The sequence below is a fragment of the Barbus barbus genome (genome assembly GCF_936440315.1).
Source record: "Barbus barbus genome assembly, chromosome: 34".
NCBI lineage: Eukaryota > Metazoa > Chordata > Actinopteri > Cypriniformes > Cyprinidae > Barbus > Barbus barbus.
The window spans coordinates 25,937,334-26,005,172 of NC_136762.1; the positions used below are offsets into that span (position 1 = coordinate 25,937,334).

A 67,839-nucleotide genomic window follows, 5' to 3' on the forward strand; every position below is an offset into this window, starting at 1 on the left:
CTGTGCTGACCAGCTGGCCCCCATCTTCATACAGATCTTCAACAGATCCCTGGAGCTGTGTGAAGTCCCCTCATGCTTCAAACGCTCCACCATCATCCCTGTCCCAAAGAAACCCAAGATTACAGGACTTAACGACTACAGACCTGTGGCTCTAACATCTGTGGTCATGAAGTCATTTGAAAAACTGGTTTTGGCTTATCTGAAGGACATCACTGGACCCTTACTGGACCCCCTGCAGTTTGCCTAAAGAGCAAACAGGTCTGTTGTGATGCAGTCAACATGGGACTGCACTACATCCTGCAACACCTGGACAGATCAGGGACTTATGTGAGGATCATGTTTGTGGACTTCAGCTTGGCCTTTAACACTATCATTCCAGACCTCCTCCTGCCCAAACTAACTCAGCTCTCCGTCCCCACCTCTGTCTGTCAGTGGATCAACAGCTTCCTGACAGACAGGCAGCAGCTAGTGAGACTGGGAAAATACACATCCAGCAGCACTGTGACTGCAGTGGAGTCATTCAGGTTCCTGCGCACCACAATTTCTCAAGACCTGAAGTGGGACATTCACATTGACTCTATTGTCAAAAAGCCCTAGCAGAGGTTGTACTTCCTTCGCCAGCTGAGGAAGTTCAACCTGCCACAGGAGCTGCTGAAACAGTTCTACTCTGTCATCATTGAATCCATCCTCTGCACTTCAATAACTGTCTGGTTCAGCTCAGCTACCAAATCTGACCTCAGAAGACTACGGAGAATAGTCCGGACTGCTGAGCGAATCATTGGTACAACCCTCCCAACTCTCCAAGAACTGTACTCATCCTGAGTGAGCAAAAGGGCTGGTAAAATCACTCTGGACCCCTCACACCCAGCACACTCCCTCTTTGAACTGTTACCGTCTGGTCGACGCTACAACAGCCAGACACAGGAACAGTTTCTTCCCTCAGGCAATCCATCTCATGAACACTTGAACTCTTAACAATAAACATGAAACACACAACAATATCATACTTTTTATTTTTTATTGAACACACATACTTATTACATTTCAAATTTGCACCTAACATACCTGTACATACTGAATTGTCTATTTTCTATTTTGTATATTGTGTTTGTGCTATTTTGCATATTGTCCATTTTGTATATTTGTACATATTTTTTTTTATTATCTGTGTCCTGTCCTGTCGCTGTCATTCTGTCGCACTGTGGAGCTACACTAATTTCTAGTGATTATCGTCAATTTGATTTAGCAGATACTATTTAAACTAAACTGAGCTAGACAATGACATCTCTGAACTTAATAATGAAATGCCTTAACTGAAAATTGAGAGTTTAATCTTATTTCTATACATTACTGACACTCTATCCTCCAATTTGATACTATATAAAGCCCTATATAAATAAAGGTGACTTGACTCGAGTGTTGAGGCTGCCGCCGAATCGGACCCAGAGTTGACGGCCGTGCTTTCCCAGGCCGCTGCGTGCATCGGGCTGGAGGCTTTCTTCCCGGAAGTGCATGAGGAGCTGATGAAGTCGTGGACGGCCCCTTTTTACGTGGCTCTCGCAGCCAAAGCTTACAGTGCTGCAGGCCAAGCATGCCATGGCTATCCTGCGAGTACACCAAGCCAAGGCATTAAAATGCACGAGGGTATACCAACCTGAGGTTGAAGCAGGAACTGCGCTCGGCGACTGACCTTGCCCTATGGGCGATGGAAGTCACAGCGCAGTACCTTGGGTAGGCGATGTCTGCACTTGTGGTCCAAGAGCGCCATCTATGACACTGTCGAGGACTGTGCCCAGCAGTTCTCGGCAGTACAGAAGCAGATCGAGGCCATCTAGCACATCTTGTGCCGGCGTGATGCACCATCTGCCACCGTAGATTGCTGTCCTCCTGGCAAAGGATGCAATCGAGCCGGTTCCTCCAGCCGAGATGTGGCAGGGGTTTTACAGCCCTTACTTCATCGTACCTAACAAAGACGGTGGCCTTCGGCCAATCCTGGATCAAAAATTATGCTGTTCCACAGAAGGCTTTCTGCACAATCCGATATAGAGCAAAACATGGACAAGTAGAGGCTACTTCGTTGCTCAGTATCAATGTACAGGTCCTTTTCAAAAAATTAGCATATTGTGATAAAGTTAATTATTTTCTGTAATGTACTGATAAACATTAGACTTTCATATATTTTAGATTCATTACAACACAACTGAAGTAGTTCAAGCCTTTTATTGTTTTAATATTGATGATTTTGGCATACAGCTCATGAAAACCCAAAATTCTGATCTCAAAAAATTAGCATATCATGAAAAGGTTCTCTAAACGAGCTATTAACCTAATCATCTGAATCAACTAATTAACTCTAAACACCTGCAAAAGATTCCTGAGGCTTTTAAAAACTCCCAGCCTGGTTCATTACTCAAAACCGCAATCATGGGTAAGACTGCCGACCTGACTGCTGTCCAGAAGGCCATCATTGACACCCTCAAGCAAGAGGGTAAGACACAGAAAGAAATTTCTGAACGAATAGGCTGTTCCCAGAGTGCTGTATCAAGGCACCTCAGTGGGAAGTCTGTGGGAAGGAAAAAGTGTGGCAGAAAACGCAGCACAACGAGAAGAGGTGACCGGACCCTGAGGAAGATTGTGGAGAAGGACCGATTCCAGACCTTGGGGGACCTGCGGAAGCAGTGGACTGAGTCTGGAGTAGAAACATCCAGAGCCACCGTGTACAGGCGTGTGCAGGAAATGGGCTACAGGTGCCGCATTCCCCAGGTCAAGCCACTTTTGAACCAGAAACAGCGGCAGAAGCGCCTGACCTGGGCTACAGAGAAGCAGCACTGGACTGTTGCTCAGTGGTCCAAAGTACTTTTTTCGGATGAAAGCAAATTTTGCATGTCATTCGGAAATCAAGGTGCCAGAGTCTGGAGGAAGACTGGGGAGAGGGAAATGCCAAAATGCCTGAAGTCCAGTGTCAAGTACCCACAGTCAGTGATGCTGGTGTTGGTCCACTGTGTTTTATCAAGGGCAGGGTCAATGCAGCTAGCTATCAGGAGATTTTGCACTTCATGCTTCCATCTGCTGAAAAGCTTTATGGAGATGATTTCATTTTTCAGCACGACCTGGCACCGGCTCACAGTGCCAAAACCACTGGTAAATGGTTTACTGACCATGGTATTACTGTGCTCAATTGGCCTGCCAGCTCTCCTGACCTGAACCCCATAGAGAATCTGTGGGATATTGTGAAGAGAAAGTTGAGAGACGCAAGACCCAACACTCTGGATGAGCTTAAGGCCGCTATCGAAGCATCCTGGGCCTCCATAACACCTCAGCAGTGCCACAGGCTGATTGCCTCCATGCCACGCCGCATTGAAGCAGTCATTTCTGCAAAAGGATTCCCGGCCAAGTATTGAGTGCATAACTGAACATAATTATTTGAAGGTTGACTTTTTTTGTATTAAAAACACTTTTCTTTTATTGGTCGGATGAAATATGCTAATTTTTTGAGATAGGAATTTTGGGTTTTCATGAGCTGTATGCCAAAATCATCAATATTAAAACAATAAAAGGCTTGAACTACTTCAGTTGTGTTGTAATGAATCTAAAATATATGAAAGTCTAATGTTTATCAGTATATTACAGAAAATAATGAACTTTATCACAATATGCTAATTTTTTTAAAAGGACCTGTATATTCAGTTCATACGGTAAAGACTATACAGTGTCTTATTTTTACATTTGATCAATTTCAACTCAAAGTTTGTTGACAGTGAAGCTGCTCTGAAGGAACACAGTAAGGGCTCACGGGTCATTTAGGGTTTTTTTAGGCCCCGTCCACAAGGAGATGCATTTAGCTGTAGGCCTATATGCAAAACTTTTGCATATATTGGTGTTTTGTTCAGACGTGGATAAATCTGAAAACGACACCGTTGCGTTTTTGTGTGTACAGCCAATCCGTATATTTTATGCCCCTAATCAGGTACCGCTACGTCACGTAACAGCAACAACAACATGAACAAACACTGAACGATTGTCTTTTTATTAACTAACATTAAAACAGATTAATAAATGTATTGTTCCATGTTCATTGTTATACCGTGTACAAGGTTTACGCGCATAGTCCAAGTCCTCTTCTCCGTTTTTAGTGTATCTCTGTGGCAGAATTACAGCGCCACATACTGGTCTGGCATGTATGCTACATCGTTTTGTGTGGGTTTCATGGTTTCGTGTGTACGCAGATATTTCTTGAGGCGAGGGGAAAAAACAGATCGTATAGGGAAAGCTCTGGCTTCGTGTGGATGTAGCCTAAAATATGCAAGGAGTAATGAAAGGAACAGAGGACAAGTGTGAACTATTCAGGAGCTGTGGAAACAAACTAGTGGCAGGAAAATATTTATTTATTGTATATTGTTTAGTTAGTGAAAATGACAGATGAAGTTTCTGTTTAATTGCAACTTTAACTACTTTGAATGCTGAGACAAGTTGGCACTGTTATATCTGCTACTCAGAATAAATACAAAATAGCTATACTGTAAAACTCAAAAATTTGCTGAAGCTGGTTGCATTTAAGCTTTCTCAACTTTTTTTTTTTTCATTATTATTTTTTTTTACAGTGTATTCAGAGTTTCTGAACCTACTGGAACCAAAGTCCCACCAAGTCTTTTGGACATGATGGACAGCAGAAATCTGCAATCTGGTGTCGCTCTTTGATTTGACAAACTGGCCCTCCATATTGATTTATAGCTTTTTTGCTGGGGAACTGAAGGGGCAAATCCAAGCAAATGAACTAATCTTTAGTAAAATAACAGCCGGATTCATGGTAAAGAACTGTGTTAATCAAAGGAGATATTTATCCCCGACTCCCTGCAAGTACTGTTCCCTCTTAATGTGAATTCTGTTGGTGCATTTAATTTCCTATCATCCTAACCACTAGTGCATGTGAGGGAAGACGGTACATTGTCTTTAACCTGTTAGTTAGGTAGGGAAGCATGTGTAATTCCTTCATTGTTCAAGGTCCAGGTCATCCTGTAATTTCAGTTAGAATTGTTTTGTTATTTATTTTGGCCTTGTTCCCTCCCAAAGTCTGCGATGTTGCTCCCTTTTAAGAGTGATTAGTTTGTTTTGTTGATAAATGAATCCCTTATGTTATAAAAGAGGTTGTGTTCTGAAATTCTGGGAAGTGAGAGTGGCTTGTTTTTATCCTAGATGCAAGGTCAAAATGTTAAAAATGAAAGAAAAAAACTGTAAAAGGGATGCAAAATCGGTTTAAATCACTGGACTGGCTTGTCATTCATTTGAATGGATCATATAATACCGTGCAAAACATCCCAAAATAAAACTTTTTAATAAACGTTTTTTAAAAATTATATAAATACTTAATAAAATGTCATGAAACAATTAAAAACAACAAGTACCAAACAATATAGAGATGCACCATAAAAACTGATGTGACTCTAAAAGATACAAAACTATGTATTTATTTATTTTATCAAACACTGGCAACCTAAGGGTAACAACTCATCTCTATAATGTAGCCTATGTATGTTATCTGTTCAAAGAAGATAACAATCCAATATTTAAACGTTTTTATTATGAAAACTATATATTTTACAAGCTAGGCTACTCAGTATTTAAGATGAATTAATGCAACATCTAATCATCTAAACTACTGCCAACATAATTTATAAACATTTTGTGTTTAATGTAACAAAAGTTAAAAAAGAAAATAATAGAAATCATTAGTTATGACCCACTCAAGCCTGTAAAATAGCGCCCCCTACAGGCTGAAGCCAGACATTACACCGACCAGCTGCACATGCACAGCTAACTAAACTCACCTACTGATGATTCGCTCAGATCAGGCGACATGGTGTAATTTCTGTGTCCGATACTTCTACTTCACTCATTTAACCTCGTTTTTTTATTTATAATTAATTGTTTTGAAATAATAATAATAATCAATTAATATTGACAGTGGAAATTAAGCAATTCACAACATTTTGCAATAACTTGCACACGTTGATATTCTATGCAGATATGTATAACGTATGTAATAATTATAATGAGAATAGCTGTTGTGATGCTCTGGACTGTTCTAGAGGCTCGGCGAACAGCGCTTGACGACACTCATGCAGGCGTTGCGACAGCCATCCGCTTACACGCGGCAGCATGACGGAATACGGCAGTGAGAAGATGGCGGAAGAAGAGCGGAGTGCCAGTGCAGAGAAACTGAAGGAGAAGGCGAATAACTACTTTAAAGGTAAAAGCTTGTCAGATATCTAGTGTAGATAAGAGACTGTGTCGATGTCGCGCGGGGTGAGTGTGTGGCTGGTGAGCGCTATAAGAGGGACACGTGTGTGAGAGGAGCATCACTCATCAGGCTTTGATCCGTTTACTCGACATGTGTTATTATTATATTATTATTATTATTATTAGTCAGATTTGAAGTCTGCTGTGGTTTAGTCTGGAAAGGCATGTTCAGCTTCTGCAGATTTCCGAAGAACATTGTTTCTAGCATCTCAAATTAATGTTTATAGCACTCTTTAAATGTAAAGTTCATTCATAAAAATATGGGTCAAAGGCGATAAGATGTCGTCATCAATATATATTTACAAAAGTGATGGTATGTCCATGGAAAACACAGTAAGTGTCTACTTCTTAGCTTTCAAAGAAGTTTTTGGAGAATAAAATAATGAATAATGATGCATTGTCATTAAGTGTAATACTATTTATGTTAAAATATATAAAAGAATAAGGGAGCATATTCAGTTTTATTGTTTTAAACGAGTAAAAAAATATCGTACTGACAAATGGACCAAACCTAGGACAGTGGCACATTTTGAACATATAAAAGTACAGCTAATTAGTGTTAGAGGTGAAAGTAATTAGTCTTGTAACGTGTGTCCCTGCAGCACAAAACAGTCATGAGTAGCACAGGAACTTCATACATCAATGGAAAGATTATTTATTCAGGTTCAGATGATGCATACATCCCAGTTTCGATAAATGGACCCTTATGACTGGTTTTGTTGTCCAGGGTCACATGTGTCATAAATTGATTTTTGTTGTAAATATGCCTGACAAGATTGTTACACTGAATGATATTTTAGTGGCTGTCTTCTGTAAATCAGAGAAACATGTGTGATATTTATTGTCTTCTTAGAAAATTGCAATGAACAGAAAACAACAACAGTTTAAAGAAGTATTACACTTATTGTTTTTATGCTTGAAACCTTTTCGTATTTTACCTTTATATATAATTTTCTCATTTATTTAATTCTTTGTTTTGATATTTCAGCTTCTGTTTCCTCAGCTGTGGAAAGATAAAGTCTGTTAATACTAATTTCATTTGAATGGTAACTACAGTTTCTTATTATGCTAACTGAATTAATTGAAACAAAGTAAGAATTTGACGTGAAAGATGGCACATTTAATAAGGTTAGGGGGGGAAATGAGCATTTATAAACATAGTGGGAAATGACATCTGTTTTGTTACATTCAGCAACTCATTTTAAGTTATTTCTTCCTCTTTCCAGTCACAGAGCTCTTTATTTTGAGAGTTGTTTAAGTGAGAGGAAATCTGTGATTTAGTTCAGATTTGGGGAATTGTAATGTTGAATAATTCATTTTATTATGTAAATTGAAATTTGCATAGATTTTTGTTTGTATATGCTGTCAATTATAGTTCTTAGAAAGAAAATCGGTATCGGGAAAAATCGGTATCGGTCGGTCACACGTATGCAAAAAAAAAAAAAACGGAAATCGTAATCGGCCAAGAAAATTGCAATCGGTGCATCTCTAAATGATACTAAAATAACAATGTGGTAATGTATGCAAAAATGTAGTCAACTTATTAATAACTTTTGGGATTTCAAGTAATTTCTCATTATTTAAATAACTATCTAAAAACACTCTTAAAACTTCTTGGGTTTGTCAATTTGGTAAGTCTCTAACGGGAGTCAAATGTGACCGGAACGATGTAGTTCAATATTATATATCATTTCTAGGCACTTATTTGGCAGTGTTGACTCTCTCTTCAAAAGAGGCATAGACACAATGCTTTGTGATGTATTATGATTCATCTCCATTAATAGTCTCCTGCTGTTATTTCAGATAAAGACTATGAGAACGCCATCAAGTATTATACGGAAGCAGCGGAGCTGAACCCGAGCAATGCCATCTACTACAGTAACAGGAGCCTGGCGTACCTGCGCACCGAGTGCTATGGCTATGCGCTGGCGGACGCCACACAAGCCCTGGAGCTGGACAAGAACTACATCAAGGGCTACTATCGGCGAGCCACCTCCAACATGGCCCTGGGCAAGTTTAAAGCAGCGCTTAAAGATTACGAGACGGTGAGACTCGTTATATTATCAGAACTTTAATAGAGTGTTTTTAGATGCATATTGATGCACTGAAGTTTCTGCATCTAAACACATTCGGCTGAAACGGCATGGTTTTCTGTTGATCAGTCAACTTGACTAAGGCAATGTGCTTTCTTTTAATATGAAACAAAAAAGTCTCAGCTTTTCAAATTTCAATTTCATCACAAAATACGAACAGTACATTTAGTTTTGATGCTTTTTATTGTGGCGTGGCTTTAGCAGACTCAGTTCATGCAGCACATAAACAGATCATCTCGTCCTCTTCTAGTTACAGCATGAAATAAACATGAATAAAGTTATGTTGAAAGAAACAGTACAACTTGCATCATGCAATCACTTAATCAGTATTTCATCCTCAGAAAGGCATCAATGAAACTACCTGTTAGCAGTGTCACATAACGTCACATTTACCTCAGGAAAGACATTCAATATCCAAAAACACTGTAGCCAGCTGGAAAAATAACTAGAGAGAAGCGTATTGCTAAATATTTATATGCACTATATTACTTATTTATTAGATTTCTGCTTAATCTGTTGTCTTCATTATTTAATGCATTTTTGATTAAATCTGTCATGGCCAGTTTTTACTGTCACTGTTTAAATGTGTATTATTATTTTATTAATATTTCAACAACAAATTACAATTATCTTCTTAAATAATGCCTGTTAGGACACAAGCAATTTATGTCCTACAACATCCATAATTTTCAGTTTCTGCCCAGAATTTTCATATTATACATACATATACATACATGTGCTAGGTCAGTGTTAGGAAAGAAAACATCTCTTTTCTAAATCAGTGCTGACTTGTCATTTCAAATATGAAAATAATCAAAGTATATAGGGTTGTGTGAGAATATGATATATATAGATGAATATAAATATATAAATGTATATACATGAAAAGATTTTCAAAGTATATACTGTATCTGTGTGTATTTATATATACATAATATATATACACAGAACACACACATGTATTATGCAAACAAAAACATTTATTTTGGATGTGATTAATCGCTTGACAGCACTAGTGAGAATACATCCACAGTTCTGTCATGAAACTCTAGATGGCACAGTCCAAAAGGTCTAACTCAATCTGACATAATGACATCACATGGTGCAGCCGATTGGTTATTTTTGCAGAAGTTGCAGCGCATTTCAAAACCCTTCCCCAGCTCCACCTGTATAGATCTGCTACAGGGTTATCATGCATGCTATGGGGGTTATTCATGTTATTTGTGCAGCAGCAGTATTTCTAACATGCTCACAGCAGAATGTTGTGAATGTATTGCAGCAGTAAGTCTCGGTACTTGCTCTGCCGCAACAACATTCAGCTCAGCACACAAACTTGACTTCATCTTTTTAATTAATAATTTTTTTGTGCTGTTGTCTTTTCATTGCTAACAGGTAGTAAGAGTTCGTCCCAATGACAAAGATGCCAAGATGAAGTACCAGGAGTGCAATAAGATTGTCAAACAGAAGGCCTTTGAGCGGGCCATCGCCGGCGACGAGCTCAAGCGATCAGTCGTAGACTCCTTAGACATCGAGAACATGAGTAAGTGCTTTGAGGAAGTTGTAATTATTACAAGCAAATTATGCTTAATTACAAGCAATCGACACTAAACATAACCCTACATGTTATTAAGCAATCATCTCAATACTGATTTGTAATTACATTGTAACAAAGACACCTTAACATTATTTTTTTTTTGTTCTTGTCTTATTTCCCAATATGCTCCGAGCATTTGCGAAAAAAAATGATGTTATTTTCATGGAAAAATGATTTTATTGTAGCAATTCTGTGATAATAGGGTCAGCTATTATGAATCTTTGTGTACAAGAAAACAAATCTTTGCGGTTGAAAAAGATTTCAGAATATAAATCATTGATGATTTTTTATTATTATTCTCTTCCACCAGCAATCGAGGATGACTATGCTGGACCTAAACTTGAAGATGGGAAGGTTACACTGAATTTCATGAAAGACTTGATGGACTGGTTCAAAGACCAGAAGAAACTGCATAGAAAGTGTGCTTACCAGGTGAATGCTCTTCAAATACATGCACACAGATCTTGAAACATAACTGTGTTCATCTATTATTTATTTACTTTAGGCAGAGCAATATATCGGTCATATTGAATAAACCTGTAGAAATATATTGCGATTATGCTCACGTGATATCGTAGTGCTGCACTTTTAAGCCTTGTGATTTAAAATCAAGCGCTAAAAGGTTTGAGAGAAATCGGTTTGATACTTTGTAAGACACACTTTAAAGTGCCCACACATAAAGTCACACAGTGTTTGAGTACTGAATTGATTTCCTCTTTGTGGTGTATTGTGTTTAAACAGTCAAATGCTCACAAAAAATAGCCTGTCTGGGTGAGTATACTCACAAACACAGTCAGCTTAGTCTTAAATGAGTCCTAAATATATTAGATCCGTGCAATAGCTCTTAAAGTGACAGCAGCCCAATATACCATCTTCCATCTCTGACCTTAATGTTCAACAGACAACAAAAGACAAAAAGAATGTCACTCACCGCTTTTGACTGAGGGCTCATCCACACGAAGCCAGAGCTTTCCCTATCTGATCTTTTTTTCCTCGTTCTTCCTTTACGGCGTTGTCTCAAGATATATCTGCGTACACATGAAACCGACTCAAAACGATGTAGTATAATTGCCATACCGGGATGTGGCGCTGTAATTCTGCCACAGAGATGCACTAAAAACAGAAGACCACTTGAAGTACTCGAATAAACCTTGCACGCTGTATTGAAACCCAACACAACAACAAGAAAAGCTAGTAAAGTTAGTAAAGCTAATAGGCTCAGTAGCATGTAGTCCGTCGTTGCTGTTGCGTGACGGAACATTCACATCATCGTTTCACAGAATATACGGATTGGCTCTACACACAAAAATGCAAAGGTGTTTTCAGATTTATCCACTTAGGATGCGCATCTCTGTGTGAACGGGGCCTGAGTAAATTTTGTGGCTGTAATAAAAATCAATGTAGATTTAAATCATACAGTGAAGGTGTTTTTTTGTTTTGTTAAATTTTTTTTTTTTTTTTTTTTTTTTTTTTTATTATTCGGTTCCTAAGCGCTGTTTTATTGAAAATAATAAAGTTTGAAGTCACCGTTATGGAGGGAAGCACTTGCTTTAGTTGGGCTCTTGACCCTTGACTTCTTAACTTTAATGTTTCTCTGGCTGCTGTAACTGTGTTTCTGAAGCACATTTGTTATAGCAACAGTTAAGAGAAGACAAACTGACCAGATGGTGATGGTTATTTATTGATGATTCAGTCATCATGTAGTGTCCTGATTCACTGATCTCATCCAGAGTCTCTGAGAACATTATTTAGATTTTAATAATTTCATTTTATAGTAGCCCTAGAATACCACTGCATACAATTGTGTCCTGCTTTAATATTATGATTGTTTTTAAGTCCTTATGCAGAAATGATTTGGACGGGGTCATGTAGACTCACACAGATATCAAGATTCAGCGTATGAACCTCAGCAATGATCACAATCAAAGAAAAGCTTGTTTTGTGATGTTCAGAGTTGATCTGAATATTTTGTTGACTGTCACCATTGTTGAGGTTCATACACTGAATCTTGATATCTGTGTGAGTCTACATGATCCCATGCAAATAACTTCTGCATAATGACTTAATGTTCAAAATATTAAAACAGAACAAAATTGCGTGCAGTTGTATTCTAGGGCTACTATAGTGTGAAATAATAAAATCTAAATAATGTCCTCAGAGATCAAACTCTGGGTGAGATCAGAGAATTAGGCCACCACACGATGACTGAATCATCAAATCAGTTTTTCATCTTGCAGCTTTTGCTATAACAAATGTGCTTCAGAAACAGTTACAGCAGCCAGAGAGAAGCTTAAGTTAAAACGTCAAGGGTCAGGAACCCAACTAAAGCAAGTGAAACAGCGCTTAGGCTTCCTGGAGGCTAAGTGAGGGCTGCCCGTGCAGGGCCAGTGCTAAGGGCCCAACATTTTGCCAGTGAGCAAATTCTCAGGGGCCCTGCGCTGGGCCCCCATTTGATTGTAGAGCGCTTTGGGTGTTCAACCATACACAATGAAAGTGCTATATAAAAGCCTCATTCACTCACTCATTCAATTAGCTGCCAAGACAGATAAACCCAATACAGTCAAGATGATCCTTGACTGTATTGTTTATGATTGTGGTTATTACTTCTTCTGTTTCCTAATACAGAGTCTTTGATGTTTTAATAGAAAAATTTCACAGTTTCTGCTTTTGAGAGAATTTCTTGTTTTACCGTTTTCATAATGCAATGTAAATAGAAATTTCTCAGATGACAACAATTCTTGATAAAAAGAAATTAAGTAATTTTTATCATAGAAGATGTGTGTTCAAGTTATTGTCTTTGCATTTTTTTATTTATTTGACTATTGACTTGTGATCTTAATCAATATTTCTGTCTTTCAGATGCTGGTTCAAGTTAAAGAAGTCTTTTCCAAACTTCCAAGTCTCGTTGAAATTACATTAAAAGAGGTAAGAGAATAGAACGAGTGTTCCGTTTCCAGAGACTTCCGTCACTAAAAAAGCTGGAATTCTATTTTTGCCTTTTCTTTTGTTGTTTTTGTCCTCATAGTAATTTCCTGTGATGATAAATTGATATTCCTGTTCTCACTGTTGATTTCTCTTGTTGGTTAGACGGAGAAAATAACTATTTGTGGAGACACACATGGCCAGTACTATGATCTTCTAAATATCTTTGAGTTGAACGGTTTACCATCTATAACTAATCCTTATGTATCCTTTTCCTTTCGAGTCCGTGATATTGTCACACCTGCTTTCTTGAGTATGTAATTAAATATAAATTGTTTAATTGAATAGTATTATATTAAATATAGCATTACTTTAGTCTAACTGTTTGCAGTATTTTTAATACAGTATACACATTTCCCCACTGAGATCCAGTGAATTAGTCTTGACTTCAGGCTCTCAGCTGTTCAATGGTGACTTTGTGGACCGCGGCTCTTTCTCTTTAGAAGTCATTCTCACACTGTTTGGCTTCAAGCTGCTGTATCCTGAACACTTCCACCTGCTTAGAGGTGAGGACACACCAACGTTTCCTTGTACAAATTCCCAAACTTGTTTGTGTGTGATGGATGCATGTTATGATCCGAAATGTCTTTTTTGTGAAGGTAACCACGAGACGGATAACATGAATCAGATGTACGGGTTCGAGGGTGAGGTGAAAGCGAAGTACACTGCCCAGATGTTCCAGCTCTTCAGTGAAGTCTTCCAGTGGCTTCCTCTCACCCAGTGCATCAATAACAAAGTGCTGGTATGACACGAGGCCGGCCATCAGAATCAGCATTTATACCACTTTGTATTTTTGTCTTTGGATTTGAGTGTAAGCTGAATTGTGTTTCAGGTGATGCATGGAGGACTGTTTAGTGAGGATGGTGTGACTTTAGATGACATTAGAAAGATAGACAGGAACAGACAGCCTCCAGACTCTGGTAAGACATGTCTGATATCGCAAGAAAATGTTGTTCATGTCTGAGCTTATGTGGTCCTGCATAGGGCTGTGTGATATGGCAAAACAATCTTTTCCCCAGAACGTTTGACTGGTTCAAGATTACAATTTGGATTAGTTTTTTTATACATTTAACTAGTCAACTTAAAAATATAACTACAACATATTCAACCAACATCTGTCAGTACAAAGCCATCTGGTTAAAGACGGTTTTCTTCCAATTAGGGATGTGCAACAGCGATCGAGTACTCGGCCGTGACAGCGATGATCGATCATGAAAACGATGATCGTGGGGAAAAAAATAAAAATCTGATTGGTTATAGCAGCACTTTGGGCAGCACCCTGCACGAGCTCTGGTTGTTTAGCTTGCGAGAGCATCCGGTTCAAGAGAAGAGAGAGAAGCTTGGCTTTGAAGTCAAGTAGTGATGTATGTGTTGGCTACATACAAATCTGATTAATCTAATATAGGGTGACCAGACGTCCCGAAAAATTCGGGACCGTCCCGAAATCTAAGCTGCTGTCCCGAATCCCGAATCCCACTCTAATTGTCCCGAAAATTATACTGAAGCAAAATCTTAAATAGTTATTGTCTGATAAAACATAAAAAACTGTCCGTGGAGCGAGGTCGAGTCATCCTGCAGCCTGGCAACCAGCCCCCGCCGGCTGCTCATTGGCTGCAGCATCTTGTTTTTTTTTTTTTTGGTTCATTAACTATGAAGTATAAAAATAGCCTAACGTTACTTCTATATTATATAAAATTATATGTATATGTAGGCTACTTATATTAATAAAAACATGATTGGTTCAGTCACTTTCGTTTGAAATTCATTATCTTTATTATTCATTATTCATTACCCATTATTCATTATTCATTACCCCCCCCCCCCCCCCGTCCCCCCGTCCCCCCGTCCCCGTCCCGTCCCGAATTTCAACCAATCTCATCTGGTCACCCTAATCTAATAGGATGTGTTGGGATATTAACATTTATTTACATGCAGCTGAATGCTCTGCATATTACCAGTGTTTAGTTTCATGCTCAAAATGCAATGCTGATATTGACTGAGTTATTTGAGACGGTCATATTGCTTTTAGATGTTTCTTTTTCAAAAATACTGATCCTTTAATAATGCAGCAGTGATTTTTTTCGTCAATTCACTTCAATTAAAATTGTTTTCGTACTTCATATGGCTTCGAAAACAAGCAGGCAATTTTAGGAATCACTTGACAATGTAGATGAAAATATAGCACAAATCTGCTATAAACATTAATGACATAAGCATTATAATGAGAACTTTATAGATTTGAAATCTATAGTGAATTCTGTCCTTACCCGTGTTTCAGTGCGTTGTTGAAAGCGTTCTCTCTCTCTCTCTCTCTCTCTCTCTCTCTCTCTCTCTCTCTCTCTCTCTCTCTCTCTCTCTCTCTCTCTCTCTCTCTCGCTATAGCACGTAACTTAAAGTTCACTGGCATACGCATCCTTTTGTGCTGATACAAGATGTAATGTTACGTTTATGTTATGTATCTAACTTATCTGATTAATATCGTAGGAAGTGTCTTAGAACGGGTTTCAGTTTATTTGCATAAAGTCAGCTTCACCTCAGGCAGCTATACTTTTTTTAGATGCTTTTTTTAATAATAGTGCTGCATCATAATCCTAATCTAACATCTAATCGTGTTCATGTTTTTATAGACATGTTTTCATGTTTTATTTTTATTTTTAACATTCATTTTAATAACAGTCTTGAGATATTTTCATTATCTCCATTACGGCCATGCCCCGCCCCCCGTACACGCCCCGCCCCCGATTACTCGATTAATCATTTTTGAAACCTATCGATGATCGAAATAAGAAACTGCCAAAAATGCCCATCCCTACTTCCAAGTATAGGACATATGAAGTGATCAACATGATGTAAATTCAAGACGTAGTCGTCATCGTATCTGCGAGTCATCTGTGTCACGTCACCTGTAGCGTTTTTTCCGCTGTTGGCAATGGAATGGACCCGCCCTACTCTGCCTCTGATTGGCTTACCGTAATGTTCTTTCCCTCATCCAACCAATCAACTCCTGAAGCCTAACTTTGAGACGCTGCAGGCAACTGTCCATATTTCAGACTTAATGCTTTTGTATCTGCTGTAAATTATGGTGTTTCAGTTTAAACGGTGATTACTGCATGAGGCTGCTGTATTTGTTTTGTTTTGCGTGAGCCCATCAGCTACTTCAAAAGTTTTGAATTTGCTGAAAGGAAGATTTACAGTGGTTCATATAAAGGTGTTTATCCTTGAATGGTGCACTGCAAAAAATGCTTTCCTACTTCGAGTTTTTGTCTTGTTTCTAGTCCAAATAGATCTAAAAATTCTTAAATCAAGAAGCATGTTCTAGACGAGGAAAAATTGTCTTGTTTTCAGAAAAATTTAGTTTTTCCTTAAAACAAGCTAAATAATCTGCAAATGGGGTAAGCAAAATAATCTTATTTTTGCTTTGGAGTTTAGTTTGTCACCGTTTTCTCAGCTGACAAGTTTGCACCCCTGTAACTGTTACCATTGGTGCATTTTCATTGTCTAATTGTAACGTTTTCTAATGTTTTTATTCAAAACCCTGATTCCTTGATTTCCTCAATACATTAAATTGTGGCCAACCATTACATTCAAAGTAATCGATAAAATCTGAAAACATTTCCAACACTAATGTATACAATGAAGGAACACTGGCAATATTTAGTAATACAATCCTAATTAAGAAGACCCTGCCAACCACACACCACACTCTAGCATTGTGTTATGAAGTGTTGCACCACTTACATTTTCATTGGACAATGTAAAACTCGAGTTGTAATTTGTATCTGTTGCGCAGGTCCGATGTGCGATCTCCTGTGGTCAGATCCTCAGCCGCAGGTCAGTTCTGTTCTCCTCCTTCAGCTAAGCGAAGGTTTTGGTCTCAGCTGTGTTTTGACCGATGTGTGTTCTCCTCCAGAGTGGACGGTCCATCAGCAAGCGGGGTGTGAGCTGTCAGTTTGGGCCTGATGTTACGGAGCGCTTCCTGGAGCAGAACAAGCTGCAGTACATAGTGCGCAGTCATGAGGTGAAAGCCGAGGGTTACGAGGTCACTCACTCAGGGAAGTGCATCACCGTGTTCTCAGCGCCAAACTACTGGTACGGAAAACACTCGCTGTCCTTATGAGCTTCCAATTAACCAAGAGCTATAAAAGCATCTGGATGAATGTTATGTCAAGAGCGTGTCCTAGTCATATTGCACCCCCAAATAAGAAAATGATATTCTGCATTAAGGAAATGAAGCCTGATTAACACTGCATTAAGCCTAAGCCTGATTACTGATTCAGCGTACCATTATGAAATTGATTTAATTATAATGGCAATCAGCGTAATTTTGCTCCACATTGTGTGCCTCACTAAAAACAAAAATGTGGCTAAAGTTGCAAATTCAAAGAATATGGTACAAAAAGCAACTGATGTAATGTGCCACATTTAGTCAGTATTACAATTTAAAACCAAAGACATGTTGAATTATTAGTTCTAAATGATAGGAAATGTATAATTTAATGCAGCTTTATTGAAAATAAACTATGTGTAGAACATGTTGTGGTCAAGTCAGAATTAAATGTCTGAATATATGTGCATATTCACGACTCTTTCTTTTCTGTGTGCTCCTGTTCTGTTTTTAGTGACCAGATGGGAAATAAAGGAGCTTACATTCATCTCAGCGGATCAGACCTCAAGCCAGAGTTTCACCAGTTTACTGCTGTGGTCAGTGGAGTTTCATTCTTTTGCATTTTATTATAATTTTAGGGACAATGCACATCAATAATGCATAAATGTACAATGTGCCAGAATTAGCCAGAAGGCTACTTTGCATCTGCAGTTCCTGGACTGATGGTAAAATTGTCACCCTAAAAAATATAAAACAATTAAACAAAACAGTACATACTTCAAAATACATATAAAAATGACACAAATCCCAAAAAATGTACGTCCGTTTAAAAATTATACTAGTACCAACAGATCAATACCAGCTCACTCAGACACATACATAATCCAGTAGTCAAACAAAATAACCACTAGTCCATTTACATTACATTCACTCGTTGTTAGGGGTGAACTAGTGTTGCCAAACGGTGTATGTATTTAATTTGAAAGGGTTTTTAAAACCTGCTAGTTATCCAGCCAAGAATAGCAACTAACGCAGACATGAGACTTTGTTGTTTTTGTGAAAAAGAGTAGAATAGGATTACAGAATCAAGAAGCTGATTCTAAATAAATTTAGAATCTAAATAAATCTATTTTGCAAGTTCTATTTTTGTCAACAAAATATTTTCATATTTATTCATTTTTAAAATTATTTTAAACTACGTCTAACTTAGTTATTATTATTATTATTAAAACATAAATATAATTTCAACGATTGTTATACATGTTTTTACTTTTTTTTTTTTTCATAAATTATTGCACTGTTTTAAATTAAATAGTGTGATGTTGCATTTATCTGCTTCATATCAACCTCCTTTGAGATATCGACATCAGACATAAAACAATATCTGTTCATTTTCATCACATAGTTTTTGGTAGAAATGCAACAACATTTGTTGTAGAAAAATTGTTTGTCTGAAAATGTCATGTATGTGACCCTGGAGCACAAAAGCAGTCTTAAGTCGCTGGGGTATATTTGTAGCAATAGCCAAAAATACATTGTATGGGTCAAAATTATTGATTTTTCTTTTATGCCAAACATCATTAGGATATTAAGATCATGTTCCATGAAGATATTTTGTAAATTTCCTACCGTAAATATATTAAAACTTCATTTTTGATTAGTAATATGCATTAAGAACTTCATTTGGACAACTTTAAAGGAGATTTTCTCAATATTTAGAAATATTATTTTTTATTAATAATTAATAATTTTTGCACCCTCAGATTTTCATATAGTTGTATCTCAGACAAATATTGTTCTATTATCCTAACAAACCATACATCAATGGAAAGCCTATTTATTCAGCTTTCAGATGATATATAAATCTCAATTTTGAAAAATTGACCCTTTTGACTGGTTTTGTGCTCCTTGGTCACATATAGCATTTATTGCAATCACTGTACAATTATTTAAATATTATTTATAGTTTCTGAAGGTCTTACAAAGGTCTTTAAAAGTCGTAAATTTTAATTATATCAGTATACAGTGACTTGAGATGCAAAATGATGTTTTCTGAAAAAAATAACGAAATGCCTGTAAACGGGGTATGCAAAGTCCATTGGTGGATGTTTGCTCTCTTTATTCATAAACTCACTTCATTTTGATTAATTTCACAGAAAACAAGACATGCCATCACTTTTTTGCAGTCTGATAACAAGACATGTCTTTAATTGGTCTTATAAAGGTCTTTAAAAAGTATTTTTAATTTAAATGTACCCTCATAAAACCTGCAAAAAAAACTTTTAATATCATTTATGTAATAATTCCCCTCACAAAGTCACTGATTAGGCATGTATTCCTGTGACAAATGCAGTCTTTTTCTCCTCCCTCTCCTCAGCCTCATCCAAATGTCAAGCCGATGGCATACGCTAACTCTCTGATGCAGATGGGTATGATGTAGAGGTGACGCTGCTGTGGTCTGAACTCTGAAGTCCACACGGATCCCTCCAAATCCACTCTCACATTCTGCTCCTCTCTGTTTCCCACACACTTTCTTCCTCGTGTACACGCGCACACTTTACAGTACTCTAACCTGTTGATACATGGGGAAGAATCACATTGGCGATGCCTTGACTTAAAAAAAGGAACTAGGAATGTTATTTTTAAATTCATGGATGTCGTTCTTGGATTGACCCTCCCCACGCTCTTGTCATTAATGTATCCATTCATGTAGAGCTGCATAGTTTGAATTGGATGTTTAGCTCTGGGATAAATGAGCTGAATTATACCAAAGAATGGGCAAGTGTATATGACGCATCCCAAAGTGAGAGTGTTGATGTAGAATTCGAGCCTTGTGAGGACCGGAGACTAAAAACCTGATCAGTACTTTCACCCAACGGTGTGTTTCTACATAGGGCCTTTATTTTTAAATTTTACCCCTTCGCAATCCCCCATCCTGTTTCATCTGAAGTACTGTTGGGAGGGAGAACAGTGTGTCATTTCAATACTGTAGCAGTGTGCACCTATCAAAAAACATAATAAAAGTCAACTTTCATAACAGGAAAGTCTGTCATGAGGTCAGAGTTTCTGTGATTAAACGTCACAAACAAATTTAGGTACTGTGTTAGCTCCAGTAGTTTTCTTAACACTTTTTGGCTCTCTTTCCCGTCTTTCAGAATAGGGAAAACTGCAGTATTGTGAAGCTCAAGAAGTGTTTGGTGTTCTCCACTCTGTAGGCAGCTCCCACACGTTCTCTCTCCCAACATGCTGGACTGAAATGCACTGGAGATGCCCTGTAACCCTCGTATAACCTTCCACCGTCTGTCTAGCAGATCCCGAACCCTTCGTGTGGACTCCAAGTAATACAGCAGAAACCTACCTTCCTCTCTTTAAGCGCACAGCAGCCATGTCCCATGCCCTTGACTTTTTAGAGAATATCATATACACCAACATATGCGTGTGTGTGTGTATATGTATATATATCTATGCATGCATGCACATATGTATGCATATGCATAGATAGATAGATAGATAGATAGATAGATGATATATATATGCATATACACACACACACACACTGTATATTGAAATTTCTGTGTACAAGTTTGGAAAAAAGGAAGTTATTGAATAAAAAACGCCAGTCCAGTAATGTAGAGTGTGTTCATACCTCGTTGTGTTCTGTTAGTTGACGTGAGTGGCACGGGTCTCATTGTCAGCACTGGCTGCAGCTGATATGAAAGAATGGTTCATTCCATCGTCGAGGACCGAATGGGAAAGTGTCACTTTTTTTTTTTTATGGTCTCAATACTGCACAATAGGCATCGTGTCTGGCGAAATATGTTTTAAATAAAAATCTAAAACTAGTTTTGTGACTTTTTTTGACTCGGGAGGGGTTTAGCTGGTCCGTGTCGACCCAGAGAGCTTAAATCTTGCAATCAAGTGTTATTTGAAGTGTTTTAGTGAGTTTGATGCTGTTATGTTTGACATTTAAAAGAGTTTCTGTTACGTTGAGTGTTTTGTGGGTAGCATTGGGCTAAAGAGTATTGCTGTGGTTAGATTGTGGGAGGCTGCATGAACACATGGTTGTATGGGAAAACATTGTGCTGCTGCCAGTAATAAATACAATTACATGCTAGATCATTTACTTTTGGCATGTGCTATGTTAGCTATTTAACTTAAATAACAAAAAAAAAAAAATTCAGAGCCACAACACAAATGTATTTATTTTTTTTAGTAATAAACTTAATTTGTATTTCAGATACAAATGGGTTCTCTAACTCAGTGTAGTTTGTTGGTTGAACAGTTTCATTAGGACCTCTTTCAATACTTTAATGTAGTATTCACGAGTTTACAAATACATTAAATTAGTTCAGATGATCAAGGGCCTACTGGAGCATTGTAACTAACAATCTTATCTTATATGGACATGTACTGTTTTCATTTATAAAAAAAAAAAAAAAACTAGTTTTGTATTTTATGAAGGCATAAAATAATGTTCGAATGCTAGAAATAAAAAGCCACATGAGATTACACCTACTGTAGACTGTTATATTACTCATGCATTTATTATTTTATCTCTAGGTAGCCCACAGATGTGATCCATAGACTAATGATAAATCTAACAGATACCATTACATAATCATTCACAGTTTCACTAAATATGTAATGCATATCTAACAGTGTTCACTGAATTGTGTAGATACAATTTTCATTCAGAATTTTTTTTTAACAGTGTAGAGGTAAAATATATAAAGAAATAATCTTTCATGTCTTAAACACACTATGAAAGTGCAGGGGGAAAAAAGAGATTTCACTTTGATATTAAGTTCCTACATAGTCTGCTGCTGCACTGATAAACAATCTGATAAACAATTTCATTGACTAGAATGGAGGACGGAGTCCAGCTGTTTGTGAATTTGAACACTTCTAGGAAGGATATACAGTATCCTGCAGGCATCAGTCCAAAATGGGCGGAGACTGAAAAAGTGAGCTGTAACATTGAGTGGAAGCCCCGCCCCCTTTTGGAGTCCCCCCCCCCCCCCCCACACCTCTGTTTCAAGAGTGGACAACCTTTTTTTTGCCAATTAATGCTGCCAATTTTAAGCTCACTGTGTTTATTTATTTGTGAAACCGTTTCACTTTTGTGAAATTTATTACATTTATTTGCGGATCTTATTTTTTAGCTGCTTGTGAAACTTTCTGTTTTGCAACAATAATAACTCCAAACCCTCAGCCTCGTTTTTTAGAAAAAAAAAAAAGGAAAATATGAAATACGCCATCAAAACTATCTTATTATTTTATCGTAAAAATAATTTAAAGAGAACTTCAAAAGTTGTTGCTCGGTTTAAAGAGACGAGTCACCTGAAACTTCACAAGCCCCTCCCACACGAGTTCCTTTCCATCATCCGTCTGCAAACAAACCCATGAGAGGCTTCTCACCCACTCTCGGTCTCTCTCACCGCGGAGAGAGCTGCGTTTTCATGAGGTGCTCATTATTTCCACGCATAACACGGGCGCTATGAGTCTGGGAGAAGAGCTGTGTTATAAAGCACATCAGATGGAAGTGGAGGAAGACTGTTACTCGTATGAGTTCAGTACTGATGGAGACCTGCCGGGGTATAAGGCCAGCGAGGAGCTGTTGGCAGAGCTTCGGCTGAAGGAGGATGGGGTTCTTCTGGCTGCTCAGGTGCTCCTGGAGAACAGACAGCTGAAGGAGGAGAGGGACGTGTTTCACCACAGATACACGCAGCAGCTGGAGGTCAGTTTCTCTGCTGCTTCAGAAACACAGCCTGTATTGATAGAGAGTAGCCAGAAGTTGGGTTCTTGTCAAGCTTCTTGTTTTACATAAACCCATGTCTCTATGTATATGTTATTACATGTCTAATACTTTATGTAACGTGGTCCTAAAATGTTTTTGGAAAAGCATTTAAGTGTAAATCGTATTAAAGTGAAATATGATAGAATTTGCCTCACAACTAATTTTACTTTTATGCAACAGGTGTCTTGATATTTTTTAATGGCTCTATATCTGTTGGTTTATAGGCTTACTATAAAAAGTCCTTTTTTTTTCTTTGAACAGTGCACTTGGCTCTTGCTGTGATTCTTTTTCTAATGTAGGCTAATCAGACATTTGTACTGTTCAAATTCTTTTGATTCCACTGTTTAAATATTTGATGTCATATTTTAGGCAGGTATTCAAAATGTAATGCAACAGTAAATTTAATGTCTCTTTTAAAGAGGAAAAAACTGTTTTAGCATTTTCAAATAAGATCTGAAATGAGAACAGGGCCAGATCAGATTTCATGTTGGTGTTTTCTCATTTAATGATTGCAAATCCCATTCAGTTTTAAAAAGTTGTATGACTTTGAATATCAAATATGTTACCATAAAGGAATAGGTCTTCCAGAAATTAAAATTATGTTATTATTTATTCACCCTCATGTTGTTTCATCCACTATGGCTTTTCTGATATCTGTGGAAATCAGGGGTCAGTTGCATAAACACAGCCTAGTTATGTCTTAAGTAACTAGTTTGACTTACTAGCAGTTAACAAAGTTGTAATCAGGCATATTTTCCAACTTCAAATTAGACTAATCTACCTTTTAATGTAATTTATTTAAAAAGTGATGACCACTTTTGAAAAAAAAATGTGGTAACACTTTATTTTAGGGTCTCTTAGTTGCTTATTAGCATGCATATAAATAGAATATTAGCCATTTATTAATAGTAATTAAGCACATATTAATGCCTTATTCTACATCCCTAATCCTATACCTAAACTTAACTACCTTACTATTAATAAGCAGCTAATTAGGAATTTATTGAGGGAAAAATCATTGTTAATAGTGAATAAATGTTCCCTTTTCTAAAGTGTTACCAAAAATGTTCACTTACATTATTTGGACATGAGGGTGTGTAAATGATGACAGATTTATTATTATTATTATTATTTATTTTTTTTTGTCATTGGAAGTTCCCTAAATGTCTAAAAAAAACAAAAAATAATATATTCTACTAATAAGTAACTTTGCAACTACATGTTAACTTACTAACCCTAAACTAACAGTCTACTAATACTCTGATGACTGCTGGTTGACTTGTAGTTGCAAAGTTACTTATAGTTGGTTTGTGTGAGGATCTGATGGGTGTGTGTCCTCAGGAGCTGGAGCAGGGCAGGTATGAGCTGCGGGTCAAACTGGAGGACTGCCAGGCGCAGTGGGAGAGTCAGGTGTCCGAGCTGGAGCGAGACGTGCACGAGCTGCAGGCGCAGGTCCAGAGGCTGAGCCAGAGTCTGAGCGAGGCCGAGAGAGAGAAGAGCAGACTGAAGCATGAGCACAGCGAACAGAGCCACCGACTCAGAGAACAGCTGCAGAGGGTCAGTGACACTTATACTGTACATCACATCAACCACTCTCTTGTCAATCATCGCTTTTATCATGGCTGCTGATCTGAACCATAAGTATTAATCCCTTGTGCATAACTCATCCTGTAACACTGGAACTGCAGGCATAACATGACAGCTCAAATGCAGCATGTGGAGCCAGAAACCTCCACACTCACTCACATTTGATTAATGCAATCCAAAAAAAATAAGTGAATACATTTTTACATGATATCATGATGAATTGTATTTAATCACAATTTCTGTTTCTCACAATTTATACATGTACTCGTCTGCAATATTTGCATTGTAACAAGCCTCCAAGCTTTCGGTTGCCAGATTTCAAGAGTTTAAATTCCCCATTCAGAGCTTTTTTCATAAATCTGTAGTATTATTTTATTTTATTTCCCAGTGGTTTATTTAATCTTCCCAACCTGCCAACTATGCGCATGCGTGCGTTCTCTCTACTTTACAGAAAAACATTGCTGAGCTGAAAACAGTTGGAGTTTAGTGATCTATATTCTGCTTAAATGAAAGTTTTCTACAGCCAGTCTGTTTTTTTTCATGCAGTCCTTTACATTGTTTGCTGTGACTAAATCTGCAAAATGTAAATTAAATATTAAAATTAAATGTAAAAAAAAGCCAATAATCGTGATTATATTTTTGAGCAAAATAATCATGATAAATCGCGCCGCCCTATCATATGAAAATCATTGTAACCTTTTTCCACACTCATATACGCAGTGATCAAAGTGACAAGCCAGTTTTGATGATGCGATCATTAAGGGCAGGTCTCTTTACGCATTTGTTGCTTTGACTGTGTAATGAATGCGTCCTTTATTAGCCAGACAGAACACACTTTACTGGAGCACATATGCGTACATAAGGCTCATAAAAGACTTTAACGATTATAAAGGCCAATAATGCAACTGATACTGACTCTCGCTCAGATAAAGATGAAGTCACACTGTTCCTGAGCTCAGTGTAGCAGATACGATACGGAAAAATGAGCTGACACCCAAATATTGTGAATGCAGTGTGAGGAAGAAAGTCCATACAGTACATGCTTTTAGTAAATCTATGGGTTACACTTTACAATATCAGTAAAAATGAATGATACATAATATTTCTATAGCATTTGTTAATCTTAGTTATTAATATTTACTGTATTAATGCATTTATAAAATAAAAAGTTATGTTAAAATGAGTTAACATGCACAAACAATGAAGAACCGTGTTTTTATTTACTAACATTAACAAAGATGAATAAATGCTGGAAAAACTATGTAGCTCATTGTTGGTTAATGTTCGCTAATGCATTAAGTAATGTTAACGAATAGTAACATTTGTAAAGTTTTACCGATCTATGAAATGACATGGTGGTCACATGTTGATTTTAGCTTTGTAAAGAGTGCATGATCACAGTTTTTGGCTCAGGGTTTATGGCAGTGCTGTTTTGTGACATTCCTGTTTACTTTCCTCATCCTTTCCGGTTAAGGCCGTGTGAGCGAAACCACAGCAACATCTGACTCGGATTCCAGAGATAACAGTATTTAATTCATAAAACGTGTTACATTTCAGCCCGAAATCAAAAGAGAAAAACAGGAAATTATATTTTGCATAAAGAAAATGAAATATATATATATACACTTTTTTTGGGATCACTAAACTCCTAATTTGCTGATTATTGATAGCAAGGTAGTTGTTGTAGTAGTTATGTTTAGGTATTGGGTCGGGTTAAGGCATCTAGAATATGGTCATGCATTATTATAAGTACTAATAAACAGCCAATATGCTAGTAGCATGCTAATAAGAAAATAATTATAGTGAATAGTGTTCCCAAACTGATTTTTTTCTTCCACATAGTTATTTTTATAATAATTGAAGTTTAAATGTTTGTTAAATAATTCAGAATATTTATTCTAATTCCATTCTTATTTCCATAATACAGTAATGTTTTACACTATTACAGTAAAAATACAAAAAAACAAATACTGCGATACATTTACTTTTTTAATCAGGATAAAGTAAAGGCGGTGCAACAGATAACACCATGATGTATAAATACTAAACAAATAAATAAAATTGGGTCACTTTATTTTAAGGTCCAACTCGCTATTAACAAACCATTAACTATGACTCTTGCCTCAATAAACTCCTAATTTGCTGCTTATTAATAGTTAGTGCGGTAGTTTGTAAGGATGTAGAATATGGTCGTGCAGAACATGTGCTTTATACGCACTAATAAACAGCTAATATGTTAATAATAATGAGCAAATACAAAAAATCTAAACAAGGAAGAACTTGTCATTAAAAGAAAAAATATTATTATTATAGTTTTAATTTTTAGGCTAAACATAAACCAACTCACCGCATTAATATAACATTGGATTATAATAGAATTATTTATTATTTGATTTAAATTGATTGGAAATGTATTATAAATTCAAATGATTTTGTAATTAATTCCTTCTGTTTTGGAGTCCTTAAAAGCTTGTTTCTGCCATGGGATAGAAAAAGTAAGTATATAAATATACATTTACAATTGAGAAGAAAAAGTCAGAATTGGGAGATAAAAAGCCACAATTAGCCTACCGTTTTATATTTTATTTTATTTTATTTGGCATAACAGAATTGTTAAATGTAAACTCTCTTTTGTGAAAGAAAGTCAGAATTCAGAGTTTATACCTTGTTTATATTTCCATGGTGGAAACGAGCTTCCATAAGTCATCTATTATGAGACGAGAATCCTAAATTTAGACTCACCTGCTCCTGTCGACTCATTCTGTGTGGAAACCACTTTCACACACCTTCCTCTCAGACTCGACTCATGTCTAATCTCGTAGATTTGTTATGCTCAAGGTCAAGGTTTGCAGATTTCTTTCTGTTTGCACACTTGCCAGGACTCCCAGTTCAAACTCATGAGGTAATTTAAAAAGCTGTTAATAACATTTAATCACAGTTTGGTATGACAGACAGGCTGTAGTCATGTGTTGTTGTGAGTTTAGAGTAATGGCTAACTCTGTGAGCTTCTTTTTCCAAGAAATCAAAGATCAGGAAACACTGATGTTTATGAATCCCATCCTGCTCCGAAGGAAGAGGAAGTATGTCTTACTCATTACACCACGGCTTCCACCGTGTTTATGTTTTTATCATAACTGCTCTCAAACGGGGTCTAGAGTGGAGTTACAGAAAAGCGCCTTTTATGCTTCGGTTTCAGATTGTTATGGTAAACAGCTCTTTTTGGGGTGTATGAAGCCTTGAATGGTGAGTATTTGTGTGTGAGCTTTGTTATACTTTTGGGGACAAACGTAAACGTGTGTATATGTGTGTGGACCAGTGTTCCCACAAAGACAGCACAACCTGAAGCCATCTGAATGAACTTACAAAATACTGAATGTTTTCATAAAAATGCAGAAGGCTTTGTGTGAGGTTTAGGTTATATATGTGTATTTGTGAGTATTTCTTTCAGCCTGGTGTTACTGTTTGTGACGTACTCTTAGTACCTAACAGTCTGTACAGAACATAGAGAGTCTGTCAGGAGAATTCAGGGTAATTTAGAGGAGATCAGCCTGCCATGTTGTTTACAGAGAAGCCTTAAAACAAGCATTTGATATTGCAGGAAAGCTGCCTTCCTGTTCCAGGGTGTAAACCCCTCGGGATGCCACAAACACACTGTACAGGCTTGCTTTTGTGATCAGGTCTGAACTTATTGTAGGATTTGACAAAAACATGAGAAACAAGGGCCTGCATGATTTCATTTCTTTATTTCACTGAGCACAGATGTTAATTCTTGTCCATGCATCAAAAGGAAATGAATAGTGGGGATGTCACAGTTTTACTAACAAACATTCAGGAGTATCTCTTTGAATTGCTTACTTTAAAAAGTATCCTGGAAGTGTCGAGCTGTTGAGGTCATGCGACTCTGATTCAGCGAATTAGTCACAGTTTAATCGCATGGCTTCGTAAATCATTCACACTTGTGCTGTTCTCCAGTCACCTGCTGTGAGGTGGACCAGTCTTACGTAATGCCACACCTGTCCTCAACAAACTGCACGATCTGAGGTATCATTCAAGCCATTTTCCAAAGTTTAATAGCTGTATGAGCAACAGCAATAGTGATGCTTCATAGCATGCAAACAAATTCCACAAATGGATTTACACTAGTTGAATAGCTTTTATTTCTTTACATTGTCTATATTCTCTAGGTTGTATATCAGTGTGGTATAACTATTTTTTAGCAGTGTGTAGCACAAGCACTCGGTGAAATGTGTGATTGTCAGATGTCCAAAAAGGACAAATGGGAGCCTGTTTAGCAGAGCGTCTGTAACCTTCACGGCCCTGTTGTTTGGTGTTTAGGAGCAACATTTTTTACTATTATGACAGCATGCACAAAGCATGACAAGACTTCTTCAGGAGAAACAGTTGGCAAAATCCGAAAGTGAATGATAGGGACCATCGAAGACTGAGATCCAAACAACACAGAACTACTGCAGAAACATGACACCAAAGCTCAATATTCACACTGAAGATCCTTTATACACAAAACTGAACACAAAGCATACATCCACAAATAAACTTTCAATTACGGACACCAGTGCTAAAATGCATAAAATATGGTGTCATGATCATAAAACCTGACCAAACAAATCACCTGACTTCAGTATTATCAAACCATTGTGGGAAGTTTCGGAGAGAAGAGTAGAAGCGATTCCCTCCTTCAGCATCTCTAAAGCAACTAGCAGATGCTCTGATGACGATTCAGACAAGTTGTATGAATCTGTTCTAAGACGGTTGACAGCTGAAATAAAGGTAAATGGTGGTAAAACACCTTAATAAAAATATTGCCTATATTTCCCAGGTATTTTGTTCAAACCCTGTAAGTCTAATGCAGGGAATCTCCAAATGATGTAAAAAAGTTTAACAATGCATGTATTGTTTCCATGGTATTGTGTGCAACAATTATTTGTTCATTGCATATTTTCTTACTAATTTTCTTCCTTGAGCAAATTCGCTATTTTGAAAGCTTTTGTGTCTTCTAAAAATATATTATTTTAGCTAATGCTGCTAACATTGCAGTCCCTTCAGTGATACAATCTGATTCTTTAATAAATTGAGATTTATTAGTTTGGAGATACCAGGTTAATATGCTTCCTCAAGAATGATGGGCATCAGCTTTTTCAGTTTTATTAGATGTTTTTGGAGTCAATTCGTCCTGTCCTGTCTTCTTTTATGATCTAAACCTAAATTTAGATGCACATTTGTGTGTAAAACACTTTCTCACACGTTTCTCTCACATTGGACTGGTATGTAATCTAATATCTCATCAGATTTGTTATGCCGAGGCCAATGTTTACAAAAAAACATTCTCTGTGTTTGCACACTTGCAAAAACTCCCAGTTCTAACTCATGAGCTCAGTCATATTTTCTTGTTGGTTTTTCTTCAGAATTTTGAGTAAATTTACTATTTTGACAGCTGTGTGTCATGCAAAAAAACAACAACGTTATTGTAGCTAGTACTGCTATTAATTTAGCAAAACTTGTGATACAAACTGACAAGAGTTGATAAGAAATAAGATCCTCAGAAATAAATTGAGATTTATTAGCTTGGAGACGCTATCTGGCTTGGGGCATCAGCTGGCAGGAGCGTTACTGAACAATGCACTGGTTAACGTAGGCTGAATAGCCCTTCCCTCATGAGACCACTAACCTTGTGGTGGTTGGTAGTTGAATCTAATTGAACCAGGACCTCTAGCCACCCCTCCATATGCTGTTGAGCGTGGGGTCATTTCCGCCCCTGTCCCATAAACGCTCACATCTGGCATGATGATGCCTCTGCTAAGACCAAGATGCCAATCTGCATCTGTCACGCGGCTCTTTGATCAGGTTCTGAACGCGTGTGATGCACGCTGACGTCTGTCCAGTTATCTGCTGATTCAGGTTCATCACCAGAGGCCCTCGATCGGCCAATGTGTGCTTTTGTGCCGCTCTTATCAAGCGAACTTAACTCCTTTTCATTGTGAAAATGGGACGCATTCCTTAGTGGAAAAACACATCTTTGTTGTTGTTACTTTTTTTGTCTCGATGTTGCTGCGTCCGGATATCACCCGTTTGATTTCTGAACATATTTGAAAGCTGAAAAAGCATTCGGACATACAGTGGTTTGATTAGTGAGCTGTGTTGTGTATGTTTAGGGAATGGAAGTGGAGCGAGCCATGACCAGCGAGCTTCAAAGACTGAAACAGGAAATGAGAGAAAGAGGGCAAGCCAGACCCCAGGACGAAGAAATCATCAACGCTCTTAGAGAACAGGTGAGAAACTGTTCACACTTGCACACTGCATAGTATTTTATGCTACTAAATGGTATATACAGTAATTACAGTGAAAATATGCTAAAAAATAGTCCTATACTGAATCTGCAGCTGTCCACGCATGCTTGTTTATTAAATGTTATGCAACAGTAAGTTCCAGATCACACATTTGATTGGCTGAGCAACTTTCAAAAGTGCTTTCACTGTTGTATGTTTGGCTTTGTTTGTGCCATTCTAGACTAGACAATAGCTGTTTCCCAAATCAGAGGCTGCATCCTTGGAAGGACGCAGACTTCAAAGGCCACACCTTCACCTTAAAGGTCGATCTGAGCAAAAGCAAAACAGGGCTCACAACCTGCCTAATATGTTCACCTTGGTCCATTTATGTACATAAAAGCATATATCTATAAAATAGCATCTTATTAAGACATATGCCATATGAAATTGTTGTTATGTAATGTTTCATTTAGGTTTAAATCCAACACTTAAAGGGATAGTGCACCCCCCCCCCCCCCCCCCCCCAAAAAAAAAAAGTAAACTTCTGTTATCATTTACTCACCCTCAAGTTGTTCTAAATCTGGATGAGTTTCTTTCTTCTGCTTAACACAAAATAAGATATTTTGAAGAAGCAAATAGTTTCTGGTCCCTACTGACTTCCATAGTATTTTTTTTCCTACTATGGAAGTCTATGGGGACCAGCAACAGTTTGGTTTCCAACATTCTTCTAAATTCATTTCATAGAACAAACAGAATAAAGAAGATCATAGAGGTTTGGAACGATATGGTGAATAAATAATTTTACTTTATAGGTGAACTATCCCTTTAGATTTAAAATCGTAATCCAGGATTTTTTCCTCAATAAATATCCTGTCGTCACTGGTGTGCAATGAATCTTGGGCCGGGATACGAAGGATCCATCTGTAGTAGCCTTCATGGCCTGGGGAATGATGCTTCATTTAAAGGACTCTTTGAATTGGGACAGCCTTCATTGGTCTTCAAATGCAGCCTTCTAAGGATGCAGCCTCTGAATTGGGACGCAGCTACAGAATGCAGTTCTTTGAAGAAGTTCACCACGCTTGAGCCCTTTATCGTGGACAGCAAGCAAAATCTGTTCACCTTCTCTTCCATTCAAGGATTATAATAGCATGCAAACATAACTATTTCACCGTAACTAGAACCACATGATAAAGTGAACGTGAATGATTGTAGAATTTGCTGACTTACAGAACAGTGTAGGGTAAAAGCTATAATAATGTGTGTGTGTTTGTGTATTTCCAGGTGGCACGGCTCACGCAGCAGGAGCAAACACTCGAGCAGCGCTTGAAGATGACTTGTCACGAGAATGAGGAACTAAAAGACACTGTGTCCACATTACACGCACGCCTGGATCTACAGGAACAACAGAGTCACACACACATACAACAGGTTAGGTCACTCACACACACACACTATACTCAACAAAATGTGTTACACTGAATAAGAAGGCAGGAAACTGTGGTCTGTAGTTTAAGTGAAACTGGAATCTGGTAGATCAGGATTTGTCTCTTAAAATATTGAACAGCCACTGTCCTTATGAACAGTAAAAATATAGTCATATGACCAGAGATTAATGACACACATTATAAATGCTCATGTTCAGCCAATATGTTAGTACTAGAAGTCTGTGTGCATTAGTCACGGGAATATTTAGGCACCTCAATCCAATCTGATTCCAATTCTGATTCTTGATCCACACTTTTTTCTTAGTAATGAGTTGACTGACTTTCAATATCAAATTTATTTGTGCATTTGACTAATAAAAGTGCTTTATACAAATAAGGGTAAATTAATAATATAGCAGAACAATTGCATGTTAAGGATTATAACAAACCAAATTCATAAATCAATAAAGAGGAACAAAGAAACATAACATGCAATAAAACACAAGGTGCTTTTACTATCTGAGAGCGCTTTAAATATAAAGTTTTCCAGACAAGCGCAGTTATGGATTGTTCTGTTTTTCTCTGCATTATTATGGCAGCTCTAATAGGCTACTGCACAAATCTATTTAAACATATCAGATGTTTTGTCCTGGCTTTAAGACATAACCGATTGTGTTTACATTGTTTGCATTATAAAAGCATTTTGAGATGCAAGTGCATTTACCGCTCAGACAGATTTGTGCACAGTCACATGTCACGAGTGCCTGATCACAGAAAGTGCACGTGAGCTTTTCTGACGGGCGAAACTACATGCTTCTCAGTGCACATTCTGTGCAATGAATCCGCTTAGTTTATATACTTATTTGATGTCGTGTGTATGTTTGTAATTGGCAGAAAGCAGAATATGTCTGTCTCTAGCATGCACAAACTGAATTGATTCTGAATTGTTGAAGATATTCATGATGCATGAGAGAATCAGAGTCTGAATTAAACCAGGGCTCGGGGCAAAAATGGGCAAAATTGGCAAAACACCAAAACTGGCAAAATATTTTTAGTTTGAAAAAATATGTTCCTCATAAATGTAAAAAAAAAGTGAATTTCAGGGTAAATATACTGGCTCTTATATGTATGTGTACATAACATTTTTTCTCCCCGTCCCAGCTGGCAGAGGCCTGGCGGGAAGTGGATGGAGTTCGTTCCCGGGCTCAAGAGCTGCAGTCTCAGGTCGAGGAGCTGCAGGAGGAGGTAGCTCTCCAGGAGAAGAGTCACAACGACTCGTCTTTACTGTCTGAGCTTGTAAACAATCTGGACGCTGCAGACTGGAGCCTGGACAAGGAACAGGTGAGACACTGTAACCTGATAATGCCAGACTGGACCACATTCTACTTAAAATGAATGTGTTACAGAAGAAGAGACCTGTGGTAATTCATCTCAGTTTAATTGATTTTTAGCTTCACATAGAGCTATATGAATCCAGAGTCCTGCAATTGAAAAATACATACAGGGTTTTTAGTTAACACGCCCTCTGTGCTGATTTGCTTTTTGTGCAGTTCACGTTCTCTATGCACTGGAGACACTTGAGTGAAGCTGTAAAAAAATATCCAGATACTATCCAGATACAAAACACGTTAATGCTAGTTGTACAGTGTGTTCATCTGTTTGTGCCATCCCCTAGACATGTGTGTGACCCCCTTAAGATTTAAAAGCCTTGATTATCTTGCACAATGCAGTATACTAGAGGATATGCGGAATCCCAGAATGCATTGCAACAAGACCTGAAAAGTGTTGTGCACTTTTATGCATTTTACTACAATTTGCAATGTTATTAGTGCTGTCGATCAAAAACATTAACTGATTAATCACACATTTTTCTTTAATCATGATTAATGACACCTAAAATTAAAATGATGTAATCCTAAATATTTTAGCAGATTGAATCTCAAAAATGATTTAGAAACAACATACAGATAGTGTATTTTAAATATTTGTTTAATGGCATGATTTTACCTATTACTATGAATTTATTATAAATAATATATTTGTAAAGCATTGTAAATCCCCAGCCTCTGTCAGCTTCTCCATTATGATGATGCAGCAGGCAGCAAGACAGCTCCTTAGGTTTTGGAACAAAGCTAAATACATTTAATAGATTTACATTAATGTCTGTTAATGTGATATTTGGGCACGACTAGAACATGTGTCTCGTCCAGCAGGTCTGTCGGGAGCTGCACTGCATCCTGGAACTGCTGCAGCCTGTGGCCTACAGATCAGAAGCTGAGCAGGACTCAGATGACAGCCTGCAGGGCATGCTGGGACAACTGAAACACGCAGCACAGTGGATAGCAGACAGTGAGACGCTACAGGTACAGCTGTTTTCTATGGGACATATCATGTGCTGCATGTAACGTATCTTCTTGCCTGGAGTATTTTGACATCTCGTACTGTCTCACATTTCAGCAACAGTGATTCACCACAAACATCTTCATACTGTATGTCTTCATTCAGACTATATCGGTTTGTGTTCTCACGGCTTTTGTTTTGTCATTGGGTAAATCTCACATAACCTTCCTGGATCATATTCCAATCTGGCATCAAACAAGGGAAATATTATGATGTGATTAAAGAACATGAAACTATTTTCTTTCCAATGCAAAAACAGAAAAAAAAACATTTAAAAATAAATAAACTGTTGTAGTACTGTATTTTTGCATTTATTGTACAGTAATAAAATACATTTAATACTAATATGTGACCCTGGACCACAAAACCAGTCGTAAGGGTCAATTTTTCAAAATTGAGATTTATGCATCATCTGAAAGCTGAAAAAATAAACAATCTTTCCATTGATGTATGGTTTGTTATGATAGGACAATATTTGGCTGAAATACAACTATTTGAAAATCTGGAATCTGAGGGTGCAAACAAATCTAAATATTGAGAAAATCTCCTTTAAAGTTGTTCAAATGAAGTTCTTAGCAATGCATATTACTAATCAGAAATGAAGTTTTGATATATTTACAGTAGGAAATTTACAAAATATCTTCATGGAACACGATCTTTACTTAATATCCTAATGATGTTTGACATAAAAGAAAAATCAATAATTTTGACCCATACAATGTATTTTTGGCTGTTGCTACAAATATAAACAGTACATACAGCTCAAACAGTACATAACATAAAATTAGGATTTAATAATGTACAGTATGTTTAATGCACAAAAGGTTCCCACTGTGCTATTGATGCATTATTGACCTAGTTTGACAAGTTGTGTTTGTTCAGGTCGGGGTGTGTTCAGTGAGGATCAACAAATGTAGCTAGAGGTTACTGAGAGAGAGAGATTGAACAGAGGGCCATTAAATGCTTGTTACATGATACTGATGCTGTAGAGAGATACTCCCTGCCGTCACAGTCTAACAAAGTCCTCCCAGGCTAACCAGCATGCAGTGCTGAACGCTCCTGTATCGTTTGTGTCTGCAGGACAAGAGGAAGTCCATTGTGGGATCTGTGAGCGATCCGTGTGAGAATGCCGTCCGGATACAGGAGCTGCAGGATCAGGTAACAGTTCTTCATGCGTTAAAGCTCTCAGCCACAGCTAACAGCGGCCCAAAACCACTGCCACTGACCTGGGCTCAGTTCCTTACAAAATGCATCCATTGTTTGGAGGGCCTGGCAACGCCTGAGGAGTTTTTATACAACGATTCACTGCTTTTCAGACTGAGATTCACAGCTGTATGAAGACAGTCTACGAATGCAGTCAAGTGGGGAATTTATTGCTTTCAGGAAACAAAGAATACTTAGTCAGGGTTTCTTAAAAAGTCTTATTAACTTAAAAAGTTCTTAAATCAAAGCAGAAAGTCTTAAAACCACGAAGTCATTGCATTAAATAATAATAATAGAATCTTCCTCAGTATTTGTGTCTTGTTTTCCAATACAAATAACTAATTAAATCAAGATATATTTACAATATTAAATGCAAAATAAAGTATTGAGACATAGATTGAGTTTATGCTTAAAACAAGAGCAATTATCTTTCAATAGGGATTGCAAATTAAGTTGAATTTTGAATTTGAAGTTTTGGGTTTGAATTAAGTAGATTTTTCTAAACCAATTATACTTGTTTTCTTAAATGTAATTTTGCTTTTCAAGTAAATGGATCTTGATTTAAGAATACAAAAAATACTGAGGAGCAACCTTGTGTAGACGGAAGGAAGAACCCCTGAAACTAGTCCTCATTGGCTGCACACTTTAATTTGGTAAAGGTGAAGTGTTTCATTTCTGAAATCTTTCACTCCCCCTCATGCATCACTGGTCCGCTTCACCTTTAACCCCACCATTAACATCATCCTGGCTTATCTTGTTCTGTCTTTTACACTGTTTATACTTTGCCCTGGGTTTAACGTCAGTCCTGGGTGGGCAGGTTTTGTGTTGTCATGCCGTACATGTATAAACTCTGGGTTCTTTATTTGCATATTTACAAGGATATTAATAGTGATTGGACAACTATAGAAAGCTCATCAATATTTAATGAAATGCAATTATACACAAGTTTTAGAAGCGCCTGTTTGTTTCTAAACAACACTGTAACATTTGCATCCGTACACTTTCTGTACAAATATTTTAAATATTTCACGAAAATAGATATACAGTATTTAAAAATGACTTATATAATTAGTTTTTCAAACAGAACACACCTTTAAGATTATAAGTACAGTGAATACAGAGTATTTGTGTGTGACTTTAGCATGTTATGTGCTATTAATATGATTATTAGCAGTATTGGACTTTTTAATCATGGTTTTTGGCTTCTCTCTCAGAACGAGCGTCTCGTAGCAGAAAACACGGAGCTGAAGCTGCGAGCTGAGAGACTTGTGGAGCAGGAAGTACTTCAGCAGGCCATAAAGGACCGCGACGCTGCCATCACTAAGTAAATATTGAACATTTACTTGGTATTATGATTCTATAAATGCTTATGAGAAACTAAATTCATTATCAGAAAAGTTATTTGTATGGTTAAGAAAATGTTATATTATTGTAAATGATGTATTGAAATGATACTGTTAGTGTTGCCATGAATATAGCAATTGTTGTTGATATGACGTTAAAACTTAAATAAATAGTTTAATAGAAAAGGGGCATTTTGAATGTTTTCATGTTGTTTTTCTGTCATGCAGGAAGACAGCGATTGAAGCAGAGCTGCTGAGGTCTAAACATGATATGATGTGTTTGAACAACCAACTCCTGGAAGCCATTCAGCGCAAGCTACAGCTGTCACAGGAACTGGAGGCCTGGCAGGTCAGAACTGATTTCAACTGTTAAACTACCAACTCTCTCAGTCCTCACTTACTGAGTAATTAGGATTGTTTCTTGCTCCTTGCTGGGTTTAGAAGGGGTATTTTGTCTGTTAATGATGTTTTGGATACTCTGTCGCCCCCTGCTCTTCACAGTGGAAGTTTGCTGCTGTTTCATGTGCTGTGTAACTGATTTTGAGAGCATTAAATGAGAGCGGATAAAATTGAAATTATAATGTATAATGCTCTTTTGTAAGTGAATGTGTTCGTGTTCTTAAAACTTCCTGTTTTTATTCAGCAGTCAAAAGAAGTTAACATATAAAGTCATTTTGAAATCTATTACAGATTTTATTAATATTCAGAATTTTTTTTTAATTTTATAGATTTTCACTATTTAATTTAAAGGTTTAGTAATTTTATGTTTTGTGTTGTTATTAGTATTTTGTTTTATTTTAATATCTATATTTTTATTATGTCACTTGTAGTTATTTCAGTACATTAAATTCAAAATAAATTGACAAATGTTGCCTTGGCAACTGGCTAAAATATTTATTTATTTTGGTTAACATTTAACATTTATGGTAACACTTTAGTATAGAAACCAACTTCACTATTAACTAGTTGCTTATTAGCATGCCTATTATTACCATATTGGCTGTTTATTAATACTTATAAAGCATTTATTCGACATGACCATATCCTATCCAGTACCTAAACTTAACAACCAGAGGTGTAAAAAGTACTGAAAGTGAAAGTAAAGATACTCAGTGAAAAATTTACTCAATTAAAAGTACAAGTATCTGGCCAAAAACATACTTGAGTAAAAGTAAAAAAGTACTACTTTAAATTCTACTCAAGTATTAAAAAAGTAGAAGTAGTTTTATTTTTCTGACAGACATACAGAAGTTTGGGTAAAGGGAGAAAACGAAACAAAGTGCAATGGCACAGGTCAAACACATATCTAGTGCAGCGATAACAACTAAAATTCAGCACAGTGGAACACACACACACACACATACACACACACACACAATTGCAGGGAAAGGGATTAAAAGGAAACTTCATCCTTTCCACCCTCATGCCATATATATATATGAATGAATGAGGCATTTATATAGCACTTTGTGTATTGCTGTACACCCAAATCACTTTACAATCATGTGGGGGGTCTCTCCTCAACCACCACCAGTGTGAATATGACAGTAACTCATACAACCCCTGTTAATGAATCAATATTTTAAACTTGACCGTCGTGCTCACTTTGTGTTGTTTCTGAAGTGGTCCTGTCCCCTTGCATTACACGGACTAAAAATCTTTGCTTGTGTTCATCTGAAGAAAGAAAGTCATAAACATCTGGGACAACATGAGAATCGTATGTTTTGGTTGAACTATCACTTTTAATAACAATGTGATGCAGAGTTTAGAAACATATTCCAGACAGAATGCAAGAATGTAAATTATATATTTTTTGCACTCAATCTTGTGCATTCAGCCAAAATATTACACAGCTAATGGCTCTATCAAAACAGAAAGAATAATGAATAAACAGTTTTGGGGAAAAACACAACTTTGCTACCTCAAAATGCTTCCTCAGATTTGATGGTAGTCTTTTGAAGCCAGACATTTACCTGATGAAAGTCACAACTGAAGTAGAACTGTGTGCTTGATGCTTGAAAAAATGATCATTGGTTCTCATGTCAAGCATGCACTTTTGAGCGTCCGTTTACCGTATTTAATGTGCATAAGATAAAATAAAAATGTAATGTACTTATAAGTTGAAATAAAATTGTAAGGAGTAAAAAGTACAGTTTTTTCTTCAGAAATGTAATGAAGTAAAAGTAAAGTAGTCAGTTTAAATTGTACTTGAATAAAGTAAAAATCCCCCAAAATAATACTTAAGTAATCAAATAAAATTACTCAAGTATTTTACACCTCTGTTAACAACTAACCTTACTAACTATAAATAAGCAGCATATTAGGAGTTTATTGAAGCAAAAGTTGTAGTTAATGGTTTGTTAATAGTGAGAAAGCGACCTTAACATAAAGTGTGACAACGTTTATTTTATTTCAAGAAACAATCATGTTTTTGTATGGTTTTAATTTTAGTTTCAGTTTTATTTTTTGGTAAGAATAATAACTCTGTACCCTATGCTCCTAAATGTTTAAGACAATATTTTTTTGCTATAAAAAGAGATTGTTTCGCATTTCTGCATTGCTGTCAACTAGCACATGCACACAAATAAAAATAATAATGTGCAGAAGAATGCATTTATAATGATTTATTGCACTTGTACCGAATACTTTGCATAAATATGTTGAAGGAGATTTTTTAAATGTTGTAATTTATGATGTTTGCAAACTATTTGTGTGACCCCGCAGGACGATATCCAGGTTATCATCAATCAGCAGCTGAGGAGCCAGCAGCAGACAGAACAGCCTCAGAAGAGATCAGCGGGGCGTCTTTCTTTCCTGCATAAGTCCAGACGGCCATCCTCTTCCCCCTCCACGATATCAGAGATCAGCCCGGAGCAGAACCAGACGCCCTGGAGAGACTGGCTCAAACGCAGCAAATAAACCCGCATACAGGAACATATCAGACACTCCACTGTCAATGCCAAAGACACTGACCATGTTAGAAAACAACATTTTGAAGAGAGAGAGACATGTTCTTAGAAAGAAAAAAAGGCATCTTATTCAAGAACAAATTGTAGAACAAATTGTTCACATTTATCCCCAAATTAAAACAAAAAGGAGAAATAATGTTTTGTATAAAGATAATGAAACATTTTAGAACTTAATGGAATGTAATTTTAGAAATGGTAATGAAATGTGCTGTAATTATCTTATTGCAAAATGTATCTTCTTTCTGATGACTTTGGAGTGAAATGTGTTCTGAAAAGTGTTTGTGAGATTCAGTTGTATAATATGACTATTTATACATAATGTAAGTAATGAAAGAATGAATACACTGACATCATGCTGGTCATGATCTTGTTGATTTTAATGGCATTTAAGAAAATAACATTATGTAATAACTTTAATAGAACACATCATTTACCTGAACTGCACATGAAACGTATCTGCATATGAAGGAACGTCTCAGAGTGAAATACTCCAGATGGTGCTAAAGAGTTGACTGATGTTGTTCAGTTCACTAATGCTCTGTATCATATGAAGGATCTATAGTGTTCAGACTCGTGACATTGTCATGATTTACAGAAGAATTCAGTGATTCAAATGTTTATGGCTGAAACCCTTTAAAGTACTCTTCTGTGGATCACTAATGCAGTTTTGTTTTGCAAGTTTTGTATGTAATTTATATCTTTGTCAATGTGACATTTGTACAATAAAATTTTTATGTAAAGCAGTATCTTTAGGATATTTATTAAAGAATACACATGCACATCAGGCTTCAGTACGTCACGGTTCGGCTGCTACAGCGCATGAACGAGGAGATGAGGGAGATTCACAGTCACAGTCTTTATTTGCCAGGAACACACATGTAGAGCGGGGTGTAGACAATTCAATACCGGACAGGAAACACAAGGCAGAACACACTATAAATACTAAACATAACGAGGGGACGAGTAGACACACCTGGAACCAAATTAACAGATAATCAATCTAAACGAGGACAGGAAACAGGAAGGACCAAATATGGGCATATGGGGAACAAAACACAAGACACAACAAACACAAGCCTGACATGACGCCCCCCCCTCCGAAAGGCACGTCCTCGCGCCATACAACATCAAAAGGGTGGGAGGGTGGGCGCTCTGGAGGCCCCCAGGGACAGGGACACAAAGACAGGACAGACGGCCTCCAGGGGAGCTCGGGCGGCCATGGCGGAGCAGGGAGAACAGGAGGCCATGGTGGTGCAGCCTCCGTGCCCTTGGCCTCATCTCTCGACCCGGCCACTACAGCCAGAGCCATACAAGACTTAATGGGATGAACTCAGGGACTGGAGCCCTCCCTGGGCAAAACAAGGTATCTGGAGCCCTTCCTGGGCTTAATGTGGGATCTGGAGCCCTTCCTGGGCTAAACAAGGGATCAAGAGCCCTTCCTGGGCTTAACTTGGGATCTGGAGCCTTCTCATTGAGTTCCCCGTGGGTGGCGGGCTTGGGTGAGCCGCGGGTGGCGTCGTTGATTTCCCCGCGGACGGCAGGCATGACTTCGGAGCCACGGAGGGCGGCGGGCATGAGTGAGCGAGCATGAGTGATCCAGCGAGCTTGACAGACTTGACTGACGAACAGCTGATAGACGAACTGTAGGCGGGACTGACGGCGGGCTGGTTCTGGCTCAGGCCCGGACACTCTCCAGACACCAGTAGATCCCTGCTCTCCAACTCAGTCAGGTGGTGTCTGGGAGGTCCACGGGGTGATGGTAGTTGACCCCGAGCCAGAACAGCGAATTGATGGTGGCGTCGTCCAGCACCGTCGCCACAGCGAGCCCACAGAATTCCCCGGCATACTCATAGAAGGGGAGATCTCGATGGGCTAGGGCGGCGAATCGTGCGGCGGTTTCCATGCTGTGGGAGAGAACAAAACAAAAGACTTTTCAAAAACGAAACAAAACACAAACGGAGAAAAAGATGCCACTCACTTTCGGTCTTGGTCCGGTATTCTGTCACGGTTCGGCTGCTACAGTGCATCAAATTGACATCAAAACATTTGACAAACATTGGTAAAAAAAAAAAAAGGTCAAATGTGCTAATCAAACTGACGTCAAAAACTTTACATGATGTTAATTTGGTCTAAATTGAATGTCAGACATATTAGCCTACATATACATTAAACCAATTTCATTGTGGGATTAACTTCCTATTTTCACCCAATTACCACTTGATGAAATTTGCATGTTTGACCTGCTTTTTTGTGTTAATTTTGATGTAAATGTGATGTCTTTTCAACATCAATTGCCCACAGGAAAGGCAGTCTAACTTTTTCATTGATTTTTTTCTATGCGTAAATTATTCCGCCATTCTTTTTGATAAAGCTACTGTTTCAAACTTTTTTTTTCATATTTGTCCCAAAAATCTATATTCCCTGAAGATACAAAGTTATCAAAAGCATTTAGATTCATCAAATGGTTTCGAAGATATAGTTTGAGAAGTGTGTTGACTCACGGCTACAAAATCATTCAAAAGGTTTAGAATATATAAGCCAACTGATTAAAATTAGGGGTGCTCCGATTGATCGGGTTCCGATCATTATCGGTCGATAATCGTGTTGGGATGTTTGATCGGCGGTCTCTAAACAGGCCGATCTCAAAAAAACGATCTCAAGCTGATGACGCTTGTGCCGTAAGAGGTTTGGCACGACATGCAGCGACACCATCTCTATCTGGTGCGGGTTAAATAATTATAATGCTGAAAGTGAAGTACAATTCATATTTGTTCATTAAATAGCATATAAAGTCATTAGAAACTTTATGTGAGACATTATTTCATAAACAGCCTGTGTGAATCACCGTGCGCTCTTCCTTTTAAAAATGCGCAAATGGCTTCAGATCACATCGTGTCTGCATTATAAGCGAGCTGCACGTTGCATAGTTGACACAGGAATTGTCACATGCCCAATAGAGGCAGTGTCGCATCGTTACTAAAGTTTATAAATTGCTTTTAATTTTAATTCTTGCCAGTGTTTAACCATTCAGCGCTCGTGTGCTCTCCTGGAGACCGTACGCTCATGTACACTCGCAGCGCACACATATAATGCCAGGTTCACATTACTCCATTTTCAGTGCTTATGGAGCGTATTTTTCCGCGCTCATGTTAACGGATCAGAGCGTTAACACTGCATGCGGTTGCGGTCTGGCAGTGCATTCTAGGAGCGGTGTGTCTGCAGCAGTGCGTCTGCAGATCGTTTCAGCACCAAGTCTATCTTTGCTGTTAATTAAATTAAATTAAAGTGACAGCGCATTGTTTGCCGTAAATATGAACATGGATTGTAACGAAAATGTAGTAATTGCACTATAAATGCATATAATTAAAGTCTACTGTGTTTCAGAGTCATCACATGTGGCTTTTTGTCTAGGTTTAAAGGAAAAGAGCACTTTTAGATAAACAAGGCAATAATAGATGGCACTCATGGAGGTCTGGAAAGCAAAGTTCTTTACACAGCAAAATGTCAAATTAACACCGCTCTGTGTCTATATGTGTCCACACTACAGTGTTAAAAGTAACACTGAAGCCGTGTTAAAATCAATGAGGTAATTATGAGATTCACTGAGTGATGATTGGCCATTATTGAACACACCTGATGTTAACAAGCAGAATCACCAAAGAAGAAAAATCACTATTTTTAAAGTCACCATTATAGTGATAAGTGTTTACTTTAGTTGGGCTATTGACCCTTGACTTTTTAGTTTTACATTTTGTTTGGCTGTTATAACTAAATTATAGCAGCCAGACAAGCATGTCTGGCTGAAAAGCTAAAGTCTTTGGGTGGTGATGATTCTGTTTTGACATAATAATCCTGTCGTGACCTGAATAACTGAATAATGTTTTATTTGTTGGTGTTAACACTGTGAACAACAGAATTTGGCATTTTCAGTGAAATCAGACAGATGTTTTTAAAACTTATTTTGATCAAAAACTTAAGAGTTGCCTTTAATTTAGACACACAGACATCAAGAATCAGCGTGAGAATCACAATAACGGTGACCATCAAAAAAGCATGTTGTAGCCAATCAAAACTCATCCATGGCTCCCATCATGCATTGCGGCATGAATAAATTATGAGCAGAATTGTATTTTTTTTTTTTTTGCTGTTTTTATGTGACTTTTTATTAGCTTGTTTTGTGATGTTCAGAGTTGATCTGTTTATCTGAATATGCTGTTTGTCACTGTTGTTGAGATTCATTCGCTGATTCTTGATGTCTGTGTGTGCTTAAAAGAAAGACTTTCTAATTTTATTTTTTTGCATCAGAAGAGATTATAGATTAAGCTGTATAGAAAATACAGAAATTGTTACTGTGGAATCATAAGGCTGTTGTAATCAATAAAGGAAATTTAACTCAAACATTAGACTCTAAATGAGTTCAGTGATTCAGGCCAGAAAATTATTATGTTAGAAAATAATCATCAACACCACCACCACCTGATGACTTTTGCTCTTTGCAAAAGTCTGGCTATTATAATTCAATTATAGTAGCCAAATAAAATGTAAAAATCAAGGGTGAAGAGCCCAACTAAACTAAACACTGATCACTATAATGGTGACATACAACTTGTGATTTTCATCTTGGGTGATTCTACTTGTTAACATCAGGTGTGTTCAATAATGGTCAATCATCACTCAATTAATCTCTTACCTCATTAACTTTAACACTGCTTCAGTATTACTTTTAACACTCTGTAGTGTGGACCCATATAGACACCAAGCAGTGTTAATTTGACACCGGGGATTTTGCTGTGCAGAGCTCCGCTAGGAGAGCATCTGTGACTTGTAGGCTCTCTGTGAGCCTCCTTACAAGATGTCCTGAGCATGGGGTGTAGTTAGGCCTCCTCTCACTTAGAGATTCATCATGCTGAGGCCTACTACCCTAGAGCTCTAAATACATCTACTGTGAGTTTTATCAGGCTTCCTCTTGCTATAGAGAGTTTTCATTGAGGCCTCCGATCACCAGACATCCTCTGTGAGTTGTAGGCTCTCTGTGGGCCTCCTTACAAGATGTCCTAAGTGTGAGGCGTTGCTAGGCCTTCTTTCGTTTCAGAGTTGTCTTGTTGAGGCCTCTGCACCTAGAGCTCGGCCATCTACTGTGAGTGTCGTCAGGCCTCCTCTCGCTATAGAGAGTTATTCTATTTGAGGCCTCCTCTTGCCAAGGGCTCTGCTAGGGCAGCATCTGTGAGTTGTAGGCTCTCTGTGAGTGTGCGGTGTAGTTAGGCCTCCATTTGTTTTAGAAAGTCATCATGCTGAGGCCTCCTCACTTAGGGCTCACTTTGATATTGGTTAGGTAATATGGAGTGTTGCTAGGCGCCTTTCTTTTGAGAGGTGTTTTATTTAGGTCTCCGCTCTCTAAAGGTTTGTGGGCTATTCAGGCTCTCTGTGAGCTTTCTTCTTTGCTGGCCTAAATAAGAATCAGTAGTCAGGCTTCCTGTGGAGGCCTCCGTTCTTGAGAAGCTGCGGTCTATGGCGTTGCTGGTGCAGGCACTCATCCCTTCAGCATGGCAGCATGGGTATTCCGTTCCCCAAAAGCACCCTCTAGGGGGTGCTTTCCCCAAAAGCACCCTCTCGAAAGGGAATATCTCAGGTTACGCATGTAACCATGGTTCCCTGAGAAGGGGAACAAGACACTGCATCTCTTTGCCATGCTTCAGGAATTCCTGCACATCTCCTTCAGACAAGAAGTTGACTTCAGACAGTTTTTTTTTTTACAGGTGCCTTTTATACTTTCGGGCGCACCTGTCATGACGTCATGGGCCACCACCTCCCAATGTCAAGTTCATTGTTGTGTTTAGACTCATGCTTCAGACACCAGTCATGCCGAAGTAATTTCCCCAAAAGCGCCCTCTAGGGGATGCAGCGTCTCGTTACCCTTCTCAGGGAACCATGGTTATGCGTAACCTGAGACGTTTTTTTATATGTATTTATTTCCATACACATGACCAACAACACATTCTGAGTAAGCATGCCAAGTTTCATGTACTTCTGATGCCCTAACAGTATTTATTTATTTGTTTTAAATATCAGCCATTTATCAGTGAGAATCAGATGACAGATGCCGTAACACTAATATTGTCCTCTAAGAGGATAATGAATCCTATTAGATCTCAAAGTTTTAAAGTCTGCCTTCATGATAAGATGACAATAATCAGGTTTAAATAAATTATAAATGATCTGAGTAGACTATTATAGTTTCTCTCCATATTTATTGAGTTTTAAAAACAAAACATTGTACAAATATATTGGTACATTAATATTCTCAAATATAAACAATACAGATGTAATTTCTATGAAAAAATAAACATTTGGTAATTTAAATGTTTAAATTGCACATTCAGTTTGATTGAGAAGCTGTTTGTTATAAACATGAATGTCACCTAGTGTCGTTTCTATGACGACCAAGTCTTCACACTCATACTGCACTCTAGCAACCTAACAATTACACCTGTCTGGAATGAAAGGATACATTTTGAAATTACTATAAATCAAAACTTGAATGTTTGATATCCTTTATTGGTAACACTTTAGAATAGGGAACACTTATTCACTATTAACTACGATTTCTCCTCAATCATTTCCTAATTTGCTGCTTATTAATAGTTAATAAGGTAGTTGTAAGTTTAGGTATTGGGTAGGATTAGGGATGCAGAATAAGGTCATGTAGAATAAGGCATTAATATGTGCTTAATTAGTACTAATAAATGGCTAATTTTCTAGTTATATGCATGCTAATAAGCAACTAGCTAAGAAACCTTAAAATAAAGTATTACCTATTTATTTTAAAGAATATTTAATTACAAAAATGACAGTTTATAACCATTCAAATGTTTGGGGTCAGCAAGGTATGCATGTATGTACAGTGCCCTCTACTAATATTGGCACCCTTGGTAAATATGAGCAAATGCGGCTGTGAAAATAAATCTGCATTGTTTATCCTTTTTATCTTTCATTAAAAAAATTCACAAAATTCCAACCTATCATTGAAGTAAAAAAATTGAAAGTGGGAGGGAAATCTCATTGTGAAATAAATGCTTTCTCTAGTTCATGTTGGCCACAATTATTAGCACCCAATTATTGCAACGTCCTTTTCCCAAGATAACAGCTCTGAGTTTTCTCCTATAATGCCTGAAGAGTTTGGAGAACACCTGACTAGAGATCAGAGACCATTTTCTTCATACAGAATCTCTCCAGAGCCTTCAGATTCACAGCTCCATGTTAGTACTACTTCTCTTCAGTTCACTCCACTCATTTTCTGCAGGGTTCAGGTCAGAGGACTGGGAAAGCCATAGTAAAAGATTCATTTTGTGATCAGTGACCCATTTTTGTGTTTATTTTGATGTTTGTTTTGTCAAACACGGCCCATTGTAAGATTTCTAACAGAGGCAGTCTTTGATAGAATCCATGATGCCATGTGTCTAAACAAGATGTTCAGGACCTCTGGCAGAAAAATAGGCCAACAACATTAAAGATCCAGCAGTATATTTAACCGTGGACATGGCCTACTTTTTTATCCCTGTTTGTACTAAACTCATCTGGTGGGTTTGCTGCCAAAAAAGCTCTTTTTCAGTTTCATCTGACCATAGAAGCCAGTGACGTTTGAAGTTCCAGTCGTGTCTGACAATTGAATTTGCTGGAGTTTGTTTTTGGACGAGTGAGGAGAATTTTCCTTAATTTTCCAATATTAGTGGAGGGCACTGTATGTATGTATGAATGTATTTTTAAGGCAGTCTCTTCTGCTTACCAAGGCTGTATTTATTTGACTAAACTAGTAAAAATAGTAATATTGTAAAATATTTCTAAAAATGTAAAATAATAGAAATAAAATATAAAGAGGCTAAGACAAACAAGCAAGCAAGCAATAAACTTTTTTTTTTTTTTTTTTGCTGGATAAAGAAATCTAGAAGACTCTATAGTCAAAGAGCTAAGGCTTTCTATCCAATAAAATATTTTATGTTGAACATACTGTAGCTAGATATATATTTTCAAAATAGAAATGTAAAATAAAATATATTCCCACTATATACATTTACATTTAAAGACAACTTTTCCAAACCTGGTAATCACAATTTTACAATTCCTGAAAGAGTTAGTTTACCCCAAAATGAAACTTAGCCCATGTTTTACTCACCCTGAAAGCATCCCAGGGTTATATGCCTCTTTTATTTTTTCAGACGAACCCACACAGCAAAATCCACGGTGTTAAATTAACACTGTTGGGTGTAAACATTGGGTGTAAACATTGAGTGATGATTGGCCATTATTGAGCACGCCTGATGTTAACAAGCAGAATCAACAAAGAAGAAAATCACAATGTGTAAGTCACCATTATAGTAGTCAGTGTTTACTTTAGTTGGGCCCTTGACCCTTAACTTTTTAGTATTACATTTTATTTGGCTGCTTTAACTGAATTAAAACAGCCAGATAAGCAAAGAGCAAAAGTCATCAGTTGGTGATGATTATGTTTTGACATAATCATCATGTATTGACCTGCATAACTGAGTTCTTTGTTGGTGACGTCAAACTGGGAACAACAGAAGATATGGCATTTTCTGGCATGGTATAATCAGACAAATGTTTTTTAGAGTTATTTTGATCAAAAACTTGATTAAAAAAATATATATATATATTTATTTTAGACACACAGACATCAAGAATCAGCATGATAATCACAACAACGGTGACCATCAAAAAAGCATGTTGTAGCCAATCAAAACTCATCCATGGCTCCCATCATGCATTGCGGGATGAATAAAGTATGAGCAGAATTGTCTTTGTGATTTCTTTTATTTTTACTATTTTCTTTTATTTTTGCTGTTTTGTGATGTTCAGAGTTGATCTGTTTATCTGAATATGCTGTTTGTCTCTGTTCAGATTCATACGCTGATTCTTAATGTCTGTGTGTGCCAAAAATATATATATTTTTTTTTTTATCAGAACAGTAGAGTTCGCGAAAGAACCGATTCTTTTGAACGGCTCATAAACATGAACGATGGGAGCCGAGTCGCGGCTGGGGGGGAGCCGTTCTTTCTGTCGTTCTTTTTTTCCTATGCGTGTTTCACACAGATGCACACAAATTAGCTCCTCCGCGAGACAGAACAGTTATAGGGGGAGGGGCGCACCCAGCGCAGGGGTGCTACTGCCTAACAGCATGATGATAGTTGTGCACGCATCCTTCACGTGAGTACTCCAGTGGAAAAAAACCCTGCGTGCCTCTGTCATTGGGTAGGAGCGGAGCCATGACTTGTGCACGCTGCCGTCACATCAGGTAATAATCAATATTTCAGAATAATTCAAACTCAGATATTGGTGTGTGATATCTGAGTTTTAATTATTTGACTACAAATCTCACCTCATCATTCCTCCCAGTGATTATTTCCAGGATAAACTGAGATGCCCCCAAGCTGGCTTCTTAAAACTGACTAAATATTTTAAAAGAGCCAAAAGAGCCGTTCTTTTGAACGGCTCTTTGAAAGGAACGGATCGCCAAGATCCGGATCCCCTCAAAGAGCCATAAATCCCATCACTACAGAATAGCTTGTAAGAAATTTTTATTTATAATTTCATTTAGAGTCTTTCGCTGTAGAAACACAAGGATGTTGTAATCAATAAAGGAAACTTAGCACAAAGATTAGACTTTAAATGAGTTCAATGATTCAGGTCAAATAATGATTATGTTAGAACATAATCATCAACACCTGATGACTTTTGCTCTTTGCTCATCTGGCTGTTATAATTCAGTTATAGCAGCCAAATAAAATATAATATTAAAAAGTCAAGGGTCAAGAGCCCAACTAAAGTAAACACTGACTACTATAATGGTGACTTAAAAAAATATGGACCCACTTTATATTAGATGGCCTTAAGTGCTATGTACTTACATTTAAATTAATAATTTGATACAATTCACTTATTGTGTACATGCATGTTCTTACATTGTACTTCTATTTTAAACATACCTATATGTAATTACATCTGTAATTAATTTCTTTAATTACATTTATAATTACACTGTTGACCCATCCCTTACACCTAAACCCACCCTTAAGCCTATCCAAACCCCCAAACCTGTCCCTAACCTTACCCATATCTCACCTCAATAGCAGCAAAAGTGATTTGCAATACAATATGAACACAATAAGTACATTTGTAGTTATTTTTTGATGCAAGTACATAGTAGTTAAGGCCACCTAATATAAAGTGGGACCAAAAATATTTTCTTCTTTGGTGATTCTGCTTGTTAACATCAGGTGTGTTGAATAATGGTCAATTATTACTCAATGAACCTCTTAATTACCTCATTAACTTTAACACTGCTTCAGTGTTACTTTTAACACTCTGTAGGATGACCCATATAGACACGCGACAGTGTTAATTTAACACCAGGGATTTTGCTGTGCGGTTGGAGTTATATTAAATTTATCCTTGCTTTTCCAAGCTTTAGAATAGCAGTAGGCAGGTGTTTTTTTCAACAGTCCAAAAGTAGTCAAATATAGCACATCCATCTATAATAAAACGTGACTGACATGGCTCCAGGGGTGAATAAAGGCTTCCTGTAATGAATCGATGTAAGAAAAATAACAATATGTAAAACGTTATAAACACTATTCTCTCAGTTCCACTAGTTGCCATTTGTGCAAACCTTTCCAGGCGGATGATGTTGGACGTATGTGCCGGTGAGATATGCTAGTCTTGTGAGTTTATTTACAGGAGCAAAGGAAGCAAAGTTTCCTTACTTTAGCATTAGCATTACTTGGGAAGTCGTGGCCTAATGTTTAGAGAGTCAGACTCGTATCCCAAAGGTTGCAGGTTTGAGTCTCGGGCCGGCAGGGATTGTAGGTGGGGGGAGTGAATGTCCAGCGCTCTCTCCACCCTTAATACCACGACTGAGGTGCCCTTGAGTAAGGCACCCAACCCCCAACTGCTCCCCGCAGTTGTGCCGCAGCATAAATGGCTGCCCACTGCTCCGGGTGTGTGTTCACGGTGTGTGTTCACTGCTGTGTGGGTGCACTTTGGATGGGTAAATGTAGAGCCCTAATTCCAAGTATGGGTCACCATACTTGGCCACATGTCACATCACTTTCACTTTCAAAGGAAAACCAGTCTCCTCTTGGCTTATATCGAAATCCTCCGTCATACTCCTTTACAAATCCTCGTTGTGTGCTTCAAATTCCTTGACTGGCTTTTGTTTTGCTATCTCTCCACTGTGCTTCTGTGTTCGACACTAATCACCGCCGCAAGCGCTGCGCATACATCCTACGTCATCCATACGGAACGGCTTCTGTGCACGACGGTTAGCGGAAATGAGAGAAAAGTGTTTATAACGTTTTAAATATGGATATTTTTATTTTACAGAAACACATTGATTGGCTACAGGAGGCCTTTATTCACACACCCCACCCCGGAGCTGTGTGAGGCACGTTTCATTATGCATGGATGTGCTTTACTGGACTACTTTTGGATTGTTGAAAAAAAAAAAAACAACTGCCTACTGCCATTCTAATGCTTGGAAGTGCATGGATCATTTTTAATATAACTCCGATTGGATTCGTCTGAAAGAAGAAAGTCATATACACCTAGGATGCTTTGAGGGTGAGTAAAACATGGGCTAATTTTCATTTTTGGGTGAACTAACCCTTTAATATTTCCAGGTTTTCCAGGAAAAGGAAACTTTGTTTACTTACTCAACAGTTAGAAAAGAAATGGCCTTACATTTAATATTCTGTTCTCTCAATTGTCAAATAATAATCTACTGCCTTTGCTAGTATCAACCAATAAGCCAATACACACTGCGTTACTAAACCATAGAGATATCATTCTTATTTTTCCCTCCAATGTATAATCAAATATTAGCATGCAAACTTTCTGACGCACATGACGGTTTGAATCACTATTATTAAGTACTGATAAATCTATTGCCATCAGGTGCTCAAGTGTATTATTGATCAACGATGATCCTGTCATTTTCAGCCCTTCTCAACAGAATCTCATCAGTATCCTGGGATTGAAAGTTTCTTCTCATGGCATATTTTTATTTAACTTGAACATATGTCACTTCACCAGATCCAGCACCTGGAAATATATAAATGAATTCAAAAATACAAAATACAAAATACAAATACAAAAATACAAAATTAATTTTTATATACAGTATTTCATTTTATTCTTCAATTCTTGACTGTGGTTTGTAGACGCAGTTTTCTTGTGAATTGTGATGTTTTTAGTTTGACTCACCTTGATCTGTTTGCAGTGCGAGTTTAGAGTAAAAGCAGTCAGAACTCTCAGTTTCATTCTCTAAAAGATATATATATATATGTTATGATCATAAATTCATAAGAGCAGAGACATCTATGAGGGACCGTTCAAGCCATAATTCATTCTGGCGCTTTCACACAATTACATTCTCCTTTCACATATATTTTTGCTCTCATAGTCACATACTTTAACGGACACGTTCATATATTTTCATCTTATATTCATATATTTTACATGCACATTCATACATTTTCCTTTTATATTTATATATTTTACGCACTCATTTATACATTTTGCTCTTATACAAATGTATTCAAAGTACATTTACATTTAGTATACATTTCATTTTATAAAAAAATAAATATAAGAAGAAAGTGCATGCATGTCTAAAGAAAATATGTATATGTAAGAGAAGAATGTATGTATGTGTGAGAGAGTATAGTGGAAAGGGAAGGAGTATGATGGAAACGGAAGGCAAGTTAGGCACGATTCAGGTCCTAAATCTGATTAGCATGTCTGAGGTAGGCTAGATGAGGCGGCCACAGAAGTATTTCAGCAAGCTATTTGGGTTTAAAAAATATTATCATTGTGAAAAGGTTACATTTATGGCCTCTTGATCTCTTTTACAATCTATGGTTGTGATTGACGGCGCGGGCACAGCCTCAGCCGTGTTGCCATATACACTTATAAGCTTCTATGGATTTGTTTTTTCCACTTATGTGACAGTTTAGGAAGTGAAGTGGGAGGTTGCAGGTTAGGGTCATATCTTTATATTATTTCCATAACTCAAGAGTTGGACTTTTATGTAGCAATATCTGGCAACACTGCATTGCTGACATTTAAACTGACAGTAATCAAAAACTGCCCATAAACAGTGTGGGCAGGTTATTTTTGACAGGATACAATTCGGTAACACAAGCATAGTCACCACGATCGTATCTGTAAGAAAGATGCACTGAAGACAGACACGAAGAGGAGAATAGCTGCACAAGTAGAGAAAGTACTGTACCAGACAGAACAAATTAATTGTTTGCGATGCTCGAAATACTGGAAGAAAACCATAAATATTGAATTGGTGGGGGTTAATATTTCTGAGGAGAACTGACTGTCTTCAGAAAAGTTTTGATGGCATTTTCTTTTCCTCTTACCTCCGTAAAATACATATTGAAGGAGTGTTTATAAGCGCAGCACTGTTTACAGTAATAACCAAGGAAATGCTATATTGTTGCTGTTCTATAAGCGCCACCTGCTGTCAGAGACTGAATTAGCATTTTCATCAGAATCTAGGTGACCATACGTGCCATTTTTTCCCGGACGCGTCCTGGCCAGGATTTCTATATTACTTTGATTCAAAGTACCTCGAGAGTGTTTAGAAAACATAAGGAACCGATGTCATACACCGATCGGTCTGCACATGCAAACAAAGCCAAATCCTAGATATTTCAGGCAATATAAAAATCCTGGCCAGGATGCATCCAGGAAAAAATGGCACGTATGGTCACCCTACAGAATCAGAATCAGAAAGAGCTTTATTGCCAAGTGTTTACACACACAAGGAAATAGTCTTGGTGTCAAGAGCTTCCAGTACAGAAAATACAGACATAGTGCAGACATATAATTAAGGTATTAAAACACTAATTATAAAGAGTAATAGTAAAATATTCATTCAGCCTGTCTGATGTTTTTGTTTTCCCTGATAGCACACGTACATCACGGAGATGTCAATTTGACATCTGCATTTTCATCTGCGAGATGTCAGATGTCATACGTATATTTGATGTCTTTAAGATGTATATGATTTAGAATGTATGTAAAACTGACATCTGAAAGACGTCTGTCAGATGTCTGTACACAGCAGATGTTTTCCAGATGAAGAGATATTTAACAGACATCTCACTGACGTATGTGTGCTATCTGGCTTGTGTAGCTGCTTTATGTTGCAGATATTTTTGTTTTGTTTAAGGTTAGTTTAGCCAGTAACAGAGCAAAATAAACAATTAATTTAAAACAATAATAATACTAATAACTGAATAAATAACTTGGCAATGAGTGTGGGAATCTGCCCATTTGATTTAAAAAAATCTGCAGTTAAAATCGGTCACAAAAAAAATCCTGATCAGTGCATCCTTAACTGGAATAGAGTGTGACCTACCAAAAACTTAAAGCATGGTTTATTTATTTTTTATCTTTGAACTATTTTAAATTATTTCTGCAAAATGGCTATCAGTTATTACAATACAAGGTTACAGTCAATAATGAAAACAATAAGTCTTATGTCTTGATTGATTGTTTGTTTGATTGATTGATTGATTGATTGATTGATTGATTGATTGATTGATTGATTGATTGATTTCGGCAAGGCCGGTGCAAATTTTGCTAGGGAAAGTAACAAATTTGAACCACTGGCCCAACCAAGCCAGTAGAAAATTTTCATAGCATTGAGCTTTGTCAATACCAGAGGTGGGACTTTCAAGTCAAATCAAGTCTTCAAGTCATATCCCAAGTCCTCAAAGAGTTAAAGTTAATGAGATAATTAAGTGACTAATTAAATGATAATTGAGCATTAGTGATGAACACCTGCTGTTATTGAGAATTACAGAGAATCAGATGTTGATGTTTTAAAATGATGCCACCATCATGGAGATCAGTGTTTGCTTTAGCTGGGCTCTTGGCCCTTGACTCCTGTGTAAGATATCTCTCTTATCTGTAGCAATGCGTGTGTTGTTGTAAAGCAGAGAGATCAGTGCTATACAGTGAATAGCTATTAAATCTTTTAATATGGTGAGACAGTCATCATGAGCTGGCATGATTATAATCAAAATGACTATAGTTTAATTTATATGTTAAAGTTTTTCATAATCAATTCTGTGAAATCACAGCATGCAAAGAAAGTGTTGCTCTAATAGTTATGGTCAGTGAATTTCAAACATCTCTAATGCATATAAAATATTGAACTTCATTTCTACTTAAACACACACGGAAATCAAGAACCAGCATATGAATCTCAACAATGGTGACAATCAACAAAATGCTTCATGCTGCAATGCATGCTGGGTAACACCATTGTAAAAACTCCCATCGTGCTCTGTAGTATGAAAAATTGGCACCACTGTTGAGGATCGTATGATAAATGTTCATGTCTAAAAGCCTGAGCCAAAAAAAAAAAAACTTTTCCCCCTTCCCAATACTGAAACATTACTGTGGTTTTTGTTTTGTAGTTTTTTTTTTTTTTTGCCGTTCAGTAGCACCTGAATGTCGATCAATAAACCAAAAAGAGACACCACTTCATGATGTTTATTCATCATGAGTTATAAGCAGAAAGTGTAAGTTAATCTGCGAAGGTTTGATCCAGCATTGCACAAACGATTGCTGTGAAACAACATTGCAACTACTTGGAAACAAATTGCTTTGAATTAGTAAAAGGGTCAAGAGACCAACTAAAGCAAACCTAGACCACAATTATGGTGGCATCGTTTGTGTTTTTTTGTTTTTTTTGTTTTGTTTTTCAGTTGATTCCATCCAAGGCTGTGACTGAAGATATTTGTAGTTCTTAGGTGCATTCGACTTGAAGCGGCGCTGCGCAGAATGACATCAAAGTACCACGAGAGTGATAAGAGAGCAGACTGATCCTTAAGCTTTCGAATCGCTCTCGCGGTACTTTGATGTCATACACTGATCATTCTGCACAGCGCCGCTTCAAGTCGAACACACCTTATGTGTTCATCTTTTCTTCAGTGATGTTGATTGTTAACAGCAGGTGTTCATCACTAATGCACAATCATCATTTAATTAGTCACTTAATTATCTCAATAACTTTAACCCTTTGAGGACTTGGGATATGACTTGAAGACTTGATTTGACTTGAAAGTCCCACCTCTGACTTGAAGACTTGATTTGAAGACTTGATACCCACCTCTGGTCAATACTATCAAAACCAGTATCATAACACTTACATAATGTTACAATGATATTTTAGAATAAACGAACAAATGTTAAAGTAAACGTGTATGTATATATATATATGTAAGCAGAAACGTATGTGAAACAAGAATATCTGAGTGAGAGTAAAACTGAAATGAAAGGAGGCAAAAGGAGAATGTAAGTGTGTGAGAGCACCAGAATGAATTATGGCTTGTATGGCCACTCATAGATGTCTGTTTTAGTTTACCTTTGTTTTTCTTCTGTTTCTTTGTAGAGTTCTGTTCAATCTCAGCATACGTGTGTTCAGAAGACTCACTTACTCTGTCTACAATGAGGAAAAAGACACTTACGCTGCAAATATCACAGTGATAAAGATGGATTCAATTTCCAATTTCTTTAGACATAAACTACTGTTCTTACCATTGTTAACAGTTGCACAGACAGTGTCATAAAACTGAGGAGTTCCTGTAACAAAATAAAATAACACACACACACACACACACACGTGTATCAAGCATAACGTTATGACCACCTTTCTAATATTGTGTTGTCCCCTTTTTACCAAAACAGCCCTGACCCATTGAGGCATGGACTCCACTAGACCCCTGAAGGTGTGCTGTGGTATGTAAGTGTGGGGAAGTCGTGGCCTAATGGTTAGAGAGTCGGATTCGTAATCCAAAGGTTGTGGGTTCGAGTCTCGGGCCGGCAGGGATTGTAGGTGGGGGGGAGTGAATGTCCAGCGCTCTCTCCACCCTCAATACCACGACTGAGGTGCCCTTGAGCAAGGCACCGAACCCCCAACTGCTCCCCGGGCGCTGCAGCATAAATGCTGCCCACTGCTCCGGGTGTGTGTTCACGGTGTGTGTGTGTTCACGGTGTGTGTGTGCACTTTGGATGGGATAAATGCAGAGCACGAATTCCGAGTATGGGTCACCATTGTTGGCCGTATGTCACGTCACTTTCACTAAGTACTGTAAGGAACATGACAAAATGTTCACTTGCTGCTCAATATATCCCACTCACTAACAGGCTCTTTGATGAAGAGATAATCAGTGTGTATTTACTTCACCTGTCAGTGGTCAAAATGTTATGCCTGATCGGTCAATCAATCAATAAATATTTATTCACTTATATATATATATATATATTTATTTATATATATACAGGTGCTGGTCATAAAATTAGAATATCATGAAAAAGTTGATTTATTTCAGTAATACCATTCAAAAGGTGAAACTTGTATATTAGATTCATTCATTACACACAGACTGATATATTTCAATTGTTTATTTCCTTTAATTTTGATGATTATAACTGACAACTAATGAAAGTCCCAAATTCAGTATCTCAGAAAATTACTTTTACACTGCAAGATGCTATTCTATCAATATGGGCCAACATTTCTAAAGAATGCTTTCAGCACCTTGTTGAATCAATGCCACGTAGAATTAAGGCAGTTCTGAAGGCGAAAGGGGGTCAAACACAGTATTAGTATGGTGTTCCTAATAATCCTTTAGGTGAGTGTATGTATAATTTGTACACATAATTTAAAAAGACATATCTCACATATATTAATAATTATATACATTCCATATATGGCAATAAATGTATTATACATACATAAACACATATTTTTGTACGGGGTAGACTTATATGTCAATATATGAAATTGTCCCATTTTCTAATAGGATTCATATATGAATAGGGCATATATAAAACATGTATTGCATATATGGGTATTTTTTTATATGCACATATATTACATTTCTGTATGGGATATACGTATATTTGATGTCTTTAAGATGTATATGATTTAGAATGTATGTAAAACTGACATCTGAAAGACGTCTGTCAGATGTCTGTACACAGCAGATGTTTTCCAGATGAAGAGATATTTAACAGACATCTCACTGACGTATGTGTGCTATCTGGCTTGTGTAGCTGCTTTATGTTATTTTTGTTTTGTTTAAGGTTAGTTTAGCCAGTAACAGAGCAAAATAAACAATTAATTTAAAACAATAATAATACTAATAACTTAATAAATAACTTGGCAATGAGTGTGGGAATCTGCCCATTTGATTTAAAAAAATCTGCAGTTAAAATCGGTCACAAAAAAAAATCCTGATCAGTGCATCCTTAACTGGAATAGAGTGCGACCTACCAAAAACTTAAAGCATGGTTTATTTATTTTTTATCTTTGAACTATTTTAAATTATTTGTGCAAAATGGCTATCAGTTATTACAATACAAGGTTACAGTCAATAATGAAAACAATAAGTCTTATGTCTTTGATTGATTGATTGATTGATTGATTGATTGATTGATTGATTGATTGATTGATTGATTGATTGATTGATTGATTGATTGATTTCGGCAAGGCCGGTGCAAATTTTGCTAGGGAAAGTAACAAATTTGAACCACTGGCCCAACCAAGCCAGTAGAAAATTTTCATAGCATTGAGCTTTGTCAATAATATCAAAACCAGTATCATAACACTTAAATAATGTTACATTATGATATTTTAGAATAAACGAACAAATGTTAAAGTAAAAGTGTATATATATATATATATATATATATATATATATATATAAAAGCAGAAACATGTATGTGAAACAAGAATATGTGAGTGAGAGTAAAACTGAAATGAAAGGAGGCAAAAGGAGAATGTAAGTGTGTGAGAGCACCAGAATGAATTATGGCTTGTATGGCCACTCATAGATGTCTGTTTTAGTTTACCTTTGTTTTTCTTCTGTTTCTTTGTAGAGTTCTGTTCAATCTCAGCATACATGTGTTCAGAAGACTCACTTACTCTGTCTACAATGAGGAAAAAGACACTTACGCTGCAAATATCACAGTGATAAAGATGGATTCAATTTCCAATTTCTTTAGACATAAACTACTGTTCTTACCATTGTTAACAGTTGCACAGACAGTGTCATAAAACTGAGGAGTTCCTGTAACAAAATAAAATAACACACACACACACGTATGTATACCGATCAAGCATAACGTTATGACCACCTTTCTAATATTGTGTTGTCCCCTTTTTACCAAAACAGCCCTGACCCGTTGAGGCAAGGACTCCACTAGACCCCTGAAGGTGTCCTGTGGTATTTAAGTACTGTAAGTTGCCACAGCCACCAGGGAATACTGTTTCCATGAAAGGGTGTACATGGTCTGCAACAATGCTTAGGTAGCTGGTACATGTCAAAGTACACAACAAACTGTGATGCATTGTGTATTATGACACATTTTCATCGGATCGGACCACACGGGCCAGCCTTTGCTCCCCACATGCATCAATGAGCTTTGGCCACCCATGACCCTGTCGCCGGTCACCCTTACTTGAACCACTTTTGATAGATACTGACCACTGCAGACCGGGAACACCCCACAAGAGCTGCAGTTTTGAAAATGCTCTGACCCAGTCATCTAGCCATCACAATTTGACCCTTGTCAACCTCCCTCATATCCTTACGCTTGCCTATTTTTCCTGCTTCTAACACATCAAATTTGAGGACAAAATGTTCACTTGCTGCTCAATATATCCCACTCACTAACAGGCTCTTTGATGAAGAGATAATCAGTGTTTATTTACTTCACCTGTCAGTGGTCAAAATGTCATGCCTGATCGGTCAATCAATCAATAAATAAATAAATATTTATTCACTTATATATATATATATATATATACAATCCCGATTCCAAAAACGTTGGGACACTGTACAAATTGTGAATAAAAACAGAATGCAATGATGTGGAAGTTTCAAATTTCAATATTTTATTCAGAATACAACATAGATGACATATCAAATGTTTAAACTAAGAAAATGTATAATTTTAAGGGAAAATAAGTTTATTTTAAATTTCATGGCATCAACACATCTCCAAAAAGTTGGGACAAGGCCATGTTTACCACTGTGTGGCAGCCCCTCTTCTTTTAATAACAGTCTGGGGACTGAGGAGACAAGTTGCTCAAGTTTAGGAATAGGAATGTTGTCCCATTCTTGTCTAATACAGGCTTCTAGTTGCTCAACTGTCTTAGGTCTTCTTTGTCGCATCTTCCTCTTTATGATGCGCCAAATGTTTTCTATGGGTGAAAGATCTGGACTGCAGGCTGGCCATTTCAGTACCCGGATCCTCCTTCTACGCAACCATGATGTTGTAATTGATGCAGTATGTGATCTGGCATTGTCATGTTGGAAAATGCAAGGTCTTCCCTGAAAGAGACAACGTCTGGATGGGAGCATATGTTGTTCTAGAACTTGGATATACCTTTCAGCATGATGGTGCCTTTCCAGATGTGTAAGCTGCCCATGCCACACGCACTCATGCAACCCCATACCATCAGAGATGCTGGCTTCTGAACTGAGCGCTGATAACAACTTTGGTTGTCCTTGTCCTCTTTAGTCCGGATGACATGGCGTCCCAATTTTCCAAAAAGAACTTCAAATTTTGATTTGTCTGACCACAGAACAGTTTTCCACTTTGCCACAGTCCATTTTAAATAAGCCTTGGCCCAGAGAAAACGTCTGCGCTTCTGGATCATGTTTAGATATGGCTTCTTTTTTGACCTATAGAGTTTTAGCCGGCAACGGCGAATGGCACGGTGGATTGTGTTCACCGACAATGTTTTCTGGAAGTATTCCTGAGCCCATGTTGTGATTTCCATTACAGTAGCATTCCTGTATGTGATGCAGTGCCGTCTAAGGGCCCGAAGATCACGGGCATCCAGTATGGTTTTCCGGCCTTGACCCTTACGCACAGAGATTGTTCCAGATTCTCTGAATCTTTGGGTGATATTATGCACTGTAGATGATGATAACTTCAAACTCTTTGCAATTTTTCTCTGAGAAACTCCTTTCTGATATTGCTCTACTATTTTTCGCCGCAGCATTGGGGGAATTGGTGATCCTCTTGCCATCTTGACTTCTGAGAGACACTGCCACTCTGAGAGGCTCTTTTTATACCCAGTCATGTTGCCAATTGACCTAATAAGTTGCAAATTGGTCCTCCAGCTGTTCCTTATATGTACATTTAACGTTTCCGGCCTCTTATTGCTACCTGTCCCAACTTTTTTGGAATGTGTAGCTCTCATGAAATCCAAAATGAGCCAATATTTGGCATGACATTTCAAAATGTCTCACTTTCAACATTTGATATGTTATCTATATTCTATTGTGAATAAAATATAAGTTTATGAGATTTGTAAATTATTGCATTCCTTTTTTATTCGTAATTTGTACAGTGTCCCAACTTTTTTTTTCACACGCGTGTGTGTGTGTGTGCGTGTGTGTACATTGTAGAATTAATTTGTTGTTATTCGCTGTCATGAGGGCGCACTGGTGATCACTTCCATTTCCCTTATTTCATGTGGTGGATTGTTTTTTTTTTTAGGAAAGGACAAGTAGCTGGGCCAACTTTTTGTTGACCATGTTGCATTGGTTTGTTTTGTATCATGTCTGCACTGTAAAACCTGACAAGTTAGGGTAACTCAAACCGTTTGAGTAAACAAATTCCCCTTGGTTTAAACCATGTAAGTTTTAAAACGTGCAGTTAAGTAATTAAGTGATTAATTAAGTGCTGATTGAGCATTAGTGATGAACACCTGCTGTTAACAAACAGAATCACTGAAGAAAAGAGAAACAGAAGAACTACTACAACTGACTTCAGACACAGCCTTAGATGTAATCAACTGAAATAAAATACATTAAATCTCTCAAAATCTGATTAAACAACCCCACAAACAGCATCACCAGCTCCACTTGTTAATAACCAGGGCTGCGTTTCCCAAAAGCATCATAAGCCTAAGTTGATCGTAGCTCCATTGGTGACAATGGTTCTACGATCAACTTAATCTTACGATGCTTTTGGGAAACTCAGCCCAGACTGACTTAATTTCTGTCAGACATCTACAGAAGATCTTATTGAGAATTAACTAAGGTTTAGATGTTGATTTGTTTCATTTGAAGTAACCATGTTAGAGATCAGTGTCTGCTTTAGTTGGTATCTTGACCCTTGACTTCTGTGTTATTTTTTCTTCTTCTTCTCTGGCTGGTGTATGTGTTTATGAAACATAATTGTTACAATTCAAAAGCCCAGAGAAAATGAGCAGTAGTTGGTTGTTATATATTTATAATAACAATCATCTGTTAGTGACTTGAACTCATTGAGAGTGAACATAGACTCATTGGGTCTCATTTATCAATCTAATGTAGATCCGAGCGCACAAATCAACTTACGACGGAGCCCACGTGTGATTTATGAAACATTCGTATGCCACCAATCCCATCGCACAAAAGATCGTACATTGATAAATGTGACGGCAGAAAACAATCAGCGTTTGAATATCACGCCCCTAAAAACACCCTGAAACATAACCCGGCCAAAAAGAGGAAGTAATCTCATGAAAGATAAATTGATCTTACTCCAACCTTATAACTCATTTAACCTTATAATGGCAAACAATGGCATTAATTTATATGTATATGAAATACCAGTAAATATAACAAATCATTTATAAACACTATATAGATTTAGTTCTCCATAATCCACAAGAAACCCTTTAAATTTAACGGTATTACAACGGTCCGTGTAACGGTTTGCAGTTCTTTGTTCAATTTGCAGCATCAAAATTAACCAGATAAAATTTGGCTTCAAACTTTCATTTTTCGTTTTTTTCAAATACCTCACAAACGAATAATTGTCTCTCTGTTTGATTTTCCAGTCTACAAGTTTAGGTTGTGGCATCCGAATAAGATTTTTGAACAAACATAACACATGACTCGTTATTCTGATTTTCCATTTTTTGTGTTTTGCGCTCGCCGTTGGTCCGTACCATTACTACCGGGGGACGGAATGGGGGATTACTTTAAGCCTGCAGCGGACCCAGAGCGCTGCCGCTTTATGTATAGGCAGGGTGCGATTTGCCGGGGGGACCTTTAATGCTTTAATGCTTTAATGTCCCGTTTAAATCAAATGATTCAGGATACGTGCTTTAATGTCCCGTTTAAATCAAATGATTCAACCTGCTTTAATGTCCCGTTTAAATCAAATGATTCAGGATACGTGCTTTAATGTCCCGTTTAAATCAAATGATTCAACCTGCTTTAATGTCCCGTTTAAATCAAATTGTTCGCAATACGCACTTTAAAGTCCCGTTTAAACAACTGATTCGCGATCCGATTGAAGCGCTTCGAAACAGTGGTCTGATTGGGAGTTTCAAAAAGCTCCCTTGATAGGCTACTTTGTTGTTTGCTCGCTTTATGAATTTATTCGTTGTTTGAAATAATCATTACAATTAATAGGCCTAACTTACAATATTTTTATTAAATTGTGATCACGTTAGACAGTTTCAGTCGTTTTAAAAACATTTCATGACGTGACACTCATTACCTGGTATACTTGCCTAAAAAGACTGGTATCTAATGTGCGTTGTTAAACGATTACACTAACAGTTTGGTCAACCTCCGCCTATATGGAGAGAGAATATATAGGCTATATTTTGTGTGTGTGTGTTCGGGTTTTTCTATCCCGACGGGGACTGCAACTTGAATGAGCACTGACTCATGGGTCTCCGTAGGAACCTAAATTAGGTCCCCATGGGGAAACAAGTTTATACAGAATGATGTTTTATTTATTTATTTTATTCATATTTTTGTTAAACCAAAAAAAATGCATAAAGTTGTTTTATGTTTATAGGGGAATGTTTAAGGTAAGGTGACATAATATACAGCCATGAAGAACAACAGGAATATTTAAGAAATTTAAGAAATGCCGTCTAATCCAGGCCACAGACGTTCAGAGATTAGTTACATTCCTGCTCCAACACACTGTAGTTTTCAAATAATATTCTGATTCCTAGCTAAATCAGGTGATATTTAAAAGTGTTCTTTGTTTCTGTGCTGCATCTTTAGAGCAAGTGCTAAGCCCTCAACATCACGACTGAGGTGACCTTGAGCAAGGCACCGAACCCCCAACTGCTCCCAGTGGGCATAAATGGCTGCCCACTGCTCCGGGTGTGTGTTCACTGCTGGGTGGGTGTGTGTGTGTGTGTGTGTGTGTGTTCACTGCTGGGTGTGTGTGTGTGTGTGTGTGTGTGTGTGCACGTTGGATGGGTTAAATGCAGAGCACGGATTCCGAGTATGGGTCACCATACTTGGCAGTATGTCACTTCACCTTCACCTATAAATGCACTTCTCATTTTTATGTATGCTCATGTTAGATACATTTTAATTTATATTTGAAGATCTAGCTGAGCACTGTCTCTGTTCTTTTCAGGTGTGTTTAACTAGGGTTTAAGATAAACACTGTGACCAAGAATAAACATAGATTAACATACCGGTAGATTAAACAAAGCATGACATAGTAGTGATATGTTCTGCTTCAGCATCATAGTTAACAACAATCCTTGGAAATCACTCAGAAAATATCTGATTAAAAAAATAGGTATGCCTTTAAAGGACAGCCAGATTCTACTGGATACCAGCACATGAAGGGATTTCTAGAAAAGAAGCTGCAGATGAGTTAGCAAAAGGTTTAAAACAGAGGTGCTCTAGCTCCAACCAGCACCAATATAGTTTCTAGTAATCCCATTTGCGTATCTGGTGTGTTTAATACCAGAACGATATATGAAAGAAAAGGGGTAATGAGAAAAAAAAAAAAGTTAATATTGCACAAGCAGTCCAGTAGATCAGAAAAAAGATCTGAAGAAATGTCAGGAGAGGCATTTGCACTTGGAACAGTAGGTGGCGGTGCGCGCTCTTGACAGAAGAAGCTACGGAATCTGCGTCATTGTCAACGACTGGGCGTGGACACACATCATACAAGAAGGCCAAAAGATGAATGAGTTGTATCAGCTGCAGTTCCTCTACTAACCTGCGGATTATACTTTCGTAATCATCAAGCGCACTCCACTCACACATCGTACAGAAAATCTGTAAAGTCACAGTTAACAGTCACAGTAGCCAATAACTTTTTGCAACTTATTAAAGCGGCAGCGCTCTGGGTCCGCTGCAGGCTTAAAGTAATCCCCCATTCCGTCCCCCGGTAGTAATGGTACGGACCAACGGCGAGCGCAAAACACAAAAAATGGAAAATCAGAATAACGAGTCATCTTTTATGTTTGTTCAAAAATCTTATTCGGATGCCACAACCTAAACTTGTAGACTGGAAAATCAAACAGAGAGACAATTATTCGTTTGTGAGGTATTTGAAAAAAACGAAAAATGAAAGTTTGAAGCCAAATTTTATCTGGTTAATTTTGATGCTGCAAATTGAACAAAGAACTGCAAACCGTTACACGGACCTGACACAAGACACAAGAATGAAACAAATAATAGCTATAAAATGTTATATTAAACTATGAAGTAAAACACAAATTAGGCTATAGTGGCATTCATTATAATACAACGAGCTGAAATGAATGAATTAAAGCTAAACTAAACGGCATTGGGCTCACAAGCCTCTCTCATTCCACATCCAAATGTTTCCATTTATGCCGTGTAACATTTGGTTGCTAAACTATTATCTATGATGTAAACAAGGCTTTGTACTTCACTTGTGTTCCAATATCCACGTAAAATATCACCCTTCACATGCAATATATGTTTGTTTCGGCGCTGCACGCTGATTTTACAGTGGACCTTGTAAATTGTGCAATGTTACATTTATGTTTGGTTGACTGCATTTTAGTTTGATTAATGGCTGAAATGTCAAGCTAGTAACGTGTGAGGCACCCTCCGTGATCACAGTTAAATTTGAAAAAATAAAGATGTAAAGAAAACAAATAAAATACATTGTGTCATAGAAACGAGTGTTTTTTTTTCTTTTGTTAATCTGTTAATTAAGATACATATATTTTGTGTAGCCCTATTTATTTTATTTTAATTTCTGTTTTTCTCCATTCACAGAAGCGCTGCAGGTGCGTGATACGACTCCTCGTGGTCTATTTATGCTGCTATTTGTGCATATAGCTAAAGCCCTGAAAACCTTTGTTGGTTTAGGAAAATAATCTAAATGAACAAAATGCTGTTATTATACAATTCTCTGAAATTCTACTGATCTCTGGGATTTTGAGTTGCAACAAGTATGTTTCAGAAACACATGATTACAACAGCCAGAAGAAAAAAAAAACTAACACAGAAGTCAAGGGTCAAGAGCACAACTAAAGCAGACACTGATCTCTAACATGGTTACTTCAAATGAAACAATAAATCAACATCTAAACCTTAGTTAATTCTCATTAAGAACTTCTGTAGATGTCTGACAGAAATAAAGTCAGTCTGGTTATTAATAAGTGGAGCTGGTGATGTGGTTTGTGGGGTTGTTTAATCAGATTTTGAGAGATTTTAATGTATTTTATTTCAGTTTATTTTATCTAAAGCTGTGACTAAAGTTAGTTGTTCTTGTGTTTCTTTTTCTTCAGTGATTCTGTTCGTTAACAGCTGGTGTTCATCACTAATGCGCAATTATCAATCACTTAATTAGTTAATTGCAATGTATATCTTCTTTTAGTAAACTCAACTGAAATAAGTTCAGAATACTCATAACTGTTGGTTTTAAAAACTTAAATGGTTTAAGGCACTCAGCTTCCTCAAACGGTTTGAGTTACCGTGACTTGTCGGCCTTTACAGTAATATGTTCCATTCAAATAAATCAAAAGCAAATTAAAAATTAGTAGTTCTCTTTGATGATGACCAACAGCAAACAAGTCACGGAGGATCCCACTATCTTGTCTTTATGTGGCAACTGAACGCTGCTTTACACACACATGTGAAATATTTTTCAGAAATATTTTTGTTGGTTAAAAGTTATCCCTCAGTGACTTCCATCTGAGCTTATAAAGATTTATGGGTATTTATTCATGGGTAATGAGTAAAAACTGACCAGACAGCAGTGTCTTGTATCCGGCTTCACTCTGGTCCTGGTCTGACGTCTGACTGCTGATCTGCTGTTGACTGACAGTAGAGGGAGACTGAGATCTTCCACCTAGTCAAACATAAAATGTATTTATTGGCATATGTGGATGCAGGAATAATCTTTAACTTTCATAGAACCTTTACATTTCACACACACAAAAAAAATATTGTCATAGTGGAAAAAGTTCTTTTAGATTTTAAAATGTTCTTCACACTAATAAAAAAGTGGTTCGTCTTTGGCATCATTGTGAAAGACCCCTTTTGGGAAATTGATTTTGAAGAATGCAGCTGAAAACTGTCCAGAAACCTTAAAAAATCAGCCCACAAAACATCTTTACCAGGTTTGGAAGACCAGTTAAGACCAGAAAACCATCTGAGGCTGTTGTGGAATAGAAGCTCACAATGTTTTGGAACAGAGTTAGTGTCTGCAAATATGTAATGGGAAATTAATTTAACCTTTGTTGTTTCTGTAGCGCCACAGCAGGAGCAACACAATGATGAAAACTGTGACAGTCAGTCCTGCAGTGACTCCAATTATCATGGGTTTGAGACGATCAGATCTTGAGTCTGTGGGAGCTGAGATATATTTTAACATTTAGATTAGTCCTGTAAAGTGCACAGAAA

The 67,839-nt window shown here is 37.3% G+C and overlaps 2 protein-coding genes across 3 annotated transcripts; both read left to right on the plus strand.

Moving 5' to 3' along the window:
* The first annotated feature begins 6,086 nt into the window (after window positions 1–6,086).
* LOC306854108 (serine/threonine-protein phosphatase 5-like) lies at window positions 6,087–21,227 on the plus strand. The gene is made up of 13 exons (XM_079391934.1): window positions 6,087–6,247; window positions 8,101–8,342; window positions 9,783–9,930; window positions 10,295–10,416; window positions 12,844–12,909; window positions 13,072–13,170; window positions 13,367–13,472; window positions 13,566–13,708; window positions 13,799–13,886; window positions 16,757–16,797; window positions 16,877–17,055; window positions 17,586–17,667; window positions 19,449–21,227. The coding sequence occupies exons 1-13, from the start codon at window positions 6,157–6,159 to the stop codon at window positions 19,509–19,511; spliced, it is 1,470 nt and encodes a 489-aa protein (XP_079248060.1). The 5' UTR covers window positions 6,087–6,156; the 3' UTR covers window positions 19,512–21,227.
* Window positions 21,228–22,497: 1,270 nt separating this feature from the next.
* LOC306853854 (BICD family-like cargo adapter 1) lies at window positions 22,498–40,823 on the plus strand. Of its 2 annotated transcripts, none has more exons than XM_079391506.1 (10): window positions 22,498–22,808; window positions 24,210–24,425; window positions 30,626–30,742; window positions 32,021–32,167; window positions 33,325–33,504; window positions 34,377–34,526; window positions 35,644–35,721; window positions 36,981–37,090; window positions 37,338–37,458; window positions 39,834–40,823. In XM_079391506.1, exons 1-10 carry the CDS (start codon window positions 22,569–22,571, stop codon window positions 40,026–40,028), a joined length of 1,554 nt encoding a protein of 517 aa, XP_079247632.1. In that variant the 5' UTR covers window positions 22,498–22,568; the 3' UTR covers window positions 40,029–40,823. The 2 variants fall into 2 exon arrangements, with proteins under 2 accessions (XP_079247632.1, XP_079247631.1); XM_079391505.1 differs by having other exon boundaries at window positions 34,374–34,526; window positions 39,834–40,822.
* Window positions 40,824–67,839: the final 27,016 nt, after the last annotated feature.

Excerpts from the sequence above, each read along its gene's own strand:
- LOC306854108 (XM_079391934.1), top strand. The coding sequence starts at position 6,157 with ATGACGGAATACGGCAGTGAGAAGATGGCGGAAGAAGAGCGGAGTGCC. Across the intron at positions 13,709-13,798 it reads GCATCAATAACAAAGTGCTG|GTGATGCATGGAGGACTGTT; the intron begins GTATGACACGAG and ends ATTGTGTTTCAG. Across the intron at positions 17,056-17,585 it reads TTCTCAGCGCCAAACTACTG|TGACCAGATGGGAAATAAAG; the intron begins GTACGGAAAACA and ends TTCTGTTTTTAG.
- LOC306853854 (XM_079391505.1), top strand. The coding sequence starts at position 22,569 with ATGAGTCTGGGAGAAGAGCTGTGTTATAAAGCACATCAGATGGAAGTG. Across the intron at positions 24,426-30,625 it reads TCAGAGAACAGCTGCAGAGG|GGAATGGAAGTGGAGCGAGC; the intron begins GTCAGTGACACT and ends GTGTATGTTTAG. Across the intron at positions 32,168-33,324 it reads GTCACACACACATACAACAG|CTGGCAGAGGCCTGGCGGGA; the intron begins GTTAGGTCACTC and ends TCCCCGTCCCAG.